The sequence below is a fragment of the Carassius auratus genome, chromosome 14, assembly GCF_003368295.1.
Source record: "Carassius auratus strain Wakin chromosome 14, ASM336829v1, whole genome shotgun sequence".
Taxonomy (NCBI): Eukaryota; Metazoa; Chordata; class Actinopteri; order Cypriniformes; family Cyprinidae; genus Carassius; species Carassius auratus.
Window position 1 is genome coordinate 15,295,280 of NC_039256.1, and position 72,089 is coordinate 15,367,368.

The window sequence follows — 72,089 nt, forward strand, 5'->3', positions numbered from 1 at the left end:
CTGTTTAGCTTTGTTAACTAGATGTTAGGGCTGTGCAAAAAAATTGAATGCGATTTGCATGCGCATCTCGTCAGTCAAAACGCTCCTGTGATTTATAAGTACATCTCCAGCACGTGTGTTCTTTTACTGTCTATGGTTCAGATCAGGATTGCCAGGTTTTCAAAACAAATCCTACCCACTTGCTTCTCAAAACTAGCCCAATCGCGTTTCCAGGAGGGCAGCGTGCGCTCAGCTGGTGTCGAATCACAACACAGGAACCGCTGGCCCAATCAGAACTCGTCACGCATTTCTGAAGGCAAGAAAGTCATCAGCCCGTTTTTATGACAGTGAAAAAAGCGGTATACAGATAAGTTAATTGTGTGAAAAATATTGTTTTTTTACACGTGAAACATGAACACATGTTATATTGCACACTGTAAACACATCAAAGCTTAAAGAAACATGAAAAACGTGACCTTTAAGGCATATTACATTTCAACATTATTTTAATGTATTGTAGCTATATAATATTCCAGGATTCACTGTTATCCACACGACCTACACAAATGTCTAATTTTGCTCTCAGTTCAATTGAAATGCTTTTGTTCAAACAAAAAATTTGAGCGGCTGGTTGGGAACATGGCCATCCATGAGTCCATCTCCGGAGAGCTCCCTGGGAGAACTGATGCTTATTTTCGGAGCTCCTATTTATACTACAGGATCCTGAATGAAGAGGAGCTGGTAAGGGGGACCAGCGTCCCGACCGGAGAGATTATCAGTGCGGGAAGATCCAGGGTTGATTTTCAAAGAGATGTCCACAAGACATCTACTGCAGAGTCTGTTCTTCTAAATATTAATAATTCAGTAATAATAATTCAATAATTTAAAGATAAGAAAATATAAGAAACAGGAATAAGAAAAAATATACTTCCTACACAATACACTTGAGAGATTTTGTAAGCTTTCTCCTTATATTTTTCCCTTACTTTGTTCTATTTTGTTTTCAGATATGGTACCACACATAGATTATTATAAATGCATAATATAAATATATATAAATTCTGTACTAGTGAATCAACCCGAGGGGGAAATATAAATAATCCATCATAACTATGTTATTAAGTATAAATATTTAGATCCTCTGTAAGTATTTACTTGACATCTCAGTGTCAACTGTCTGTCAATTCTATGAACCTTATTTTACTGTTTAAGCAAAACAACTTTCTTACTGTTCAAAACTACAAAAAAAAACTAGCATGTAGCAAAAATCTGCATGATTAGGGATTTTGGTTATGAGCAAACAAGTAAGACTTTATTAACTACATAAACACTTAAAACTACTCCAACAAACACACACACACACACACACTCATACAGTGGGCATAGGAAAAAGGATTAAAGCTTAAGCAGTAAAGAGAAGAGAAATAAAATCATAAAGCTATGGTACAATTTGATATTTAACAGATCTACAGCCTGAAGGAAACATCAGTTTCTTAGTTCAAACACACCTTTGTACCTTTGATATTTAATGTATCACTTAATAAGACTAAGTTTGATACTTGCAACTCTCGCCTGTTTGAAAAAGAGTCCTGATGCACTTTGGGGCTCCAGTTGGTCTCTGCTGAAGTGAGTTGATGAGAAAGACCAGTTTGAATCAGAGGATCTTGATGAATGGGAAGTCAAGGCCGAGGGCCTGGAGCAAGCTTAGCATGGTTTTGAAGGCTCTTAGCTCAGCATCTTCTCCTGGAATTCCTGAATCTAAAAGAACCGCCCTGATCTGGTGATCAGTGATCTATATGAGGGATGATGTCACACCCTCAGGATTTGAGTGAGCCAGTGAGGAATGGTACCTTTTGGAGGGAAATTTTACAACTCTTTGTTTCTTTGTTTCTAGTATGGTGTCTTGCATATGTAATTAGATTGGGGGGTTCAAGAGAAGAATCTTTAAGATTCTTATAAAACTAATGTGTTGCATAAGCATCAACATATAATATACACTCTCATTTAGATTATGAAAATGTGAACTCATATATACCAAACATCATATAGATGAGGTTATATTAACTATTGATTCATTATAAGCATGTATAAAACATATGCAATACACAAAACACAATATATATGAATAGTAAAAGCATACACATTCCTCTAAAGAATATGTGAATTAATTCAAAGAAAGTATTTTCTATTAATTAATTAGAAAAGAGTGCTTTTTTATGTGTATTATGTGTTTGTTGTTGAGAGACTTGAGTTAAGAGTTGTTTCGCCACATTCCTGTGGCGTCTTAAACTAGTGTTATCAGACAGTGTGCCTACGGTTGCTATGGAACCAGAGGCCTGTTCTGCCTTTTTTAAGGTGATAGTTGAATTTTGGGGGATGGTTCCATAGTGTCACGGTTTTACGCTGCCTGAAGGAATACGGAGTCGAGGATAAACGGAATAAGGTTTTTAATATATCCAACACAGGGGATATCCAACATGGAGCACAGAGGTAGACACACGTAAGTAGCAAATGAAGACCCGACAAAACAGAACTGAAAGGACAAGGCTCAAGTACAAAGGATAATGGGGAAACACAGGTGGATGGAATAACTAAATTAACAGGGACATGGAACACATGAGGAATAGAATAGACACACCTGGGAACTAATCAAACTAAACACGGAAGACAGAAACTGGGTCACTGGGGCAAAAACACTAAATGAGTCCAGGTGTGTGACAGTACTCCCCCCTCCCAGTAGGTGCGTCCTCGCACCGTAGAAACAACCGAGGGAGGCGTGGGTGGGAACTTGGGAGGAGGTTCCGGTGGAGGACGGACTCCCAGGAGGGGGCCAGCAGACAGGGACCACAGAAGGAGGAGCCAGGGAGGAGACGACGGAGGGAGGAGCCAGGGAGGAGACAGGAGCAGGAGGAGCCAGATGGTCCACCAGAGACCAGCCAGGACGGAGATCCAAGGTGGAGTCGACGGCGGGAGGAGCCATGGTGAAGGAAGGGTCGACGACACCAGGGGGCCGACAGGCGGAGACTGCACCGGTGGGTGAGGAGCCCAAGATGGAGCAGCACAGCCGCAGAGCCAGGGTGACGTCGAGGATCCGGAGGGCCTAGGTGGAGCTGAAGGCTCAGGCGACCAAGGCAGAGGCGGGGTCCTGGCAGACCGCTGTGGAGCCGGAGTGACCGAGGATGGAGGTGGAACTGGAGGGAAGGAGGAGCCTGACAGAGCCGGAGGGATGGAGTGACGAGGTGGAACCAGAGGAGAGGAGTCCCGAGGTGGCGGATGGTCGACGACTGACCAAGGTGGAGCCGGAGGGACGAGGGAGCCCGGTGGAGCAGGTGGGATGACAGGCCACGGAGGAGACGAGGGAGCTAAGAGCCAAGGCGGAGCCGCTGGGTCGAAGGACCGAGGAGGAGTCCAGGGCTCGGAGGCTGGAGGCGGAGACAGGGCCTTAACACGCCAAGGCGGAGCTGGAGACTGGCAGTCCAGCGGCGAACCATCGCGCCCCGATGACGCGGACTGAGGGTGAGCTGCGGGACTGACTGGCACCAGCAGGGATGACGAGGAACTGGCTGGTCTAGGAGGAGGAGAGAGGAGAAGGATGGGAGGAAGGACAGGAGGATCAGGGCTGGACGGAACCAGCGGAAGTGGAGCAGAGGGACCAGCAGGTTTGGGAGGAGGTGGGAGAGGGAGGCTGGGAGGGAATACAGGAGACACAGAAGATTCAGGGCTGGGTGGAACCAGCGGAGACACAGATGATTCAGGGCTGGGCAGAACCAGCGGTGAAACAGAAAAATCATGGCTGGGCGGAACCAGCGGAGACACAGAAAATTCATGGCTGGGCGGAACCAGCGGAGACACAGAAGATTCAGGGCTGGGCGGAACCAGCGGAGACACAGAAGATTCAGGGCTGGGCGGAACCAGCGGAGAAACAGAAGACTCAGGGCTGGGCGGAACCAGCGGAGAAACAGAAAACTCAGGGCTGGGCGGAACCAGCGGAGAAACAGAAAACTCAGGGCTGGGCAGAACCAGTGGAGAAACAGAAAACTCAGGGCTGGGCAGAACCAGCGGAGAAACAGAAAACTCAGGGCTGGGCGGAACCAGCGGAAATGGAGCAGAGAAAATGACTGGAGGAGGTAGGAGTGGGAGACTGAGAGGGTATACAGGGGAATCAGGGCTGGACGGAACCAGCGGAGAAACAGGAATATTAGGGATTACCTCCATAGACCAGTCCATCAGATCCAGAACTTGCTCCATATAACTTTCAGAGACTACATACAGCTCACCCTCAGTTGCAGGAGTGTGGGCAGGGCTTTCCTCCACGCCCTCGATCTCCACGAGGACTCCCACGATGCACGGTGTTGCCGGCTCACACACCTGGTCAGTCGCGCTCTCGAGTTCCGGCTCCCTGTCGGTGAATGGCTCGGGCTCTGCGGCTGCGGTGGGCTCTGGCTCCGTGTAGCGAGATGGTGGCTGGCTGGTCTCTGGGTCGGGAGTGGGACTGGCGAGATCCTCAATCGGGCAGACGGTGAAAGGTGAGCCATTTCTCGCCAGAGTCCACTCCACAAATGCGGCAAAATCCTCCCGAGGACCATCTTCGGACGACAACGCTCTGCATTTGGAGTTCAGGCTGGTGTTGTAGAAGGTGCAGAGCACGTCGTCCGGGTAGCTGGTGGCATTAGCTAAAAGAAGAAACTGTCTGGTATGGTCCTCGAGAGAACGTCCTTCCTGCTTCAGCAGGAGGATGAGGAATTCGGGACGATAGAGGGGATCCATAGAACACTACGAAACAAAAAGACTTTGAAAACACAAAAACAAAACGGAGGGAAAAAACACGCAGTTTTCTATTTTCTCTTTTGGGGTCGGGTCTTCTGTCACGGTTTTACGCTGCCTGAAGGAATACGGAGTCGAGGATAAACGGAATAAGGTTTTTAATATATCCAACACAGGGGATATCCAACATGGAGCACAGAGGTAGACACACGTAAGTAGCAAATGAAGACCCGACAAAACAGAACTGAAAGGACAAGGCTTAAGTACAAAGGATAATGGGGAAACACAGGTGGATGGAATAACTAAATTAAAAGGGACATGGAACACATGAGGAATAGAATAGACACACCTGGGAACTAATCAAACTAAACACGGAAGACAGAAACTGGGTCACTGGGGCAAAAACACTAAATGAGTCCAGGTGTGTGACACATAGACCCTTTGGTTAGTTAATATAACAAATAGTTGTGTGTCTGATTGGTCCAAATGCTACAATTCTTTGATGTGCCTTTTAGTATCAAAATTTTTTTTTTTTTTTTTGGAAATGATATTAGTTGTAGTCCAAAGTTAACTGATGCAAATACGTAAATCATGGAAATAGCATGATATATAATTATGGTAATCATTTAATACCATGGTATATAATGTATTGCTATAGGCTTACCATCTAATAAAATCATACTTGATTTATAAGGAATGAAAATATTTTTTTTTTTTTTTCTGTGTGATTCATGGTTGCAGTGGTACAATATTGTGTGCTGTTGTTAACTAACGCAGGTTCTTGTTTGCTACTGCAGGCTCATTTGAAAGCCTACTGCTTCCTCTCTGTGAATGTGTTCTGCTTCAGTCCCCTGCGGGTGAACTTCCTAATCGTTCGCTTTTTGTAATGAGAGATTTGGTCAGTGGGCTGCACGGTGCTGTAAATGAACACTTATTCCTCCCTCAGAAACTACAACGATTTTCCACAGTCCCAGAACGCAGGAAGAACCAGGTGTTGAGATCCCAGCAGGTGTGAGGACGAAGCCACCTGATGCAAAGGTGTTTATTTTGTCAGTTTGGCTTCAGCTTTAAAAATTGTTATAGATAAATATTTCAGTTTCTATTTTTTTTCTATTTCCTTTTTGTTCTTATTTGTCTTTGTTTCCTATCCCTGGCATTATTTTTAAATAATTTGCCTTGAATTTTACAGTTTTATTTAAAATATAGCCTATTCATTTCATACAAAGCATAAACAGGTTTAAAACTCCACTTGAAGAAAAGCTTCTATTTCACATTTTTCCATTAAAGATTATTTCATCAGCATCACAACTGATGAACATTAATTATTGAAACAGAAGATTTTCTTTTAGCCCCCCTTTTGCTTTAATGACGGCAGCACTCAAGCTGATGTGAACAAAGCTTAAAGAGCATGTTTTCCAGCATGATTTGAGAATGTTTTAAAGAGCATCTTGTGCTTTTTCCCGGCTTTAAATGAGATTTGCAGTTCCAGATTTTCAGTGTGAACCCTTGAACCTCACTTTATGTTCTTTAGTTATCATTATATATCTACTCAACACTTGTATTTCAGCTACTGTACTTGTGCACACCATTTTTAAAAAGCACTTTTTATTACACATTTAAAAACCCTTCCGATCATGTTTTACAATGTACAATATGACACTTTGTTTCCATTGGGACACTGATAAATGAGTGTTGATTTCCGAGCCTCTTGATAATGTAGTTACTAACATATTTCCTATTTTCATTTCCCCCCTTTTCCCACAGAGATTAAAGCATCTTTTTAGCTGCGCAGAGCGGAGCAACATTGCACTTCCTCATACATCATGTGTGTCAACACTCAAATCTACTGCATTGAAAATTGCCCCACAAATCAGCAAGCAATAAAGGAAACAGAGCGTTGAAAAAAAAACACATTTTTACAATTACGTGCAGCTGTTTGTGGATCTGCGTATTGAGCACAAAACAATTTAAGTTTGAATTTCTAATAGAGAAAAGAAAAGGCAAATCTACAGTTACTCCAATTGTTCAGATAAATCCAAGCCAACACTGGAAGCTGTTTAAAATATGTCTGTTAACTTTAGCGCAGGTTATCCCATCGCGTGTCTGGCCTGGTGACAATATGATGGATTTTCATTTGCTGTGTGATCCAGTGATTTACAGTACACAGTGTTTTTGACCTTAATACAAACATCTGGCCTCTGTGGATATTATATCAGGTGAGAGAGTTACCACACACACACACACACACACACACACAAGCACATTTAGTTAAGCCCATGCATTAACGTGTACATTTAGATGTGTGTTACAGCATTAAAGGAATATTACAAATTCTGTCATCATTATCTCATTCCAAATCCATCTTTCTTTTCCGACTTTCTTTTTTTTCATGGAACACAAACAAGAAAATAATGTACTTATCTGAATTTTCCATGCAATTACAGTGAACAGAGGCTTGCAAAAAAGAATGCAAAAGCACCATTTAAGTATCATTAATGCTGGCAGTATGACTCGTGTGCTCTATTTCAAGTCCTCTGAAGTCATACAATAGCTTTGTGCATGGATCAAAAATGTATGTTTTTTCATGAAAAAAAAAAAATTCCAATGACCTGTTAAAGGAATACGTAGTTCACACTACAAGGAAAACTGGATGAACCATCAAAGATTAATTGTGTTTCTTCATTGGAACAGATTCTGTGAAATGAGCATTACATCACTTGTTCACCAATTGATACTCTGCAGTGAATGGGTACCGTCAGAATGAAACTCCAAACAATGGATAGAAACATCACAATAATCCACAAGTAATTCACACCACTCTAGTCCATCAAATAATGCCTCGTGAAGTGAAAAGCTGTTTGGACTCTCATTCTGACGGCACCCGTTTACTGCAGCTGATCCATTTGTGAACAAGTGATGTAATGCTAAATGTATAAAATAAAATAAAAATCTACATTTCGTATGGCCTGAAGGTGAGTACATTTTCAGCAAATTGTATTTTTTTTTTAGGTAAGTTATTCTTTTAACCAGAGCAAGGCATGTTGTTATTGTTAACTGAAACAAAAACTGTAAAAATAAAAATAAAAAATGCTTGTCATTAATTGAAATAAAGCTGAAATATAAATATTAACTTAAAACTTTAACTTAAATGTAAGCAAACACATAAAATGTTGTCTTGAAATACAATAAGTTTACGATAAAGTACCGAACTGACTAAAACTAAAATAAAAGTAAAGCTATATAAAAATATCCAAAAGCAACAACGACATGATGACAGAATCATTTATCATTTATTAATAAATCATTTACATTTATTTTTAATCAAGCTAAAATTAAAAAGAAAATAAATTAGATAAACGTAATATTAAAAATACTGTTATGATAGTATATAAATATTACTAAAATAAAACTGCTGCAATCAGATCATCTGTGAACAAATTATTCAGACCAAATCTGTAAAATGTTTAACCAATAGCCATTTTTGCAAACTTGCATCCAGATCTGCCTCTGTTATGATATGGAACATCCCCTCACAGTCTGATCAAATCCCGTCCTACATTTTTTTTTCTTTTTTTTCTCTCATTTAATATATTCAGATTCGCTCAGAAAACTGCCACATTATGCAAATATAAAACGGGTCGCGAATACCATTTCAATATAAGGCGTGTATAATCCAGAACCTTCATTTAATTTAAATTAAACTGTGCAATACAATAATACCCAAAGTCTGTTACAGTCTGGTCCGACACCACATACTCAGCAGAGAATCTCCTGATATTTGTTTTGGCTCATAACACAAATCACAAATTCTTTTTGCTCTATTCTGTCTACCCCGAGCATCAGAACAGAGCAAAGTCTACAGACAGCTGACTATCGGGACACGTAGTGTAAGAAGGGGGAAATAAGATGATATAATCTCAGTGCAGTGAAGTCTCTGGATCTGGTCAGAGCTGAGCTGTTACTCTGGATTTAGACTGACTGATGTGTACAGAGCGCTCAACACAGCGAGTGATCTTGCGTATGTTGCAGAGGCTGTGTAGGTGGCAGGTATTTATTGCTTTAACATGGGCGGCAATGAGGCGTCAACAAACCCTGGCCGTTTACACACAGCAAACACTCTCGCCCCAGGCCAGAGAAACAGAGATGGGGAGGTGGAAGAACACAAGGCTGAGATGATGCTGTTGGATGAAAGGGCAAGAGATATAAGTCTGGGGTTTACGCTTGTGTAAAGTAAGGATTCTTTCTGCCTTTTTTTCGTGTTTTCATCACTCTATCTCCCTCCGCTTTTGTGTATTCGTACACAGAGTCTGAATATTGCAGCAGAAGACAGCTGGAAGCAGCCTCCTGTTGATTTGGGGTTATCGAGTTAAGTTCTGATGTTTGACAGTAGCTTCATCACTACCGCTTTAATGCGCCCGCAGAGACGTACAGGTGTCAACTGGGTCCATTTCTAGCCTTGTCCTGAGGCAGATGATCAGAGTTAATTGTTTAAACTGTAAACAGAAAAATAAAGCAACACAACTCTAGACAAGAATTCGTCCTCTTTGACTTTTTGTTTGACATGCTCTCCTCTTCTTTTTTTAAACAGAATGAAATATTTAGTCTTGCAGGCTTTGCAGTTCTGTTGTAAATCATCCAGTAATCTCCGCACGCTCCTGTTGCACAATACTGCAGCTCTATGGCTTGATTTCCAAGCAACTCTTTTTAATTAGGTGACATATTTAAGCACCCCTCCTCCCCGGTTTTACATCCATGTCTTCCATGCCGTTTTTCTCTCGTGCTGCGCTCTTTTCCTGAGGTTCCTGTGAGGAGAATCAACACCCCTAATGAGTTCCATCAGTGTAATTGATGCTGTAGGGTTGCTTTTACAACCATATAGACCACTTAGATCCCCAGGGTTCATAGTCTAAGATCTATCTGGGTCTGAAACCACTTCAAGCACGCACAGGACCATCTAATCTGGGAAATTACACACACTGGGCATGAGACACTGTATAGGAGAAAATGTAAACTTAGGCAAGTATGTATAAGTAGGCAAATACAGATGGGTCTTTATTCATTTATTTATTCTGATGAAGGTTACTTATGATTTAATGGAATTATTTAATGCTTCTTTAATATGCATATTTCTACACTATATCATCCAAAAAGTGTAATATTGTTAAGTAGTATTACAATCTCAAACAACTCCTTTCTATATAAATATATGTTAAGATATGTGTTAAGATCCTGTTATGCGAAGCTGAATTTTAGCAGCATTACTCCAGTCTTCAGTGTCACTGTCACTGTGCTACTGGGGGAGAACGGACCGAGGAGACCAGGGCCCGTATTCACAAAACATTTTATCTAACCTCTAAGAGTTCTCCTAAATAGCAGTAAAAGTTTTTAGCTAAGAGGTTTTTTCTTAAAACTTATTCACAAAGCTGCTGAGACAGACTTTTACTAAGGAAAAGAGAGTCTTAAAAGGGATAGTTCACCCAAAAATGAAAATTATGTCATTAATAACTCACCCTCATGTCGTTCCAAACCAGTAAGACCTCCATTTATCTTCGGAACACAGTTTAAGATATTTTAGATTTAGTCCGAGAGCTCTCAGTCTCTCCATTCAAACTGTGTGTCAAACTGTGTGTACGGTATACTGTCCATGTCCAGAAAGGTAAGAAAAACATCATCAAAGTAGTCCATGTGACATCAGAGGGTCAGTTAGAAATATTATATGTATATGTATGTCAGTTAGAATTTTTTTTCGATGCTTCAAAAAATTCTAACTGACATACATATACATACATACATAGATACATACATAATTATACCTTTGTATAAAAAACAAAATTTGTACAAAATTTACATTCATTGTATGAAAAATGTAAAAAAATAAAAAAAAAGAATGAGAACACATGTCTCTCTCTGTGTGTGTGACACAAACACAGACACAAAGAATGGATTCTCATTCTTTTTTTTACATTTTTCATACAATGAATGTACATTTTGCAGTAAATAATTACATTTTGCAACAATCATTTGTTGTTAAACTGAAAGTCTAAGACAAACATAAAATAAAAAAATAAAAAGAAGTAAAAAAACTCCCAAGACAGCTGTATGTATGCTGCTGTTATAATATCATATTTAAAAGAATAACTGATATTTAAAGAGTGAAATTAACTGCAAAGAAGCACATTCCTTTGATGAATTATTTCACTCTATTAACAGCCCTAATTGCAGAAGTTGTTAAGATTTTTGTGTTTTGAGTGTGTGTCTCTCTGAAGGTTACTGATATCTATCATGCTTCATTTCAGGTGGGCGGTGTTTTCGATGCCCTTCAGTGTGCGGATATGTCTCTTCCTTAATTGTTCCCTGCGTGGCCATCTCTTTCACTCCCTTTTTTTTGTAATTTTTTACAATATTTTTTTTTTTCATTTCTTCATTCTCATAGAAATTTTTTCTCTGTGTGCTCCCACATCACTTCCTCGGCGTTCTCTGTGGTGACACCACCCCCTGCCAACAGCAGCAGATGTAGCCCCAGCACTTTTCTGGGGCTTTTGCTGAGCAGAGAAAAACGATGCTGAACCCGATGGAGCAACATCACCCATCAGAAAAACCCTCAAAAGTACATACAGGACAATGTTTGCATTTTTTTTTTTTTGTTGTTGTTGTTTTTTATGGTCACTTTTTTATGGAATTGTTTTGCAGGTTTCAGATGAGCATATTGTCCTGCTGCTCAATCTTTGCCTGAGGCCAGATCACAGATTGTTGATGCAGTGTGTCCACAATCTCACCTTTGAGATTCTATGGAGAGATTCATAATACAACAGTGGCTTTCAGTGGGTTTTGCTTCAGGACCCAGATGTGGAGACCAACACAGCTCCAAAAAAAGCAGACAAATATACCCTTAAAGTCAATTGACAAGTGATGATTTTGGTTCCTAAATGTGTCTTGAATTTAAATGGTTTCATGCGTTTGGCAGCCAGTAATTCACTACAGAAAAGAGGTTGTGCTCGACACAAACCGTGTTTATCCTTGCTGCGATCTATTTTTAATATGGTCTGGGTTGTATTTTTGTACCTTGTGAAGTTTTATTCATGGTTTTCAAGGATAAGGCTGTATCACGCAACCTGTCCATGTTGGCATCTGTCTAGTTTGGCTGCTTCTAACTCTCAGATCAATCTGTGCCAAAATACTGTAGAGTTTGATTGGACGTGCAGCCGGTGACGTCAACAACAAAACATATGGGAAGCATTTTCTACTGGCTTTTAAAACTTGGTAGGCTGGCTTTTTATAAGATTAAACCTCTTAGCATGACCTTGCTAGCCCCTGCTGTTAGATACCATAACTTTACCATCTGGCAAGAGAATCTTTTCCATTGATGGTCATTCAATAGCCATGCATTCTCTTCCTAGCAAAAAATGTTTGATAGTAGTAGAGGCTTCACCAGAACATAAATTGTTCTGGAGGCTCTTTTCTCTATTTCTCACTGACTGCTGTTTTTGACAGCCTAGAAGAGTTGTTTCCCATTAAGATCTCAGTGTTCTTATGGTGCCATCAGTCAATCTATGTTGTCATGATGTCATTTTCCTCTGTCTCCAGATTGAATAATCACGTTTATGCCCTTTATGCTACAGATGATAGCTGAAAAATAAACCTGGTAAACTAAAGACCCATGAATAAAGATGCCATGTTTTTTCCAGGGCTCTTGCGCCAGCTGTGCAACTCCATTGAGATGAATGTGTTGCTCATGGACAGCTTTATCCAGGTATCTAATATGCACCTAATATGCATGATTACACCATTATACATAATTTTTGCTGAATGAAATCCAGTGCTTGTTTCAAATTAATTTTGGGCTGCTGATTCCAAAAATAGTGCCTGTTTTGCTTGAGCATGTCACCCCTTTCTCACAAAATATGATGCTTTTAAAATGACGACCATTGTAACCATTGTATTATCCCTTAATCAACAGAAAAACTGCCACAAAAACATGATTTCTATCTCCCTCTGAGCCAGATTACCACTATTTGTTTATTTCCGAGCCAATGTTTGAATGAATCTGAACACATGCCTAAATCTGATTTCACTTTTTGAATGTAAGTTAAAATAGGAAGTTATTTTTTTATTTTTTATTTTTTATTTTTTTGCATTAAAGCTGTTACATACAGTATATGTGACCTGGACAACAAAACCAGTCACACAGGTCCGTTATCTGAAACTGATATTTATACTTCATCTGAAAGCTGACTAAATAACTAAACTTGCTATTAGACTAGACTAAAAGCTGACTAATTTCCACTGATGTATGGTTTTTAGGATATTGTCCTCGGGAATATGACAATATGTGGCAGAGACTCAACTATTTGAGGGTGCAAAAATTGAGAAAATCGCATTTGAATTTGTGCAACTGAAGTTCATTACTAATTTTTAAAAAATGAACAAGTATTGATATATTTATGGTAGAACATTTACAAAATGTATTCATGGAACATGATCTTTACTTAATATCCTAATGATTTTTGGCATAAAAGAAAATTTAATAATTTTGACTCATTCAATGTATTTTTGGCCATTGCTACAAATTCATCATTATCAAATTAGGTAATATTTTTCCAAATCAGCAGATTCAAGATGCAGGGCTATGTTGTGTGGTTGCAATTTATGATTTACCTTTAGCAAAGTATTTTTCCTGTTTTAAATGACTTTTATCATAACAGACCAGCAGCCTGTTTTTTTGGGTCACAACCCACCAGTTGAGAACCTCTGCAATAAAACACGTTAAAACACAAAGTGGCTGTAGAAAGCATCTGCCAACAGCCAGAGCGCAAAACACCATGGATCTTACAAAATGAGCTGGACAAAACGATAACACGGTGACTGCCGCCATGCTATGAGAACAGAGGTTGCCATAGGATGTCTGAAACGCAAGCAGGACAGCTGTGAAGCTGTGAAACGCTGGAGTGTGGCTGTTAGAGATTGTGTGTAGTGTAGGAGAATGATTGTGGGAAGCGGATGGGCTTTTTTCAGCGCAATAATACAGGGATTTGTCAGGGGCAATAGCGATCGCAAGAAAATGTGGCATGTTTTGAGTGTGTGTTTGCATCTGTGTGCGTATGTTTGCTCATGTCAAGTGCTTTTCTGTGGATAGGATTTGATTACAGACAGTTTGAGTCACAGTTCTGAGTCATTAGTTTCATTTGCCAGTCCTTCCATAAGAGCTCGGAAAACATGCAGTAAAAGGGCCCTCTCCTCTCTTGGCCTTTCTCTTTTTCCCTGCTCTCGTTTCTCTCTCGTCCTCTATCCTCGCTCTCTCTGGCGCTCTCTCCACACTCTCACACTCGCTAACACCTCTATACGCCATTCCCCAAATGTTCCTGCATGTACCTGAGTGTTAATGCACACTGGTTAAAAGTGATGTCAACTGTGGGGTTGACACAGTACAAGCCCGAAGAAAACACAAAATAATAAATTATCAAAATAAATATGTGAATTGTATTTGAACTATTAATCTTAATTGACCATCTAAACAAATGAATGGAGTCACTAAAATCAGAGCTTCATGAGTGCTTGTTGACTGAAGAAATTCTACTCAATTCTATGTGAAAAACATCAAAACTGTGGGGTTTTTTTCATTACATCACCAATTGTTGAAAAAAGTTGCATGGTACATGACCGATGCATTATGAAAAGTGTTAAGATACTGCTCTTCTACTGACAAAATGTAGTTAAGTTAGTGGTTGTGGTGTACTGTATGTAGATAAATTGACTTCTTCAGCAAATGTAGCCTATAATGTCTAATCTTACTTCTTATAACTTATTTTAAGGGCAAATTATGTCATTTCTGTCCATCTAGTCCCACCAAATGGAAGTGCATAAATAACTATTGTTTTCACACAGGTTTCCTGAACACCCCCATGTCATTATTTTGACCTTTTCCACATTAAAATATAATTAGTTGTAATTTCAGTTCCATGATGTGCGAAATTAGGACATGATTTCATACAGTTTTTACTGGATTTTAATAATATTGCTATTATTTTTCCCTACACATGCAGCCTTAGATACCTCAACTGAACAGAACAGAACTTTTATGTTTTAATGAAGGTTTACAAAAATACTTATAATACTTTCAGAACAATGTGGGTTGCACTTTATTTTACAGTACGTGTACTAACATGTACTTACAGTGTACTTACAGTGTATTTATCTAAGAAAGTTCTGGTAATACAAGGTAACTACATGGGGTAGGGTTAGGTTTAGGGGTAGGTTCAGGGTTACATAGTTATTGTAATTGCTATAATAAGTACATAGTATGTACATGAGGAACAGGACTGTAAAATAAAGTGCTACCACAATGTGCACTGATGAACAATGCAAAAATTGCAGTTACCTATTAGATCTTCTGTTGTGCGCAGACTCTTTGCTTCATGCTAAAGAGAAAAGGTTGTGCTGCCTTATTTTAAATCAAAATTAGGACAAGCCTCCAAAGCCTCATTCTCTTCACATTATAATCACTATAGGAGAAAAAAAGCATTGTGACATGAAACTATAAAGTGTAGCGCATTTAAACATTTTTCTCTAATTAATAATAAAGATGACAACTTTGCAAACTCCAAGCTGGTTTCTTCACTCAAAAGCACATGGTGGACTAAAATTATTATTCGTTCCGTTCTTCATTATTTTACCACATATTAATAATGTGATGTTACTTGCCACCTCTAGCTCATTTTGTTTAGTAGGCCTATACGCTTTTCTCGCACGCGAACAACCTGTGAATAAGGCCGGTGAAAACCAGCCACCAGCTGCCCACAGATCATACGCTATAAAGCAGAGCGAGAGTGCTGATTGAGGATAAGGTTTTGCTTTTTATAGGCAACTAAATGCAACACGGCAGCTGATCCTGGATCAGCTCGATTCTGATGCTTTAAATAGGCTGTGATAGTGACAGACTGGAGTTATTATGCATGTGCAGTGTGTCAGCTTGTGCTGATAAGGATCGCTGGGTATGATTGCTATCAAAAACAATTGGACAAGTTAATTAGCTTTTCTATTCACGGTTACCATCGAGTGTCGGATCAGGAGGGAAACCAAGCATGTTCTTCGCAGGACAGTACGCACGAGCGCGCACGCATAGTACTACATCGAAGACTTTGTCCTGTCCTAGGTGTACAGGAGCTGCATGTAGTTTGTCCTACTTCCTGTACAGTGCACCTCGGATTGTGCGCGAGCATGTGTGTAACGTTGCGACAAACACTGACCCATTTCAATATGCTGTAATATTTACACGCCCGTATAAATTATTTCAAAGAAAGCAGGAGCTGTTAATCTTGCAATGCAAGTGGGTTTAATTATATTCCAAAAAGGGTAGAATTCAAATTTGCACCTTTTAGTTGCCAAGATCAATTAACACCCGTCCCCCAAAGTCAAAGTTTACCACGGGCAAGATCGGACATGAGAACTGCTGCGTAAAGTGAGTTCATGCGCAATGCCACCATGCACTAGCTACTCTGTAGCACATATCACTGTAGCAAGTGATCTCGCTCGCAGGCAGACTTCTCTTAGGTGCGCTCGTGAGTGTGCTGCACGTCGGACGCATGTCCCAGTTTTGGCACTGAGGCGAGTGTGTAGGAACCAAGCGCGTCCTCCTCTCTCTCCTCTAACCTCCTCACAGCGCGACGCACGATTCCACAGGATGCTTCACCATATGCTTCTCTTAACCACTGAGTTTGGGGTTTGGATGTAGGCGATCCATCGGGCGCAGAGTGAGTTCTGGATTTGGATCCTTCGCTGGCACGGCTTTGCGGGTGATGGTGAAGCGCGTCTTGCGCGCTGCCGCACGTTTCCTCGATCTTTCCTCGGGACGTTTGGCGAAGGGAAATGTGAAGAAGGTTTAAAGAATGGCATGTAAACATGGTTTCTGCCAAGAAGGAGATGGTGACTGCGATGTACCCCACTTCTATTTCCACTCTCCTCTACTTTCTGTGTGTGGCGGCTTGGTGAGTTCCAACTGGATGTGAGCGTTGCGCATGGCATCCCTTCGCCTCGAGGTTACAAGCGACAAACCCGGGCGTTTTTGAACTGTTTGTGCGGTTGATTGATACGAAAAATAGGCATTTATTTATTGTGTGTCCAATGTCAAATGCTTCAGTTTGCTTTGTGTTGTTTTTTTGTTTGTTTTTTTAGCATAAAGAGAATATCTGGACAGATCAGAAAGGATGAGAAATTATATCCGGAAAATTTCACACGCATTCTGGACCGACTTCTGGATGGATACGATAACAGACTCCGACCTGGATTTGGGGGTACGTGCCATAATCATCCCAACATTTGGTCAAAAATAAAGCGCGGGTTGCTTTTAAAGCTTCTCGCGCAAATCGTGCTCTCCAAGTGTTGTGTTTTTACGCAGGTCACATGCTGTTTACCAAGTGTTGTTTGTTTGGTGAGGGTTGGTGTCCTCTGAGGGGAGATGGAGGTGTATGCCAACTCCAAATGTCCCTTTGCTGTCACTTTCTTTCTGCCACTGTTGGATGGGTGCCTTTTGTTTGTTTAAGCGAGTTTGGTTATGTAATCGCGCCGAGAAAGCTGCTTAATGCATATTTTAAGTAGGAAGAGTACAGATGTTCGCTTTGTGCGCGTAAACCGCTCACATTCCCCACGCTCTCCTATCTTTTAACAGCGCGCATCAGCGTTTTAGCCGTTTTGGCGATGCCATATGGTTTGCTGCTGTATAATTGGTGGTCAGCATCGACTAGGTTTAATGTAGCTCTTGTTCTTAGTACAACAGCATGGAAAAATTGACGGTGGTCATAGTGCTTGAAACTTTAGAATTAACCCCTTAAAGTGTGCTTGAAAGATTTAAAAAATAAATCGCGTGTGTATTTATTAAAATCTAACTTATCGTCATTAAAATAATTTGCCTCAAAGATCATTAGTGTGCATACAGATTGTTGGAAATTGAATTAAATATGTTCAGCCAATACGCACCAGCTAGTGATGTATTAAACATTATATAATTTTGATTAATGACTTATTGATGAAAGTTACTATATAAAGAAAAACATCAAGACTTGCTGCACACGTCACAGTTTCCGCTATCCCCCTTTCCTCATTTCATTTTTTTAGTCAAGAAATAAATAATCAAATCAAAGCTTGTGGATCTCTGTGTGTAATGCCAGGATGTGATTGGAGCTCAGGGAATGAAGCTCTGGTTTTTTATGTAACTTTAGTGAAGAGGCAGAGAACACATCTCTCCAAACAGAGCAGCACACCCACCTTCACATGACAAGAGCTCTCGAGCAGAGCTGGATCAGGCTGGAGGGGCTTGATCAGCTCTCAGCAGGATGGTGTGGGTTCACAGTTCTAGTAGGATCGCATGAGTTGCCCTTGCCAAAGAATGCAGTGCTTCAGAGATGATAGATATCAGGGCTCGGGCGCGTCTCTTATCACTAGCCTTCTTGTTGTTGTCTGATTGTTGCGTCGTGAGGACTTGGGTTTGAAGAAATGCACTTTTCAAAATACGTTGTATTATGTAATTGTACACCCAAAAATGAAAATTCACTTTAATTTTGTTTCGAATTTGATTAATGGTGCATGTGACAAAAAAAAGCACCATAAAAGTAGTCCATACGAATTGTCCACTATAAGTCTTCTGGAATCAGTGGCTCAAGAGAAAGATTTGTTTTCTTGTAAATATCAAGTTAAACTTTGCATTTCTGCTTTGCATACAAGCTCTATTATGAATTCAGATGGCTTGGAACGTAGAGCATGAGTCATTTTATGATACCTAAAAGGGTTATTTTGGTACTTTCTAGAGCTTGGCTAATGACACTATGAAGGAGTAAGATTTACTTTGAAACAATTTTCTCACAAATGATTCTCACAATTTTCAGGAATCGCTAGTCATTTTTGCAAATAATTCTTTGCAAAGAACAGTTAAGTAACACTGAATCAAATGTGAAATTTTGATGTAGAAAGACTGAAACAATATTTTCTTGTAAAATGTACTCCAATAATAAAAAAAAATACACTGCATGAATTGTTATATTGAAAAAAAATCCTTCTGTGTTACGCTGAAGAAATAATTCATGCTTTGTAATTACATTTTGGAGAAAATAAAAATAGCTTGGTGGTTGCTCTTTTATAGCTTGAGAGATTAAGTTAAGTTCTCTGATTTTTATTGAAAATTTTAATCTAAATAAATAACAATAGAGACAAATGAGGTAATTGTCAAGCAGTAAGTGTATAGAGCTATAAAGTGAATGTGAACAGCAGCTTGGTGTTCAAAGAATTTCATCAGAAATGTTTGAGTTCATATTGAGACCTTTGACTTTTGATTGCATACAGTACTTTGGTCTTTTGGCAAATCTGTGCAGTTTGAGGGACTGTTATATCTTTTGAATCTCAAAAGGAGATGCATCTGAAAACAGGAGACCTGAGAAACCTCCATTTACTCTAAGTTTATTCTCATTTGAATAGAAGCAAGATTTGAGATATTAAGATCTCTTTTTTGATTGTTGTGTGCAGTGGACTGAGTTTGTGAGATTGTTCCTGTCTTTCATATTTCTGTAGGATTCGTGGTTGTCAACTGAGAGATGCTCAGGTGTCTGTTTAATGACAGATAATACATTTTTCTTGTGTTTGACTGAAGGCACTTCTCTCTCAAGTGATTTACTCAAGCATCTATCAGAGAGCCTCTAGAACATCAGGAGTTCAACCCTCACAAGTTCAACCAATGAGAGGGTTCAGTGATTATCATGTGATTTAGAGCTTTGAGTGCCTGAGTCTGTTTTCAGTGACACTTTTGGTCTTTTTTGATTTTGGTATCTTATTTGTTCATTCATTTTTTTCATTTTTCCCTCCCCAAGAAGTTTGTAAAAGTAGATAAATAAATAATAAATGGCTTCGGTCAGGGAAAAGTAAAATCTAACATGTGCCCATTTCGCTTCCTAATACACAATCATGGTAACATTGTGCATTTGACAGCGTATGTTTTTTTTTTTTTAAGAAAAAAAATCTGCATTATCTGCCTTTCCTTTTGGCTGACGTCATATCCGAGATGTAGATGAGTTTGTGTCTTCATCAGAACACATTTAGAGAAATTTTGTAATATATCACTTGTTTACTAATGGATCCTCTGCAGTGAATGGGTGCCGTCAGAACGAGAGTCCTAACAGCTAATAAAAACATCACAATAATCCACAAATTATATACATGATTAGTCTATCAAGTGAAAAACTCCATGTTTGTAGGAAACAAACCCATCATTACAATGTTTTTAACTTCAAACTGTTGCTAGAGGCTAAGCAGAGCGAAGCGGACTCTTCTATCCATAAAATAGCTTCATCCAGTGATAAAAAGTCATCTTGTCTGAATCTAAAGAGAAATATGCACAGACCAACACTGTTTACAATTCTGTAAAGAATGATTCAACAGTGATATTACAGCTGTTTGGACTCTTATTCTGACGGCACCCATTCACAGCAGAAGATCCATTGGTGAGCAAGTGATATAATCCTAAATTTCTCCAAATCTGTTCTGAAGAAAAAAATGTAATTACTTCTTGGGTGGCCTGAGGGTGAATTTTCAACCATTTTTTAAATTTTTTGGGTGAACTATTCCTTTGATTTTAACCGACAACCGTTCATGTGTTGCTTTAGACTACTTTAATACTGTAGGCAATGCAGCCTTTCTAAAAGCTTAATAGTAGTTTTCTAACACTGCATAATATTGTCATAAAGGTTACACAATATTAGCAAATAATTACAAATTGTCCACTCCACTGTGACTCAAGTTGAGCTTTGATTCCATTCTGACATGAAACACACTTTACACCATCATGACCATGTACTACCTGGTTTGAGTCACAGTCATATATCACATCAGTTCTGAGCATTTATTTCAGATCTATTTCTAGTCATAAGGGATTTAATGTGATTCTGATTCCTGTGTCTGACCAGGTCCAGTGACGGAAGTGAAGACCGATATTTACGTCACAAGTTTTGGCCCAGTTTCCGACGTAGAGATGGTGAGTGATCTTAGATGTTAATGTTTAAGTGTGAACACGCTGGATTTGTGTCTATATGTATGTGTGAACGAGCAGCTGTTATATAAGGTGTCATATCCATCCACTGAGATGGGATTAAAAATAAATCATTCAGCCAGTTTGCCATTTAGATCAATGCAAGGTACAGTTGCCTGCTTAATCAGAGTGAATCAAGTAGAAAAAAAAAATGAGATTGAGTAAAACAATTTCAGCAGGTATTTTCCCCTGAGAACAATATGAGCTTATAATATATGATGTGAGCGCTAAATGTGACCAAACTTACAGTGTTTAGCTAAGACTGGTACAGGCTGTAGTAAAAATAATCATAAAACAGCATCCTTAATGCATTCAACTTCTGGAAGGTCATTTCATGAGTTCACGCTTACATATAAATAAGCTCAAGTATGGTAATGCATATTTGGGGTGCTGTCCGGGGAAGGGCTCTAAGCTCAGGAACGGCTCAAAGAGTACCCCCATGAGAGTGTAGTATGAACTCGAAGTGAGGAAATGGGGAGGAGGAGGGATGCTGATAAACCCTCAGTGGATAGAGGTAAGTCAGCTGTATTTATACCATGGTGTTGATTCATCTGAGTGTTAATTAGGCTAAATATCTGACGCGCTCCTCCCGAACCTTGTTAATAAAACATCATATATTTCCAGAAGTGAAACTAAATATTCAGCTGGTTTTCTTCAGTGCAGTACACACACAAAAATAATTGTAGAAACACTTTTAACTAAAAACAATTGTCTCAAATAATTACAAAGAAACGGCAGGTAGCCTAAAACATTTAATTCAATGCATAGATTTGAAGTAAAATAAATTCAGTGGTATTTGCTTGTAAAATATATTCTGTCAAACTTTTTATTTTATTTACAACTTAATTTTATCGGAGAAAAATATGTGTAGAAAGTTTGATGTTTGCTGTGAGATTATGAAAATAAACGTTATTTAGCAGAATAAAATCTACTGATTAATGGTGTAGAATACTATAACAGAGATTTCTTTAAAAAGTAAATAGAAAATAAATGATTTTACAATGTACAACAGGGGAATGTTTTACAAGGCAATACAAGAATGTCTTTAAAAAGTAAGAATACTTCATTTTGATTTTATGAGTTACAGGGGAATTTTATACAAGGAAATTCTTCTTGGAGGAATATGAAAATGCTAGAGTTCATGAGATGCATACTTTGCTTTTTTCTGGTGAATCGGCACAGTTTAATAATTTTTAGGGTGCATTTATGCCGTTTTTTTAAGGGGTTACAGGTTACAGAGGTTTTTTTTTTTTTTTTTTTTTACAAGAAATGTCTTTCTTTGAAGAATTTGATGAGAAATCCTTGAGTTCATATCAAGATTAAACTGTGAATAGGGTTTGATGTCATGTTGTTTTTAAGGGTTACAGGGGAATTTGGCAGGAGCACAGTTTGTCAGCATAAGAAGTGTTTATGTAAATGCCTAGACAGAGTTATTGCAAGATTATGGTAGATTTTTTTGTTTTTGATTTAAGAAGTTGCTTTTTACAGAACCACTTTAATGAAGCGTTCTGTCGTGAGTAAGTCAGATTGATTTGCGTGCACTTTTGACTGCCCTTTGTCTGTTTTCTCCAGGAGTACACCATGGATGTGTTCTTCCGCCAGACATGGGTGGATAGGCGGTTGAAGTATGACGGCCCGGTGGAGATCCTCCGGCTAAATAACCTGATGGTGACCAAAGTCTGGACCCCCGACACGTTCTTCAGGAACGGAAAAAGATCTGTGGCTCACAACATGACGGCACCCAACAGACTCTTCCGAATCATGAAGAACGGCACCATCCTGTACACCATGAGGTACAGCATGCATCCTTGTAGTCCTGAGTCCGATTTATGCTGAAAAGACTTTGGCAGGCTATGACTGCTTGTGGGTGACCGAGTTTTGCCAAAGAGGATGTGTTCCTGGATCATCTTTTGTTGGTCCTGCAACAGAACTTGTGTTCAGTGGTTGATATGGATGATGTTGAAGCCTCAAACGCTGCTCTAAGGCTAACACTACAATTTTAGATTAGATTAGATTAGATTCAACTTTATTGTCATTATGCAGAGTACAAGTACAGAGCTAATGAAATGCAGTTAGCATCTAACCAGAAGTGCAAGAATATAGTGTTATATATATACATAAATGTGCAGAGTAAGTAAAGCTTATGATACGAACAATACGAGCTGCTTAATAGAAATGGATGTTGATCCAGGAACATGTCCTACTTGGTGTAAAGTACTTTGAAGGCATTGGTGGACATCACATCACCAATATTTTAACCATTTCATCTGTTTTTTTGTTTTTTTGTTTTTTGTTCTTGATAGGTTGACAATCATTGCAGAATGTCCAATGAAACTCGTCGATTTCCCCATGGACGGCCACTCCTGCCCTCTGAAGTTCGGCAGCTGTGAGGATTACACTTTATATATGTTGATTTTTTTCATCCTACAGAACATTAAAGCATGATTTGTGCCAGTATTTCAGAGTAAAGGAACATGGCAGTTTAAATGGCGTGTTTGGAGTGAGGAGAATCACATTACTTATGAAGCGTTTCTTGAAGAGCACGACATAATCCCTCCTTCAAAAATGGATTTTTCTCTCTCTTCCCTGTCAGATGACTGAACAATTCAAACGAGAAACAGAATTGATTATTAAAGGGTTTCTTTTGTGTGTAGAGACCCTACAAATTCAGAATTACAGTTCATCTATATGCTAGTATGCTCCCAAAAAGCTGACAAAATTCACTTCTAGCATACAAGTTTTTAATTCACTTTCTGTAGCAGAAAAAGGCCAAAACTGTTAATGACTTTTTTGAATTTCATTGCATTTATATTTGTCCAATCAAATGCAAATGTCACTTCAGCTTATAACACACAATAAACACACATTGGAAAGGTGGCTGATTCAGAATAAGATACCACCATAATACACTAACTGTTTCTGACAAATCTTTATATTGCAGAAATAGTAAGAGTAGTATGCTATTCTAAACTGAGACTGTGTTAGTCAAAACATGGCTATATTCAGAAAAGCACACTGCACATACTATATCTGCTGCATAGTATATAAGCAAATGAATCCTTTAGATGTTTTATGTGTTTAAAAGAAGTCTCTTACGCTCACCAAGGCTGCGTTTATTTGACAAAAATACAGTAATACTGCAATTATTATGAAAATTTAAAATAACTGTTTTGTTTATTGTAGAATATAATCTAATGTTGCGAAGCAAAGCTGAATTTTCAGCATCATTACTCAGTCTTCAGTGTCACGTGATCCTTCAGAAATAATTGTAACATTTTAATCATTTAAAAAAAAAAAAAAAAAATATATATATATATATATATATATATATATATCTAATTTAGAAAAATGTTCAAAAGAGATACTAATATCTTTACTGTCACTTTTGAATGTGTCTGAATAAATGTATTAGTTTCTTTACTGACCCCAATCCTTTGAACAATAGTGTATATACATTTTATGTGTGGAATAGCTAAATTGTTCACTATATTTGTCTAAATTTGTAGTGTTCAGCGGAGCATACTGCATGGGATATTGCATCCCACAATGCAATGCACTCAACTTGACACTTAAAGTAATTTTACAAGTTAAACATAATTTTTGAAACATTTGACAAATAAACAAATAGTTGTATTTATTTAAATGTAAATAGCAGGCGGTATTCAATGTACAATGTGTAGTATCCAGTAAGCAGTAGGCTAGTATTGCCTTCTTAACATAGAATCTTTGAGAATTTATGGTACAAAAAATGATTTCAACATAACACAATAATGTTGCCCTGGCTGCTAGTTTAAACACTGAATAGTAATGTAGAATTACTTTTTCATAGTCGGCTAAGCAAATGTAAACTCATGACGTTCATTATTTTCTTTGGGAGAAAAAATACAAAAAATACATATAAATATATACACAGGATATAAGCTACAAGTTTAATTTAAGAGCCAATACCTTAGAGGACTGAAAAACAGCTTTTCCCCACAAGGAGAAATTACTTTTTCCTCCAAGTGTGTAAATACAGAGTTGGTTCATTTTCTAAAAACTGTACAAAGAATCTCTATATCAGCAGGAATGTCATGACAGTCGGTCAGCAAAAATGAAAACGAAAACGTGAAAAAAAGTTGAAGAACAGAAAGGGAAATCTGAAAAGAAGTCGTAATCTCAAATGGGAATATGTGGCAGGTGGGTAGGGCTCTTTTATAGAGACTGCTGGAAGATCTGGAGATAAAATCAGTCCAGGGAGCTCCTGCTGGCGCAATGTGACATTGTGATTGAGGACGATCTCGATGTTTTGGCTTTTTAGTATCGGCTGGGCTAATGTGCTGACGGATATCTCGCTCCCTCTTCTTTGTCTTATACATATTCCTGTCCTTTCTTTGGGCCGGAGGGGAAGCATCTAGACAGAGAGCTGTTCGTCCCCTGTAGAGCCGAGAAGGTCACCACAGCTTTCCCTCCTGCCCCGGGACAGAGCAGACCTATAACAGATCTCGTTCTTACTTTACACTCTTTCCTTTGCACTCTTTACAGTTTTCTGCTGCTCTCTCATGTCTTATCATTCTCTTTCTTCTGTATTCGTGTACTGTATTAGAGATGTTTGCCTGGGTCACAATCACTTAGGGGTTAGTGATCTGAACAACACTAAATCTTATTGTGTAGCTTATTCTGCACGATTCATTGAAATAAAAGTGCTGAGTGATCAGATCACAAAGAGTGAGATTTAATTAAATAAATGTTGTCTTGCGTGTTGCAGGGTGAAGTGCGGCACTGTGTTAACACGCAGCTTATAGTCAGGTGTCTTCAGTGTTTGCAGTTTGCAGTAAATGTTGCACTACTTGAATGCTTATAATGTGCATTAATGTACATTTATGAATGCAACTATACACATCCATCTTCCTAAACTTGTAATAAGAAGCACTTATCCACCTTATTTTTAATGGAAGAGTGGTGCAGCTGTTTGTAACTTTAACGTGCAAGGCTTTCTGTGTCATCCACTTCCAGTTATTTTTAGACTTACAAAACAGCTTGTTATGCTGCTTGATATTGCAAACTGGTCTTTATCATACTAGTTTAATGTTGTCAGAATTATAAACACACTGGTTTGTAGCGTTAATAGGTTTGCCGTTTACTGTACTTCCTTACTTCCTTTCTTTTGAGTTCTTTCTTTCCACTGCAACAAAAACAAATTGGTTTAATATTTGAAAATGAAGAAGTTAAGGCAGCCATTAATATTGGTATTGTTATTTTACAGTTGTAATGAAAATTTAAATATTTATTATTATTAATCTTATTTTTGATGTTGTTACTATTATTAGTAATATTATTATTATTTAGTACTAAATCTATTTGTGTTACAATAATATATTTCAGTAGTAATAGGCCGTATTTATTTAGTTTAATGTTTTAATTTAGTAATAAAATATAAAAATAAACTGATTAATAATGACATTTTACTGTACAGTAAATTATTATTATTTATTGTCATATTGAAATGCAATTACAACATTTTTTAATAAATTGTACACTCCTGCAAACAAGCACAACAAACATGAATATTTTTTTAAATTACAATATCGTTTTGTAATAGGACAAAAACCCACAGAACCCCTGATTGCATAACATCTTTTTGAAATGGCTGGATTTTGTCTGGGCATTTTAGAAACCACCATTAACATTGATCAAATAATATTATTTTTAAGCTTAATTTTATATTTGATATGTTTTTTTTTTCTTCATTTGCATTATCTTTTTTTATACAATTTTTACTAATTTAGATGTATTGGTTTATGTTTGAGTTGCTTTTGCACTTTAAGTTAAACAAAACATGAAAGAGAATTGTTGCCTTGGCAACTAGCTGAAATAAAAGTTTTGTTTTGTTTTGTTTTGTTTTGTTTTGTTTTGTGTTTTGTGTTTTGTGTTTTGTGTTTTGTGTTTTGTGTTTTGTGTTTTGTGTTTCGTCTTGTCTTGTCTTGTCTTGTTTTGTGTTTTGTTTTGTTAAGTTTTGATTGGTTTTTGTTTGGTTTCAGTTAATGTTTATTTTATTCCAAGTAATGAAAATGGCTTTATTTTTAGTTAACCATGGAAACCACTTTGCAATGGCCTGGCAGCTAGAAACCAAACATAAGCATCGTGACAGAAAGTTTTGCTGACAAAAAAAGCTGACAAGTTTGAGTCATCAGAAAATGGTTTGTAATTATACTCATGTTTTACTGATCGTTCTCTTTGCCTGCATTGGGTTCGTTCAATTCCCCTCAAAAGATTTTGTTATGCCCAGCGTGACTTTGGATCAAAACTAGCTTAGTCTCTCTGTCCCCTCTCTCTTCTCTCTTGCGCGCTCTCTTTCTATTTTCATGGGGTTGTTGGTGGGTGTCTTGGAAGCCCTTCCTCTGCTCTATTTCCCAGTGTGTGGGGGTTCAGAAACAGAAATGGAGAAAGAGACAGTGAGGAGGAGAGAAAAAAAAAGAGTATTAAGGAAGATAGAGATGATGACGATCTCAAAGGAGGACAGGAGCACAGGGAACGTGGCGATGGACTCCTGGATGTGCAGTCAGTTTCTACTCACTGTTTGATGTATGGATTTCTCCTACATAAATGAAATCTGTCTGATTCCAAGCAGGAGAACATCTCAGCAGATTTGATTTCTGTTCCAGGATGATTGTTCTGCTTGGCTCGGATTTGAGATTGGCACGCACAGTAGAGGAAGTGGGCAGCAGTGAGGAAAGATCAGTGTCTTAGCAGCGACCGTTCGACCCTGAGCTCGCAGACTAATACACACAGTTCCATGCGTAGGCATACCCAGAGGAAGATTTATTGCTCAAAGATTGCTCTTTCATCGCTCAGGAGACATAATGAAGTTCTCAGATATGTTTAATTGAAGTATTAACAACTTTATTTCCTTTAGTGAAATAATAATAGAAAAATCAAAACATGGAAGAAGTATAATTAGTATCATTAATGTTCGACTTTGGTCTTCTGATTGCCAAATTGCACTGGTTCTTAGAAAGAAAAAACACAAATGGGAACTTTTTCATATTTTATTTGTTTGTCTTCAATTTTTTGTCTTTTTTTTAGTACAATTATCTAAATTTCTTAAATCAAGATATTAAAGGTATTAAGTCTTGTTTTCTGAAAAAAGCATCAAACTAATGATGAAATATGTCAGTCAGGTAATTTCTTACCCCAATGGAAGATAATTGTTCTTGGTTTAAGCATAAACTTAATCCTAATTGTAAATGCATTGTTATTTAAGAATGTTTAGATATTTGTTCTGAAAATTAAGACAAAATAATAAAAATGCTTGTCGTTTAAAAATGTTATGAAATTCTAATCTCACATGTAACTATAGACCAATCTCAACGATGTCTCAAACTGCGCTCAGATTTGTTTGAGAAGTTACCAAAATCTGCGATCATAAATCTCAGTGCAAACAAATATTTTCCTCTGATCTCTAGTTTCCAGCAATATGCCAGCAATTGCCTCATTTGTTTCCGTTTTACCTAAGCCTTTTTTTCTGAGCATCAGGAGACTGCAGCAGAAGTGTCCATTTACTCTCTGTTTAATCTTATTAGTCTTTTTCATTTCCACTGGGATACACATAATGCCACAGATATGGTCTGGTTGTCAGTGTTATGCACACATATATTCTATAGATATAGAACATATATGGAAGGTGTTGTTGTGATGGCTCTGTTTTTTGTGTCAGATGCCTACCCAAAGACTGAGATGGTCTATACCTGGACTAAAGGGCCGCAGCATTCTGTGGAGGTCCCACCTGAGTCGTCGAGCCTGGTACAGTACGACCTGATCGGACAGACTGTGTCGAGCGAGACTGTGAAGTCCATCACAGGTACAGACACACTCATAACATATAACAGTGACACCAACATTTTTGCTGCAAATAACTTGAAATATACAGTATACGATGTTTGGGGTCTGTAAGATTTCTGGAAAGAAGCCTCTTATCTTCTCCAAGTTTGCATTTATTTGATCAGAAATGTAGTAAAACCAGTTATATTGGGACATATTCTTACAATTTAAAATAACTGTTTTCTATTTGAATATATTTTAAACTGTGATTTATCCCTGTGATGAAAGCATCATTTCTCAAGTCATCAGTGTGACTTAATCCTTAAAAGAAAAAGAAAAACATTTTTATATGCTGATTTACTGGTTAAGAAACATTTCTTATATTCTTCTAGTTTTGATCAGTTTAATGTATCCTAACTTTTGAACCCCAAACTATTGACCAGTAGTGTAGTACTTGCAGTGTATTAATATTCCTCAAACAATGTGGTTGGGATTTGGTCTAAACCCCAACTCTACAGTATGTTAACTTTCTTGGATTAATTTAGGTCAAATGTATAAGTCATTTAATAATAATAATAATAATAATAATAATAATAATAATAATAATAATAATAATAATAATAATAATAATAATAATAATATATATACATATATTTATATATATATATATATATATATATATATATATATATATATATTATATCTATTTTCATATTAGGATTGTGATGGATCAGGGGCTGCCACAGCCACCCACCCCCCACCCATCCACACACACTCTAAAGGAAGAATTAAATTTAAACATCAAGCTACCACATATTTGATGTCTTAACAGTTTATCCTGCCCGTAACAAATACCACAGGCCAACCGGCTCTTTAGACACCAGGAGTCACCTGATCAATGCATATGGAAAATATCTGATAGTGATGTAAGTTAGATTAAAAGAAAAACCTTTTTTACTCATGCTACAAGGCCTAATGTCTGCTTAAACGCAAAGGTCAGCTTGAGTGCTTGCAGATCGGCTTGATTTTTATAGAGCACTCAGTTAAACAGAAGGTGGTGGGGGGAGAGACAATGGCATTTGTTTATTTATTACGTCTTTTTGATCAAAATTACATAAGAGATTTGGAGCATTCAGTGTGTGTTTTGATTACTGGAGCGCTGTTTCCCAATACGGCTGTGAGCCTCATTCTGTTAAAATAAGATGAATCTGCCAGAGCAGCTTAACAGCCAGAAAACTTTGCTGTTCAGCCAAAATAAGTCTGCCGTTGTGACAGACTGTCATTCTGACCTTGTTCCTTTGCGTGTCCGCTTTCGGGCTAATAAGGCACTTCCTGTTTCTTTTTCTCTGCTCTTTCAGGTGAATATGTGGTGATGACGGTCTACTTCCACTTGAAACGGAAAATGGGCTACTTCATGATTCAGACGTACATCCCCTGCATCATGACTGTAATCCTTTCTCAAGTGTCTTTCTGGATAAATAAGGAATCCGTGCCCGCCAGAACTGTCTTTGGTACGTGTTACTCTCAAATCTTCTGCACCGTTTCCCCCTCTGAGCCGCCAACACCATTTTCATGCAAATACGGAGAAAAGAGCTGCTTCCTTCTGTCATATCTTCCTCCCTCCCTCTATCTGTTTTTCTTTCTTTATGCTTCTCTTCCTTTTTTCTTTTTGTTTTATTCCGCTGCGCGTAACCCTGGGTTAATGTCTGTTTAACCCTGGGTAAAAGCCACTTTTGAAAGTGGGTTAGCATCAGTTTTTACCAAGATATGCAGTGCTAAAGTTATTCAGTGTGGTGCGTGAAATGCAATGATAAATTGTTTAGCAAATGACAGCCTGCCTTAAAGCTGGCATCGTTAAATATTGATGCACTTTGTACAGTCACAGAAACTTTAACACTTTCACAAAGTGGTTAAAAGTTTCGGATATTTAATTTCTTTTTTTGCATTTTTCTATAGTATGATCTTATGACAACTAGAGCAGATTTACATGCTCACATTCGCAAGTTAATAGGTGCACTATTGTTCAAAAGATTAGGGTTAGACTGTTTTTAACTTTCTATTCATTAGAGAATCCTGAAAAACATTATTTATCATAGTTCACAAAAATATTACACAGCACAACTGTTTTCAACATTGATAATAGCGAGAAATGTTTCTTGAGCACCAATCTGCATATTAGAATAGTTTCTGAAGGCTCATGTGACACTGAAGACTGGAGTAATGATGCTGGAAATTCAGCTTTGCATCAAAGGAATAAATTATATTTTAAATTATGTTTAAATAGAAAACAGTTATTTTCAATTTTAATAATATTTCACAATATTGTTGTTTTTATTGTATTTTTAATCAAATAAATGCAGCCTTGGTGAGCATAATAGACTCTTTTAAACACAGAATAAGTGTGAAGCAAGATAACCAACTATATATCCGAAGGAATTTTGTTTGTTTTAAAGTGTTAGTTTGTTGCGACTTTAGTCCTGATCCAATTACGATGCTGCGATGCCTCCCGAGCTACTGAATCATAACGTGTGTCACCCTGTGTGTCGTATCATGAGGTAATTGGCGATTCCCAGAACTATGAAAACAAGAGAATTATCTTGTTTGTGTGTTGAAGGATCAAATGAACACAATGTAAGCAAGCATACGACTATTATACGACTTTCTAACTGAGTTACATGTTTCATAAAAAAAATGTTTTTCTCTTATTCAGTAAAAGATTTTGAAACATATTTTCAAAAAATGGTTTTAATCACTGCAAAAATACTCATTGTACTCTTTTTTCAGTACAAATATCTAAACTTTCTTAAATGAAGAAATAAATTAAATCTTTTTTTTTTCAACAGTTTATGAAAATTAATTAGAATTTATGCTTAAAACAAGAAAAATAATCTTGTTTTCTCTTTGAATTAAGTCTAATTTTCTTACCTCGCTGACAGCTATTTTCTCATGTTTTAAACATTAACCCACTTAATTTGGGGTCTTTCTTTTCATAAAACAAGACTTAATATCTCTGTCATGTTGCTTTTCCAGTAAATGTATCTTGATTAAAGAAGGTTTAGATATATGTACTGGAAAACAACTTAAAAATATTAAGTAAGAACATTATTTTAGCAGTAATTATTTGCTTAATCTTTAGTTTAGCCATAGTATGTTGTTATTTGTGTAAATGTAAATATAATTGACATAGCTTGTCACATTCACAAAACACACAAGAATGACTTATTCTGTGAGCAGCCAAAAGCACAACCGAAAAAGAAAAGGCCATTCTTGTTTGTGGTGCATGTTTGGAGTTTTACACTACTAGTATTCGCACTGAAGTGTCCCGTTCTGCTGAACGCCCTTATGTGCTGTGACCTTATTTGTCGGCTGCAAACACGACATAATACTTTTATATCCACAAACACTCGTTCACACTCGTGCACGCACCTCCTGTTTCCTTCCACACTTCACCTGGGGCACTAGAGATGCTGAGAATAGCACGCTCTCATTCTCCACTGGAAAAGTGTAACAATGACCCACCTTCAGATGGCTACTAACAGAACGGTGCGCTTGGACCCGGGCCAGAGGAGCGGATTTTCATGTCCTAGATGGAAGTGTGCTTAGTGAAGGGGTTTCTGGGTAATGACAGAGTGGGTTTTTGATGGCCGGTGCATGTTCAGAATGGACACAGCAGGAGACCACAATGATCTGTTGTTTATCTGTTCTGGGATGGCTTCCATATTTCGCTTTCTCTACACATGGCTCTAGTGTATTTTGGAAGGATGCTGGCTTCCAAATGGCTCCGTTACTGATTTGTTTTTACTACTTTTGTCAGCACAATGTAGTTTGAAATTAGTTTGGGTGTGTTTAATAAAAGGATTTGCTTTGTTTTTTGTTTTGTTTTTTGTCTACTCAGACTGTTAAAGATGGAAAAATGGGTCAGGTTCAGAAATAGTCAAAGTTATGATGTCAGAACCATTAGGACATTAGCATATGAAGACCAATAATTGCATAATCATACCATACATTGCAAAAAAAAAAAAAAAAAAAAAAAGTTTTTCTAACTCAGTATTAATGGGCTTGTTTTGTAGTACAAATAAATAAACATTCTTAAATCAAAATCCATTTACTGGGGAAGGTAAATTACCTTCAACATTATGTTTTCTAAAAATTATTAATTAAATAATTAAGTATATGCTTAAAACAACACCAAATATCTTCAAGTGTTGTAATAAAATAAGCTTGTTTTCCCTGTGCATTATTTTTTTTTTTTTTTCTTAACCCATTGTTTCTTATTTTAAGCTTAAAAAAATATAACGAGACTTAAAGGGATAGTTCACCCAAAAACGAAAATTACCTCATGATTTACTCACCCTCAAGACAGGTGTTTATGATTTTCTTCTTTCAGACAAATACAATCAGAGTTATCTAAAAAAATATGTCCTGGTTCTTCCAAGCTTTATAACGACGGTGAATTGTGGTCAAGATTTCGAAGCCCAACGAAGTCCATCCATTCATAATTTTTCATAATTTGCTTTTAAAAAAATGTTTTTCACAAGACTAGCATATTCTCACCAGAGCTTATGCTAAACATATATCATCCATTGGTACTCCACAACGTGCATACAACAGTTTGCGGAAGTTTAAAAAGTTTTAAATATTGATATTGATTTCTTACACAAATGCATCAGCTCGCTTCAGAAGGTCTTTATTAACCCCCGGAGCCATATGGAGCATTTTTAATGATGGATGGATGCACTTTTTTGGGCTTCAAAATATGAACACCCCATTCACTGCCATTAAAAAGCTTGGAAGAGCCAGGACATTTTTGAAATATAATTCCGATTGTATTCATTTTTTTTTTTTTTTCACAAAATAAAGCATTTAATAATAGTTCACCTAGAATTGTAAATGCCATGCTGTCATTATTTCCTCATCATTTACTACCTTTAAGTTGTTCCAAACTTGTTTGACTTTCATTCTTCTGTTCAAAGCAAATTAAATGTAATGATATAATAAAAATATATATATTTTATGGTGAAAAGGTGCTGTCAGTCTAATAAAATGACAAAAACACTGTAAAAGCAATCATTAAGGGAGCTTTTTGTGCAGAATGGATCCAATTTTAAATGATAATGGGCAAAAAATCTTGCAATCTGCAGTAGCTCTCAAATGTCATTTGTGTTTTTCTATATTTACCGATCAGTTCCTAAACACGAGATCCAGTGTCGTTTGGTGTCATGAACATCAAATCTGTCATGGTGCATCTTCATATGCCAAGTTCACAGAATACCACAGAAAAAAGGTGTTATAATATAAGTGCTATAGTAAATATTGACAGAATTGTCTTTTAAGGTGAACTTTTACTTTAAATTTGTTACTCTTTCTCTTAGTTAGCAGCTGATTGAAGGCCGTGTCCTGCTTTGTAACCTCTTCTGTTTGCTCCATTATCCGTCTTTGCTCATTTCGGTGACAGAGCTCTCTCATTCTCCTCAGCCAGTCACACAAGAGCACTACAGCAAAGCTCTCACAACACAGTGGATTTCGGCAGTGCAAAACACATCCAGCACCCCTGGCTAAATGTAGCCTGTGATGTACCTATTGATCGTTCCAGATCGGTCTGCACGTGGGCGTTTGTGAGTGCGCTGTGTTCGTGTGAATTTTTCCAGAGAGTGTGGATTATTCTCCAGAGCTGTATGCTCATTTCATTGGCAGTTCTACTATAGGTTTGATTTGATTTGAACCCGAGGCCTGCCCCCGCAGGTCTGCGATCCACCGTTAGCACTAGCAGCACCTGTTTCCCGCTGTAGCTAGGTAACTCAGGTTGAGATGTTAACTTCACTGTTTTATTCATGGTTTTGTCAAAAAATTAACATACATGTAGTGACACTTGTGTTTGTCTACCACAGGTGTGAGGAAAGAGATGCAAAGAATGCTGCTTGCCCAAGGCATATTCTGCAGAGGCGAGCAGCTTTGAGACATGTATTTTTTAATATAATAGGGTGCATATATAGAGATATCATGCCAAGGTCATGTTTCACCCCAAATTCAAAATCTATCTATCTTGTTTTAATCAAAATAAATGAAATTAAATAGATTAATAATAAAATAAATTTAAATAAAATAAATGTAATAAAAAAATAAATGTTATGAAATTAATATTTTGTTTTAATAAAATAAAATAAAATTGTTTTTGAATAATTTACTATTTGAAATATTAGGAAAAATTAATCTTATTTTATGTTGTTATTATTTCTCAGTATTTTTGAAAATGGAACATAGTTCCCACAAATGTATATATTTTTTATTATATATATATATATATAGAGAGAGAGAGAGAGAGAGAGAGAGAGAGAGAGAGAGAGAGAGATTTTATTTAAATAAAATTTGAAATTCTAAGAATTAAAAAAAAGAAAATGTAACACTTTCCTACATATTGATACAAAATGTAATGTTTATGGATTAATGCTAATGTTAATGATTTTGAGGTGAAATCTGACGTTATTGACTTCATTATTAATTTCAAGTGGACAGAAGACAGCTGTCACGCCATCTAACAACCAACAAATTTATAGTGTGAAGGTGCCTTTTTATGTTCATGTTTATTTCAAACATCTTGCAAACTCCAAAATACAGAGAAAATATGTAGGAGAGCTTGTTTGTCTTGTGTGCGGGGTTGGCTTGATGTGCGAGAGGTTTGTGTGTGTTTTCTTATGTTTTGTTCGCGTGTGTGTGTGGGTGTATGTGTGAGTCGAAAGAGATTCTGTATGTGTGTGTGTGTGTGTGTGTGTGTGTGTGGGAGGAGAAGGGATACTGGCTGCCTCCGTGATTGTGTGTATCTGTGTGTTGGTGTATATGTGTGACTCACGTCTGGCATGCTCACTGCTCTGTGGCAGGGTTGAGTTTCTGTTCCAACTCAAGACATTCAGGTTAAGAATGAATTCCTGACTCCCCCTGGTGGTTCGAAGTGTTACTGCTGGAGAAATCGACTGTTTTTGCATTTGGCCTTTAGCATTTATTTATCAAAGGCGGATTTTCACAGTGCCATAGAAGAAGCATTTTTTTGGTGCCCTAAAGAGCCTTTGTATTCATAAAAGATTTTTTATTTCTTAATGTGAAGCAGAGGTGGCTGGCCTGCTACGAATAATGAATGAACTTGAAAATATTAAGTATTGTTGAGAAGGACATTTTTTAAATAAAACAATCTAAAGAACCTTGTTCTAATATACCTTTTACGTTTATGTGGAAGATCACTTCTATAGAGTGGCTTTCTTTTAATTATTGTTACACTGCAGCTTAATGTGTCTTAATAACCGAATGCTTCTGTTAGCCTAATGTTTTGGACTTTGGGGCGCTAATAGTTTTGCTCATCAAATTTCCTTGATGTTAAACTCTCAGCAAATGACGCTCTTGTGCGGTGGTCAGTTTTATAAAGCACTCCCGAGGGAATAAAGAGAATAACAGCATAATCACTAATGGACACTTATGGACGATTGGAGTGATACTCAAAGAGTTTGTTTACATTCATGATTTTCAGTCAGAGGTGAAGTATTTTAACCTGGTTAAAAGCAATAAAGATTTTGAAAAACACATTACGTACTATCATTTAGTAGAAATTACCATTAAAAAGCAGTATGCTCATCACAGACCACCAAAAGCACATCAAATAAAGTGGTTCAATACATACATTTATACATAACACACACTAGTAACTTTGTTGTTAGTCATTATTTTCATTCATATTCTTAATGTGTGTTTCTCACAGGAATCACCACTGTTCTCACGATGACGACCCTCAGCATCAGCGCACGGCACTCTTTGCCCAAGGTCTCGTACGCCACAGCCATGGATTGGTTCATCGCCGTGTGCTTCGCTTTCGTCTTCTCTGCTCTCATCGAGTTTGCGGCTGTGAACTACTTCACTAATGCTCAAGCAGAGAGAGCCAAGAGAAAACAGGCCAAAGCCGCTGCCGCCGCAGCCACTGCCAAGAGCTCCACAGCGTCAGGCAAAGCTAAAGACACAGAGGAGGTTCTACAGGTGAGATGATGTTACACACATTACAGAGACTACATATACATTATTTTACATACATATTGAATTTGATTATTTATGCACCACATTGCACAGTTTTAATGCTGCCTTCAGGTCCTCTTGAGAGGTTCCTTACTTACGAGTTCCAAAGACATTTTCAGTCGAAAAAGTGGACGCATTGGCAAATGTATTTATTTATTTTTTCTTTTCACTTACCAAGCCTTCAATGCTGCCTTCAGGTGCTGCATACCGGTACTTAGAAAGCGTGAAAGATATTTTCAGTAGAAAAAGAAGATGCTTTGACAAATTCCATTAAAAATAAATAAATAAATACATCTTTTCACTTTTCAACAAAAGCAGGAAGATTTTTTCAGGGTTGTTGCAACAAAATGTGCATTAGATTTGTAATTGATGCTTTATGTATTTTATTATTCTGCCAAATAAGACGGATGGAAGTGTAGCTCGCTCACCCAAGTCTGTCAGCTTGTTACGGCCTATATATTAAGTATTTTATGGCAAGATTAATCGCTATTTTTCATCAGCAGCACACAAAAATAATTGCATTTGTTAAAATAAGTATGAAAATCAATAAGCAATATTTTTATTTTGCATTAAGACAATGAAATTCATTTCATGAGCCATTCATATTTTTATTTGCCTTACTGACATGACAATTAAAAAATTATCATTAATGTAATGCACAATGTAATGCAACTTTTTTGTCCTTTTTTGGGGGGGATGTAATATTATTCTCAGTGGTGAGTCTCATTATTTAAAAAAAATTGTTTTATTACATAAACTATTTTTTTTTATTACATACTTTGTTTTACCATAATTACAGTGCATAATAGTATTTTGTTACAGTATTTATATATAAAATCTATTTTATTTAACTGTATTTTGTTTTTGAATCCCCATAAATTAAAAGCAGTATATCAAATATAACATGATGTAGAAATACTTCAAACTTTAAATAATGTATCATTATTTTTATCCACAGTACATTATTGACAATTTGTAAATAAAAATAATGTCACAGTTCAAAGATTATTGATATCTTTAAATAGGCTTGTTTTGGGTTTTTTTTTATGCAAAATGTGATTACATTATATATATATATATATATATATATATATAATATATATAATATATATAATATATAATATATATATAAAACCTGTTCATGAGAGGTTTTCATGAGATTCAGCCAAAAGGCCCCTGGTTTTATCTGATAATTTCAGTTAACTTTTATTTATAACTTTTATTCCATTAGCTTTATTTGTATGATGATGTGTAAAAGTAAAATCCAAAAAAGAAGGAATAACACCAAGTTAAGTCATTTGTTTTCAGATCTTTGTGTTTTTGAGTAAGAAGAACGTTCACAGCTAGAGATTCATCATGGGAGTTTTGCATCGGAAATCGTATATAAGTTTAATTACAGCTGACGGGACAGCACACTGAGAGTGTGCATGTGAGCTGTGGATTTGGTCTTTTGCTGGGACATTGTGCGTAAGCTGCGATGGCGGATTAGAAGTGGCACATGCTGACAGCTGTGAGATTAAGTGAGAGTGTGTCTGTCAGACTGTTGACGTGATGTATTATGGGCCTGTTTTTTATGTCGTTTATTTCTACAGGCTGTTAAAGATGTTAATGTCCCTTATCTAATGGTGGCTCTCTGTAATTCTTTCAAATCACCAATATTTCTCTTCCCCCTTTTCTTCCTCTCTGTCTTCCGCTCATCATAACACACATTTCTATTTGCCGAGTAGAAGGAAGAGGATCTTTACAGTGAAAGTCTCAGCAGATGCAGGTTAACGGAGCTCGAATGACTCAGGCAGTGAGCACAGCGCAGCAGGAGCTACTGTACACTTCATATACGTTACAAATAATCCAACCTGGGAATTCACAACATTTTTCAGTGCTTACTTTCTAAATGTTCAGTGCTGCTAGAGTTTCATTAAAGGGGTCATATGATGCTCTTTTAAAGATCATTATTTGGTGTATTTGGTGTAATAGAATATGTTGACATGCTTTAATGCTCAAAAACACATTATTTTACAAATACTGTACATTGTTGTAGGTCCTCTACGCCCCACCTCTGTCAGTCGCACCGTTTTTTATGAAGTCCTTCATTCCAACAAGCACAGTCTGCTCTAATTGGCCAACTGACCCAGTGCATTGTGATTGGACAAACACTGCAAGCACTCGTTGGAAATGTAACACCTCTCTCTCTCTCTCTCTCTCTCTCTCTCACACACACACACACACACACACAATAACAAAACGTAGTTTCATAACAAGGTTCGGGAGGAGCACGTCAGATACTTAGCCTAATTAGCACAGGTGGAACCACTTAATATAATCAACCTTAGGGTATAAATACAGCTGAATTAGCCTACCTGTCTCCATTGACGGTTTATCAGCATCCCCCTCCACCCCATCTCCTCCACTACAGTTCATTTTACACTTTTATATAAGGGGGGGGGGGTACTCTAGGTTCGGGTACCCTTCCCCGGAAAGCACGCCAAATATGCATTATAATATTTCAGTAAATTAATATGTAAGTGTGAACTTGTGAAATACTTCCAGTAGCTGATTCAAAAGTTCCAGATTGTCATAGCAAAGTCAAAATTACCTCCTCTCTTAGGTTCATGAAACGGTTGTCCATAAAATGCGTTGCTGTTCTGTAATAAGTAATCTTAAAAATTACTAAATGCATCAGTTTCGGGAGGCCAAATATAGTGCTTTTGCTTTCGCCTAGATACACACAGCATCTCCCTGACATGGCTGCTTCATGACTAACTGCGGTTACTGAAACCTTCTTCCTGTCTGTGAACAATTCGGCGGCATTACGCAAATATTTCCACATAGTGACTGTCACGCGGCTGGACTCATCAGATTGTGTTTATCCTCCATGTGTTCCGTGTCCATTGGTTATTGTGTCATTATGTTCAGGTGTGTCTTGTAATTACCCTCATTAACATTCTCCTTCTAAGTTGCATTCTATTCAGTGTTTGGTTGTCTAGTCTCATCGATGTGTATGTGTGGTTCTGCTGCCTATCCTTGGATTACCCCTATGTGGATTATTAAAGACTTTGTATCATCATCATTATCATCATCTGCCTCGTTCACGTGCTTCTCTCCCACACCACACCGTTACAGAAGTCCGGACCGTGAAAAGTAAAGCAGCGTGTTTCCCCACGTTTTGTTTTTCCTTTTTATCAGTTTTTGCTTAACCTCACATTGGATCATACAGTCTCCCTCCTCCTGCTGGAGCAGAGGAGCCTTTACCTTGAGCATCACACACAACTATTTGTGGAAATTGCCAACAAAACCCACTACCCGGACTACTGCCTCTACACTTTCTATAAGACCAGCCTGAATGACGAGTGCAGAGCGCAGTTGTCTAGAGATGGCCCTCGGGGAAATTTTGCCGCCTTTGTGGAGTGGGTGCTGGTGTCTTGTGCACCGCCTCTGACTGTGAGTCCAGCCCACCATCTCCCAGATGCGTGGAGCTCATGCTTGAGCCCACCGCTGACAGAGAGCCATCGCCTGCCGTGACCGACGAGCCATCGGTTCATTGAGCGACAGAGCTGAAGATCACCGCAGAGCCAGCAACTATATATATATAATATATATATATATATATTATATAAGGCTATTATAAATAAATTCTATTATTATTATTTGTGAGTTGTACACTATTCATACATTGGATTATTTTATTTATTGCAGTTTTTCTTTCACTTTTGTAAAGTGAAAAGTTAATACAAATTGTATTTGATTGTTTTGATTTAGAGCATTGAATAACTGCTATTAAAATATAATAGGGTATCACTGTTTATTACTGATTTTAAAGGTTTTCTGAACTCTTGAAATGATTTGGATATACCGTTCAAACAACACAAGATTGGCCCCTCTGTATTATTTGTGGCCCCTCTTGTGCCCCCCAGTTGAAAAAATCCTAGAATTGCCCCTGCCCGGGACTCCACTCCTCTGGCTCCGGCTTATCCCTCTATCCCTCAGGCTATGTCAGGCTCCTCCTTCCCTCCGGCTCCACCGCGGCTTTCCAGATCCCCAAAGATTTATATCTGAAACAAATTCTGTTCTTTTGAACTTTCTATTCATGAAAGAATACTGACTTACATTTCTCATAAAAAATATGGAGCAGAATTGTTTTGATCATTTTTATTGGAAATAAGAGCCATTATAAGTAATTGAGCACTAGTGATAATTAATATCAACTGAACTCCAAATTACCATATTCAAATGATTTCTGAAGGATCATGTGAGACTGAAGTAATGATGCTGAAAATTCAGCTTCGCCAACAGAGGAATAAATTAGATTTTAAAATATATCTGAATAGAAAGCTGTTATTATAAATTATAATGATGTTTTACAGTGTTATTGTTTTTACTTTATTTTTGATCAGAAATACAGCCTTTGGGAGAATAATAATAATAATAATAATAATAATAATAATAATAATAATAATAAAGTGTTTTGTGTAAGTTTTAATGGATTTTTTTTTTAAGGATTTGTATCTGTTGCATCTTATCGTGGATTTGTATTATTTTAAGACAGTGCTTGCAATATGGCACTATCAGCAAGCGCAATCCATTCTTATCAAATTCCCTCTTGGGTTTTTATATGCTTGATCTGAACCCATTAAGGAACATTAAGAGAAAATCCCAAAATGGAGCAATTTAAGTCTGTGTGCGTACATGCTGACCATAGCACGGCCACGGATTAATGAGCCACCTTTAATAGGTTTTTTCTGTTCTGGAAAAAAGAACATAAGAGAAAATATTATTTTCCTAGACAAACAGAGTTGAGAGAGAGAAAAATGAAGTATAGTATACAAATTATCAGGGAAATAACTTGACCGCAGCATTATTGGTTTGATCCCAGCATCCATTTTCAATCCCTGTGTACGAGTACTACATACAGTATGCTGAGATTTGAACTTTGCAACACTTTGCTATCCCATGAGGCCATCAAAACTGAGTATCTAGTTGTAAAATATGAAGTATTGTGAACCAGGGGGTTCTTTATAAATGTACAGTAAGTGGCTGTAGATACCGGGGAAGTTGTTTCTTGAAGTTAGAAAGGACGTTCTTTGTTTAACAGCACCACAGATTTTGCTCTGAGAAAAGTGGAATTGTTTTTTGTGGGTCTGGAGTGTGTATTTATGTTGCATTCATTCATACCTACAGAATGTATATCAACAAACAAGAAAGTCTTCATGAAATGTATATTGAATGAAGGTGCAGGAATTCGGACGCAGTTTATGTCCCTCAGAGCTGTCTCTTTCTGTTTCTCCTCACAGCTTGTGCTAACATATTGTCCACACACCGCGAGACACCAATTACACTTTGCCAACTGTACATTTCTCAGAGGAAATGGTGAAAAAAATATCAGGGTGAAACTGGGCTATCAGGTCCAGTGAGAAAAAGAAAGATCTCTCTTCATTATAATCTCAGTATACATGTTTATCTCATGTACAGAACTCAGTATAAAAAATAAAAAACACACATTCACTTCTGCATTTTCTATTCACATTTTATATGCTGTCTTTGAGTGAGAATCTGTAGAAATGTACAGTATTTAATTTAGGACTGAATGAAATAAATTAAATGTAAATATTTGGATGAAAGTGAATAACAGATAACACATTTATTATATATATATATATATATATATATATATATATATATATAATATATTATATATATATATATATATATATATATATATATATATATATATACTGTATATATATATATATAATAAATGTGTTATCTGTTATTCACTTTCATCCATGAATTCCCATCAGTCCCTGCTGTAAAATCTCCTCCCTTGATATCACTGGGATCTGTAACACTTGTGCATGCGCGCGCACACACGCACACACACGCACGCACACACTGAGTGGACTCATCTCTCTTGTCCTTGTTTATATTAAAAAAGCTGTTTATAGAATAGCTCCACCCTCCTCCTCCTCCATACACCCACAAACAGCAAACCATCTGATCATAAAAGCTCCTTATAGCCCTGAACGTTACTGCAAGCGTGACGTCTGTTCATTTGCACATTACAGGCACATGCTCACTGCACGGTTCACTTCATTCGGTTACAAATATCTTATTTAAAATGGTTTCAATCATGTCATGTACATAAATATTATTTATGTAAATAAATATAGTGTTTTTATTCAGACTGCAGTAAAATTGCTTCTTCAAATGGGTTATGGATTTGCTTTGACCGGTTTGATTCAGAAGCTGTTGCGAGACTCTTACGTGTCTTCTCATTAAAAACACAAGTTTGGCAGCTCAGATTTTGCTCTGCAATAGTGTCATCAACACATTTAGAAAAGATTATTAAACCAAAACTGGGTTTCATATTGCTTCATATTACAAAAGACAAAGTTTTTTGTGTGTGTGTTTTTAATTTTTTTTTTTTTTTGTAGGACTACTTGCTTTAATGTTTTAAAATGACTGTCAGTGTTTATTTTAAAGGAATAGTTTACAACTAAACTCACCCTCAGGCCATCCAATATGTATATGAGTTTGTTTCTTCATCAGAACAGAGCTGAGGAAATGTAGCATTACATCAATTGCTCATCAGTGGATCATTTTCAGTGAATGGGTGCCGTCAGAATGTGAGTCTAAAAAGCTGATAAAAACATCCCAGAATCCACACTCCAGTCCCTCTAACATCTTATAAAGTGAAAAGCTGCTTGTTTGTAAGAAACAAATCTATAATCACAGATTTTCTCAGTCGCTTTGGTGCATTTTTCAATTCAGAAATGAAATTCTCAAAACTCTTGTTCAACTTCCACTTCATCTAATCACTTGTGCACATCATAAAAGCAGTTTCTCATTCTTTTGAACAAGTTGTGATTGCTTTTGTACATTCATGCAAATGATTATGTACATTTGTCAGCAACTTCCTACATTATCAGTTGCTAATGTCATGTTGTTCAAAATGTATTATATAGTTTTCTGTGCAATAGTCTCTCAAAAAATCTAGTCATTTGTTCATTGTATGAGTCATTAAATGCAAAATGGTTGATCTAGTTGTTATAAACTGTCAAACTAATTTTCTACACATTTCTATTAGACGTTTTACTAATTTGCGATGAATTGTGCAGGTGAATCATGACTTTCATTAATGAAGAGTATGTAGATCAACCAATGAAAAACTTGTTATCTGAAATAGCTCACCAAAATATCTCATGGACCTTCATTTGGAAAACATATGTAGACAGAGGACAACACAAGAGTTACAAATTCTGACAATGGACATTCTATTATTTGTTTATTTTTCCTTTATGACAGTAACATGACAATGTGTGTTTTTTTTTTACTAGTAAAAAGGGTAACTGTGTATCCTATCCAGTCTCTTTCGATCAATACACAACTTACATACAGTTGTGTGTAAATTTGTACTTTTGAAATGGATATATGACATAAATTAGTGCAGCCTTCTGCATTTCTTTAGAGTAACTGTCATCCAAATGGTTGCCATAGATTACATCAGGCAATACTAACAGAGTACAATTGACAACATGACTAACATATCTTGTTTGTGAACAATGACACAAGGACTTTTTTTTATTCTGATGTCACAGATCTGTTCACTGACATCAATACTTACTTTTGAGAGATGAAGTTACAGGCTTTTGCAGGTTATCCATTGCGTGGCGCTGTTTGTATAAATTATTTTGACGAATGCACCAAAGCAACTGAGAAAAACTGTGAGATGTTTTTAACTTCAAACTTTCCATTATATTGCTTTCTCCAGTGAAAAAAGAATTGCGTCTGAATCAAGAGAGAAATATGCAAAGATAACTCACCATTTACAAGCCAAAACGGTTCTAAACACATATGTTGGTGGATTTTGATGTGAATGGACAACAGGGAATGGACTTACAGTTTTTCTCAGTCACTTTGGTGCATTTTTCAAAACAGAAATGCAATTTTCAAAACTACTTGTACAACCTCCACATCATCTAGTCATTAATACACATCATAAAACCAGTTTCTCATTCTTTTGAACAAGTTGCGATTGCTATTGTACATTCATGCAATTGATTACGCACATTTATCTGCGGTTTCCTACATTATCAGTTGCTAATGTCATGTTGCTCAAAATGTATTATACAGTTTTCTGTGCAATAGTCTTACCCCCCAAAACATCTAGTCTTTAGTTCATAGTATAAGTCATTAAATGCAAAATGGTTAATCTAGTTGTCATAAACTGCCAAGCACACTTTTTATTTGTATTTTTACACACTATTATTAGATGTTTTGTCAATTTGGCATGAATTGTGCAAGTGAATCTTTACTAATGAAGAGAATGTAGATGATAAACCAATGATAAACCATTTCTCTGAAATAGCTCAAAGGTTCATCTCATGAATCTTCAGTAGGAAAGCTTATACTGTATAGACAAAGGACAACACAAGAGTTACAAATTCTGAAAATGGAATTATTTTCATCTTTGTTCCCATATTTCCTTTTCTATATCACAATGGCATTGTAAAAGTATTTTTTATTTTTATATTTTTTTGGTCAGACCACTAGTAAAAGTGTAACTGGGAATTCTATCCAGTCTCTTTCAATCAACATCCCACAAACAGTAATGTGTAAATGTGTAGTTTTGAAATGGATATATGGCATACATAAGCATATGGCATACTGTTCAATACAGTAGTTTACATCAGAACATCCCTCCACTGTTAAATTGACAACATGACTAAGCAATTTGACTGTCTTATCTGTAAACTATGACACAAGGACTTGTCATTCTGATGGCACTGACATGTTCATTGACACAGATATTTATTTTTGAGAGATGAACTAAGGATTTTGAGCAAGAGACTGGCTTTTGCAGGTCATCCATTGTGTTTTGATATTTGTACGAGTTGTTTTGAGAAATGCACTTACTGTTTTGCAAATCTCAAGAATGATTAGAGAAATGTACCAAAGCGACTGAGAAAAACTGTAACTACTGGCGAACGCATTATCATGGTTTTATGGACTTGGCCAGAAGCTTCAGTTTAAAATTAAAACACTTTAATAATTAATAGTTGTTTATGACAAACATGCAGCTCTTCACTTCACTTCAAGGCAATAATTGATGGACTGGAGTGGTGTGGATTACTTGTGGATTATTGTTTTTATCAGCTGTTCCGACTCTCATTCTGATGGCACCCATTTACTGCAGAGAATCCATTGGTAAGTAAGTGATGTAATGCTAAATTTCTCCAAATCTGTTCAATGAAGAAACAAATTTGTACAAATTGGATGGACTGAGAATATTTTCAGCTAATTTATTTTTCATTTTTTTGGTATTTTTATCAAATTTGTAATTGCTACTAAAACAGCATTAGCTGAGAACATCTGTTGTGCATTATACTTATGTTTTTCTCCCTTTTACCCAACAGCAAAACTCAGACACCAATGGAAACTTAAGAAAACGCGTCAACTCCAATGTCCAGTCTCAACCAGACTCCAAGAAAACCCAAAGAACCGAAACATCTAGCAAGACCGGTGCATCAGCTGCATCCAAACCAACCTTAACCAGCCAATCATCTTCCACCTCAGAGGGTACCAGCAGTTTCTCCAGCCAATCACGTCTCAGCCCGAGTTCCGCCAGCCAATCAAACGCAGCCAATTTGTCCTCGGCCTCAAAGACAACGCCACCAGCCCCGCCCTCTACACCAACAGTTCCCGAGAAACCGTCGCCTAGTGCACCCACAGGCTCCGCCCCTCTTCACCATCTCCTCGGGCCTAAATTAGAGAATATTAAAAAGAAGGAAGCCAAGGCTGCACCTCAACCTGCCGCTCCTCCAACCGGAGGAGCCAGCAAGATCGATGAATACGCACGTATTTTATTCCCAGTGTCCTTTGGGGCATTCAACATGGTGTACTGGGTGGTTTACTTATCCAAAGACACCATGGAGGCAAAGGGAGGCTAACAAGAACAGGATTGGTTGTTTGCACCCTTTTTTTTCCAACTCAGATGAAATAAAGAGCCCTCTTAAGGATTACATCAACAAGCAATTCCAAGAAACTAAATTATACTACAGCAGACAAAACTGCACAAGCGCACAGAAGAGATTATCTGGGTTGAATAATAATAAAACTTCTTTTGTTGGTAATCAAAAGGGCCGTTCACAAGATTAAGCATGTGGATATATTATAATAAGTCAAAATAATTCAATTAAAAAAACAATCCAAGCAATCTCACAGGAATGAATCATAGATTTATCTGTTGTCTGTTTGAATAGCCATATTTCCAGTTTGTCCTTTTTATCACCGGACACACTGAAGAACGAACAATGCCACTGAGTAGAAAAAACAATATTAGTGTCGTTTAGTCTATTTTTATATAGAGACACTTCCGGAAAATATCCTTCATTCGGAGAAGCGTAATTTTCAGAAATCTGACAGATCTTAACTGACCTTGCCGATGTCTGCCAAGAAGACGTATTTCTGACATATTTCTTTCAGTTGTGATGAAATCTATTTTAAACCACATCATGGTGTATGTAAACTATCAGGCATGAATGGTATCTATCCCGTGTTCTCTCACCGAGAGAAAATGATGGAACGGAGCACGTCCTGATCGGGGGAAAACACATATGCATGTCTTTTATTTTTTAAACAGACTATAAGAATTTACGTCGTTACAAATTAAGTCGTTAAAGCATAAATTATGATTTTCTCTTTGTTTCTGAAGTTGAATAGCTTGTTTTTAGTTCAGTTCGATTTGGGTTTCGTTTTCATTATTGCAGTATTTTTGGTCTTATAGCTGATATGTTCTCAGCACGCAGCATGTGCCGACGGGCCCCCTGGAGCCTGGTGCCGTGGCAACCCCACAGGGGCCAGATGGTTCTGGAGTCATTTGGAACAGTAAGAGGGTTAAACTGACTGATGTTGTCATACAAGCGCCAGAGGATGATGAAAACCTCCACCGATCCACATAGGGCTGTTTTTGTACTGTATGTGTAAATTGGATACAAACAGTGATTGGTCGAGGTCTTTCATTATCCACCAGTCGTTAGTTTCCACAAAAATAAAAACTAAAATCTGTGTTAAAGATAATGATGACTCAAAAATGGTTCCATGGAACAAGAAAATAACACATTTAGTCGAATGTTTGTCCAAAAATGACAACAACAAAAAAGCACCATTAAAAAAGTCATATGATAGCTTTGTGTGAGTTGTCATTTTTTGCATTGCCTTTTTTTTTTAAGATGTGAATGGGTATAAGATCTTCATCAACAAATAAATTAAATGTTGGCTTGTTTATCACACAAAGCTATTGTATGCTTTTAGGAAACTGAGTATACAGTATATAGTACCGGATATGAAAAAATCATACTTTTTTTTTTTTTTTTTGCTTTCTGAGCTTAATAACAGCTCTTAAGGTGCCAAAAAGGGGCTTTCTCAGCAATGTCACAGAAGAACCATATTTGCTTCCCCAATGAACCAGTGAACGTTTATAAAAAGAAAAAAAATCTTAGTGTGACAAAGTTTTTAATATTGTACATTTTTGCACTATAAATTCCCTTTGGTGCATTGGAAAGGTTCCTTGGATGTTAAATGTTCTTCATAGAACCATAGATCCCAACAAAGAACCTTTATTATTTAGGATGGCCACATGTTTTTTTTATACTGAAAAGGTGACAAAAAAGAAAATCTCCTGTGAAGAAAGTCATACGGGTTTGTAACAGCATGAAGCCAGTTCATTTTTGGGTGAACTGTCCCTCTAAAGTTCGATTTATTTGACTCATGGTGTTTTGCTGTTTAGTATTAATGTGCTGGAAACTGCTGAACTGATTCCATGATATTCGGCTTTTCAACGAATCCATTCCACCATTCTGTTGAAATACGACATAAAACATAGCGTATATGGCTACATTTTGTTTGATTCAATTTAATCTATAAAATTAATTAAATTATCATTTGATTACTTAGAACAAAGGTACATGTGTATTATTATACCCGTGCACGACTCTGGGTGGTGTTTCTGTGTGTGAGTTCATATGGAGATACAGACAGTCTCACTGATTAGACTCAAATTTGAATGATCACTCCACATGTTAAGAAAGCATCAGAGTTCATCGAATGAATCATTAACTTTACTCTCATAAAATTTATTACTAGTTGCTCATTATATACTGTATATTGTCTATTTTATTTGAAATACATACACTACTATAGAAAGGTTTGGAATAATTGCAAGTTTTATGTTTTTGAAAGAATTTTACACAAGATATTAAGAAGCTAAAATTTTTATTTGAGTAGCAAATCAGCATATTGAAATGATTTTAAAGGATCATGTGGCACTGAAGACTGGAGTGATGATGCTGAAAATTCAGCTTTGAATCACTGGAATAAAGTACATTTTAAAATATATTAAAATAGAAAACAGTTATTTTAAGTTGTAATATTATTTCACAATATTGCAGTTTTACTGTATTTTTGATCAAATAAATGCAACCTTGGTAAACGTCTTTCAAAAACATTAAGAAAATGTAATCAATTAACGTTTTTGGCTGGTAGTGTATATGGATGTCTTGTCTTTTCTTATCTTGTCTCGTTTTGCTTCAAGCAACTACATTTTTTGTCATACATCATGAGAGACTGGGAATGTCTGTGTGCTTAATAATTAATATTTGAAAGATGCTGATCTAATGCTTTGAGAAATAGTGAGTAGATCTCAAGAAAGCAAGACAGAAAATAAATAATGCATGTTCTCACTATTTTGCATGAATACATACTGTACTGTAATCTCAGAATTTGGCCTAAATATGGTTATTTTGCTTTTCCAGTCCATTTTTGTGCAAGTATTATTACCAAGTGGAATTGCAGAAATAATGACACCGTTGGTAGATCCATTGTGGCTGAATCAGGCTGGTTGTATCTGTGGCTGACTTTGCTACAAGTTCTTTTGGCACACTAGTAGTTTCATAGTGTGTTTCATTATGGGATGGAACTGCACATTTTTAAATGTAGTAGACCAACTGACGTTTCACCAGGAGTTTGATTGACAGGTCAGTTATACCAGTCATAATGGTTAATCTGTCATTGTGTCTGACAAATAAATAATAGAAGAGTAGATTAACATCAGTGGACTTTATCGTGAAAAATGGTGTGTATTGACGTATTTCCGCTGTTGAAACAAGATACCTTCTGATGTTCATTCATGTTTATTTCATGCTATACTAGTTAATATGAAGACATGATCGTTTTGCTTGCAGCTTGAACTACAGAAGTGCTACAGTGATCTGTCATGACACATTAAAGGTGATGTATGTCAGTTTTGGACTCTACTAAAGCATAAAAGCACCACAATATGTTTCCAGATATTTAAGAAACATGCTAAGGTAACATACTTGTTTATTTGAAAAACAGTGTCAGTTGGACTGGTGAAAAAAAAAACACTCCAATATTTGAATTTAGACTGCAATACCTAGTTCAACCACTCGGTGTCAATCCACAAAACGGTATTGCTGGAATGTCTTACAAAATGACAAAATTTGAAAGCTGAGACTTTGTTTCATACCAACAAAAACCTGCTCTTGTCTTCTCTTTCGGCACGTTGTCAGTTTTCTCTTTGCTCCGCGATGTATTTTTCACTGCGTCATAACATGGTATGTGGTGTGAGAGTGCCATGGTTTGTCAGACATAGCAATAGTAATGAAAGGGGGCGGGTCTTTACAAAGGGTCAGTTGAAAATTTGCATACTGTGCACAGTATACTGCATACTGTTGCATATTAATTTCTCACTTTTGGTCTATGTTTTAATGTGACACACTGTGTGTGTAAGAGAGAGGGAATGAGAGGGAGAGGGAGAGAGAGAGAGAAAGGGAGTGACAGGCTATCAGCAGTGAGATGGAGTGATCAAAATGTCTGGCTTCCCTGGAAACTCAGCCTAGTGTGAAACTGACTTTGTACCTTCATCCTCCATCACACACACACACACACACACACACCTCATTAACCTGCCACTTTAATGGTCCTATATATTGTTCTCTCTCTGACAACATTACCAATTCAGAATGATTAATATGTGTTTATATACATTCATACATACATGTGTATCTCAGTCCAATTACCAGCAGTAGCTGAAATAAGAGCTAACTGGAGCTGCAGTTTTACATTTAAAATATATTTAGGCTTAAATTTAAGGTGTATTTCAATTTTCCATCCGGTTTTAACATAAACTAATACACTGAGAGTGATGCATATTTGTCAAGTCATACCATAAATGATACAGGTAAGATTTATTTAATAGTACTAATAAACAGAATGTGTTTTAATAACCAGATTTATATATTTATCATCAGTGAATCCAATTTGTTTAAATCACATACATTTTAACTATTTGGATATCGCTTTTTCCCCAGTTAGCCATATCTTAATGATAGTAATTCTTTTTAACGGAACAAATGTGATTGTTTTCACAATGAAGAGATTTATGTTGATTCTAAATGTTTTGAAATTTGAAAAATATGATTATTTAAATAAAATCAAATAAATTCTAAAATATTTCCTGATTTTATGAGTTCAGAAATCTTGGCTGTTTCTAACCCATTTAATTTATGTTTGGCTGACAAATATGTTTCACATCATGCTTATTGGTTTGTTTATGCTAATGCTGTGTGATCCTGATGGGTGGGAAATTAATATGCAAATCAAATACATTAAATATCGAAATTAGGCTTAAATATTACATATAAATTAAGTGTGGGTCTATATTTAGGTTTGTGGTTTAGGTTTGAGTGTGTGTAGAAATGCGTGACTGTTAACTTTCCACTTTGTGTCCCCACGGGCCATTTGCCTGAACACATCTCCTCCGGCACAACGCAGCTTATCGTTCAAACACAGAAAACTCTTTCGCTCCAGTGAGGCATTGCTTTATTAGACATGTTACGTGAGACACCCAGAGACCAGAAATGTCCCGGCCCGTACTGAGCACACTAATACCCTTAAGAAAAACCTAAGAGTTTCAAAGATAAAGTTCATCTGAGGTACAACAAAGAACATTTGTCTGAAAAAAAAAAAAAAAAAAAAAAAAACAGCCCTTTTCGCTGTATAATTGTTTATGAGTTGCTACATAGTTACAGTTGCAAGTCAGGAAAAAAACTTTCAGGTCACATTCACCTCAATATCACAGGGCAAAAATTAAGAATTACATTTTGCATTAAGAAAATAAAACCTGTTTTTAAGACCTTTGCAGTTAGACATTATTCTCACTGCTGTAATTGTGATAAATTGCTTTTTTTCATCTTTTGTAAGACACTTAGGATAAAAGAATGTGTAAATGTAAGTCATATATCCTGATCATTCATTCATTCATTCATTCATTTTTTTATAATTTATTTTGAGGTAATTCCTAATATGTTGATTCTCATTATGTTGTTATTTTGTTCTTTTTAAGTCAGCATGAATTTAAAAAGGCAGTACAAATAAATATAATGTATGTATAGTTAAATATTAGATGTATTATTATTATTATTATTATTATTATTATTATTATTATTATTAGGGGCCAAGCACCGAAGGTGCGTAGGACCCTCTTGTTTTTGTTGGCGTTCTTATTATTATTATTATTATTATTATTCTTCCGACTGGGCGTCTATGGCAGCCCATAGAACCGAATGCGGGAAAGTTGTAATGGTTTGACATTCTGATAGAGGACAGTGCCAACATTAAGTACACCAATTTTGGTGTGTCTAAGTCAATCCCTCTAGCGCCACCAACTGTCCAAAATTTCACTTTAATTTTGTTAATAACTTTTTAACCCTAAGGCCAATCAACGAAATTCTTTTTTCCTCTGATTTCTGAGCTCATGCCGATTCGATTGCACCCTACGAAGTCATTTCCGTCATAGAAATATGACCGCCATTTTGAATTTCTTTAAAAACCTACTTTTTCGAACTCGTCCTAGACGGTTTGTCCGATTCACACGAAAATTAAACCATATCATCCTCAGGCAGTGCTGACCAAAAGTTATGCAAATCAAATTGATTCGTCAAACCGTTTTCGATAAACGCTCTAACAAATTTTATGTAGTGCTTACAAAAACAGTCGTAAGGCTGTATCTCGGCAACGACTTATCCTATTCAGACCAAACTTGGTACATGTCATAACAAGTATGACCTGAGGCAACATGCTGTGATTGGGCGCAGCGCCACCTACTGATCCGGAGATATGAAAAACTGCTATTTTTGCTTATAACTTCTGAACAGTTTGTCCAAAAATCATAACATTGGTCTTGTTAGATTCAGGGCAACATGCCGAGTCGACTGATATCCAATTTGACCATTTCGGCCATTTTGACTGTCGGCCATTTTGAATTTTGTGCTAAAATGCTGTATTTTCTGAACACATCAACGGATTGTTACGAAACATGGTATGGGTCATCAGCCCAATGTCCTGAAGGAGTATGAGAAGTTTCGAAACAGCACCACCTAGTGGTGATCTTCTATTTTTAAATGCTTATAACTTTGGGTGTGGTCGACGTATTTTCACCAGACTCATCAAATTGGACTCCTGAAACCTTACAGAGTCCTACAATACCAAACATGCTAGGTTTTGCCTTACGGTTTGTGTAGCGTTGTGATTTAGCGCTTAAAAAACATTTGGCTATATCTTCGAAACCGCTTGTCTGATCGAGACGAAACCACCGTCAGAAGTTCGGAAACATAGGTCGATAGCTATACGCCAATGCCCAAATGCAAAAATATTGATAGTAAGGGGTAGTAATATTCAATCAAAGTCAAGAGTCAGTCAATTTTTACGTGTTTTTTCATGTAAATGTCTATAACTCTGAAGTGAATTGAGATATTTTCACCAAAATTGACACGCATATGTATGGGCTCACTCTGATGACACATAAAAGAAATGGTGGGACTGAGCCTCTTGGTGGCGCTATAATAGAACAAAACATGAAATTCTCATTGACTTCAATACAGTTTTGTGAAATAAAAGGCTATACTAAACAAATGCATTGGTGTTATATTCCACAACTCAGAATGTGCCAACAACATCATCCCCTGAAGGTACTCAAAATATTTTGAAACAGAGCCACCTAGTGGTCAAAAGTTATAACTCAATTTACATAAAGGCTAATAACTTTTGAAAAGATCTGGCTATTGACATGACGCTGATCTTAATAGATTCCTTGGGTCAAGCCGAGAACATAGATATCAAGTTTTCCTTATTTGGCTGAACTTCCTGTCCGCCATTTTGATTAATATTGAAAACCTACTTTTTCGAACTCCTCCTAGACCGTTAATCAGATTTTCACCAAATTGGACGTGGATCATCTTCAGACCATGCTGGCAAAATGTTATGGATTTCATGTCGATATACGAAACGGTTCTCATTTAGCGCATCAACGAATTTGCTGGAATGATGCCAACATTCATTTGAGGCTGTATCTCTGCAAAGCTTTGACATATTTGCACCAAACTTTGTATGTGTCATCGTCACCTCACACTGACCATTCCAAACTAATTTGGTAACAGCGCCACCTATTGGTTACATGTGATAAGCCAATAAATCCTATTACTAGTTGTTGTGTTCATTGTTTTTAAGCCATTTTGCCTAAAATAATCTTAAAACTGTCTTAATTACTCATTCCTGCCATTCGTCTGAAGCTTGCTTCTGTAGTGCTTGGCCCCGTTATTGCTGCTTGCAGCTATATTTATTATTATTATTCTTCTTCTTCCACCCCAAGTCTATGGTAGCCCATAGAACCGATTGCGGGAAAGTTGTATAATTTGGCACACTAATAGAGGACTGTCTGAACATTAACCGTAGCAAATTTGAAGTCTCTAACTCAAACTCTCTAGCGCCACCAATTGTCTAAACTTTCAAAAACTTGATGCTAATAACTCTTGAACCGTAAGCCACAAAATGAAAATTCTTTTTTCCTGTGATTCCTTGGCTCATGCCGAGTCGAATGGACACCGAAATTCAAAAATCGCAAGGCTTAGTTTTTTCGCTATCGTCAATTGTTCGTAAAACCTACTTTTTCGAACTCGTCCTAGGCCGTTGCACCGATTGTCACGAAAATTGAATCAGTTAATCTTGAGACCATGCTGGCAAAAAGTTATGGAATTCAAGTTGATTTCTCAAACCGTTTCCGAATAGCTCATGAACGAATTCTTCGAAAAGCACGCAAACGTGAACGTGAGGCTATATCTCCGCAACGGTTTGGCCTATTGAGACCAATCTTGGTGGGTCTTATAACAACCATTCCCTGGGACTACCTGCAGTGTTTCGGCGCTGTGCCCCCTAGTGGTCAGGAGATATGAAAAATGCATGTTTTTGCTCATAACTTCTGAACGGTTTTGCCAAAAATCACAAAAGTGGTGTCTTTAGATTCAGTGCATCATTCCGAGTCGAATGATACCGAATTTTCCCAATTCGGCCATTTTGGGCGTCGGCCATTTTGGATTTAGTTGTAAATTGCTGTATCTTAAGAATGAAGTTCCGTATCGTTTCGCAAATAATTACAAAAATGTCCGGCTCCATGCCCTGAATGTACACAAAAAAATTGGGGGCAGCGCCACCTTGTGGTCAATAGTTATAACGATTTTTTCGAAAAATGCTAATAACTTTTGCATACATTAGCCTATTGTAACAAAGCTGATGTTGATAGATTCCTTGGGTCATGCCGAGAACACCGATACCCCATTTGTCAATTTTGGCAAAATTTCCTGTCCGCCATTTTGATTCATGTTGAAAACCTACTTTTTCGAACTCCTCCTAGACCGTTGCTCAGATTTTCACCAAATTTGATTTGGATCATCTTCAGACCATGCTGGCAAAAAGTTATGGAATTTGTGTCGATACACGTAACCGTTTTCAATTAGCGTACCAACGAATTTGCTGGAAAGATGCCAAACTGCATCTGAGGCTGTATCTCTGCAAAGGTTGGAGATATTTACACAAAACTTAATATGTGACATTGTCACATCACATTGACCACGCCACATCATTTTGGTCACAGCGCCACCTATTGGTCAAGAGTAATAAACCAATCAATAACCGCTAATTATTACATTTCCAATAATGCTAATAACTTTTGATTGCATTAGCCTATTATCATGAAACATGTCTCAAAATGTTCCTTGGGACATGCCGACAACATACATACCAATTATGTCATATTAAGCAAAACTTCCTGTCCGCCATTTTGATTCATGTTGAAAACCTTTTTTTTTAAACTCATCCTCAACCGTTTGTCTGATTTTCACCAAAATTGAATCAGATCATCTTCAGACCGTGCTGACAAAAAGTTATGGATTTCGTGTCAATAGACGAAACCGTTTTTGTACAGCGCTGCTTCAGATGTCAGGCATCTTCACAAAATGAGTCTGAGGCTATATCTCTGCAAAGCCCATTAGTGGTCTTCCAGTGACATCTAGTGGTCGTAAATGCAATTTATCATACAACACTGTCTCTTTAACCTTTATAACTGTTATATGTTGTCTTAATTTCATTCCAAAGAAGCATACGCAATTTATGTATAATTTCACAGTCTAGATAATAGTACTGCACTGATTTTAAATAACCTAGATATGGCTGACAGTAAAAGAATAGAACAGAATTACAGACACACACAAACATGAAATGTTTAAACTACTATATTAATACTCAATAAGCATGCTTAAACCCACACTCAGATGCACACATTTTGTTATATATATAGATAATTAAAATAAATGATGGGTGATAAAACCTATTGCAAGTCTTCTGTTTTTATGGGCTTCTATGTCATTTTTCAGGTTTCATTGCAATCATAATCTGGCATAATTATAAACATTAGATATATCTGTATGAATAAATTAGTAAACTTTGACTCAATGTGATCTGAAATGCTTGAACAGTAATATTAAATAATAGTAATATACATTTTTTCTAGATGAATCCCTCAACAAGCCCATAAACTGTAATGTTTTAGTCTTTAGTGAGCTCATTAGTGGTCTTCCGGTGACATCTAGTGGTTATAATTGCAATTTTTTTATTCAACACTGGGTTTTGAAGCTTTATAAATATTACAGTGTTCTTTTTTACCTAATCTCTGTTAAATTTTGCACGATTGTTTAGAAAAAATACAGATCTAATGCATGTGTGATTATATTACCCCTTTTTTTTTTTGCAGTTTAATGCCATTCACAACAGAAATCTTTTGTTTTTTTAGGCCTGTTTAAATGTTATCTAACCAAAGGACAAAATACAACATATTTTTTCAAAGTTATTGATCTAGAGAGTCCTGAGAATATTACTGAAGTGGTTTGATCAAGACTGAACAAAAAACCAGGTGACCCAAAACATTCAAATTCGTGGACCAATTTTATGAAAAAGGCTATAACTCGGGAACAAAATGAGATATCTTCACCAAACTCAGAACTCATATGCATGAACAAAAACTTTAGTCAAATTATTTTTTTTTCTCCATATCTGCCACTTGGTGGCGCTACAGGATGAAAAAAAAAACTAAAATGGCTATAACTAAGCAACCGCTGATCCAATCAACTTGAAAATTGGTATGGCCCAATGTGGCACAAGTGCTCTATGAGGAATTTCACTTATCTTAAAAAACATGGCCGCCATTGGCCAAACAACTTTAAGCACCTATTTGACAAGGTTAATGGAAGTCGATCGGAACGAAACTCGGTGGGCATGTTCGACTCATTGCCCTAAAGGTCTGTAAGTATTTTGAAAGAAATTGCCCACAACATTTTCACCTCCCACAGAACACAACAAAGCCATTTGATTACAGCGCCAACTATTTTCCAAAAATGATAATGCATCATTTTACTGGAGTTTTACTGGCTGTTTCAATTACACTCTTCCAATAATTGCTTTTCTTACTCGTTGCTTTTGGTCTGATGCTACATATGCTTAGCTCCTGATGTTGCCGCTGGAATGCTTGGCCCCGTGATTGCTGCTTGCAGCTATATTTATTATTATTATTATTATTATTATTATTATTATTAATTAATTAACTACAATTCTTTTTTGGGGGGGGGGGGTCACACAAAAATCATAATGACAGCATTTTTTTTTTTTTTTTTTTTTTTTTTTTTTATGAAATATGAAAGACATGTTCATGGCTTTGTGCGATTCACCCAGACAGTTAAAAGTTATTTGAGGAATTTAGGAGTTTCTTCTTAGAAACGTTCTTCTATGGCATCAGACTGCAAAACCCTTATTTGTTCTAAGTGGACGCTTTATTTTAAGAGTGAATCCAGTGAACACAGATCTGAGTGTGCCACGTGCATCTAGAAAGGAAACTTCAACAGGCTTACTTTTTTTTATTATTATTATTATTCAGTTTCGTTGTCTTTGTTTAATCTGCAAAACCATTGTGATCAGTCATTTTCTTATTATTGCTTATTATCACAAAGAAAAATTGGTTTTATAAGACTTTTTGAACACAGAAAAAGAAATCATTTGTATTGCCGCTCAAAAGCCTCCACGGAGTGGATGAGTGTCTCGGGGCCAGTAGCTGTCTAAACTGATAAACTAGAGTACATCATGTATTGCTGGAGACAGAGAGGCAGAGTGATTGTGTTTATCATGCCCTACAGAGTTTATCATGTTGGCGGTGATAAGAACAAATATCCATAATCTTCCTCTGGATGGAGCCCAAGAAGAAGAGAGATGTAACACAAAGACAGGGAAGAAAACATGGACTAACAGCTATTGAGTCGGAAATGGATTCATTTGTCAAGCTCCAACCAGGAGGAAAAAAAATCACACTGCTTCCTCTGTATATAATTCATATAAGTAAATGAATGTCTGTTTATAAAAATGGAGAAAATATACAATCAGTGTTTTGTAGTGTATATATTATTATTATAATATTCTAATAACTTACTGCCCTATGCAAGAAAACTACTTCAGAACTGATGAACAGGTGCCTGTGATCTCGCGATGATGAGGTCATCGCTCACGGTCCAGTGAGGAAGGAGAAAAAAATAAACATACACCTGTCTTGTATAATCAAAACGTCCTTGTGTCTTTAAATGATCCTTATTTCTATATTTTTCATTTCAACGCGAGCTTGTGTGCTGAGATTTATTCTCTAGAGACTGTTTTGGAAAAAAAAAAATAGCTGTTGAAATTTAATTCCACAATGACCATTTTTCTCAATCGCTATGGCTCAATTCTTGAATGAGAGTTTTTCCCTCAAAACAATAAGTTCAGATGTCTAAACTTGAGATGTTATAATGTTTGTGGATCACACTGAGCATTTTAGATACATATTTCAAGAGTAAATGTACTGAGAAAAGTCAATGCTGAGTGTAAAGAAATTTTATTCATACAGTACATTTATTTTGTAGGAATGTGTTATATCAACTGAAATCTCACCATTGCTTGTTCATTTTTACACACTACTGCTTTTCCACAACACGACATGAATTCTCAGTTTACATGTAACACATTTCTACAGATAAATGTGATGTACAAATATAAATGTATTTATACAGCACTGCTGTAGCTGCAGCTGTTTAGGGTTGTGATGTTCCTCCTTGTTCAAAAATAGTAATGATTGTGCTGGGCACACTCTATATACCTTTGTTCTTTTAAACTTGGTTAATTCGCAAAAGTCAGATTTCCCAAAAACCTTCCCAAAATTCCTAGAATTTTTTTTTTTTTTTTAATCTGGAAATTTTCAGGAAATGTTCTGCCCCCTTGTGATCCCAATGGCAAGCCATCTGCCAACTTAGCAGATATTACAACCATTCCAAATCACATATTTATGGAGCATACACACATATCTGAAAGATTTGAATAACTGAATTGGGTCATTTTGCATGTGATGGCTCAAACAATGAAAGAAGGTTTAGAATTTATGAAGAGTTTGCCAATTTCACTGAGAATTAATCCAGGAATTAACTGGAATTAACCCTGTTTTGATCAACAAGCCATGCACCTTTAGTTATTGTGCAAACTGTAAGCAGTTGTACATAATAATTTGCACGAATGCCAAAACACATGGAATTTGCCTAAATCAATAAGAATTTCAAATCTGATATGAACAAGAGATTGACATTCTTGTAAAGCATAAAAAGAGGTTCTTTAAAAAATAATAATATAAATAAAAATTAATATAACAAATATTAAAGGGATACTCCACCCCAAAATGAACATTTTGTCATTAATCACTTACCCCCATCTCGTTTCAAATCTGTAAAAGCTTTTTTCATATTCAGAACACAATTTAAGATATTCTGAATGAAAACCGTGAGGCTTGTGACTATCACATAGACTGCCAATTAAATAACACTGTTAGAAAAGGATGAAAGACATAATTTCCTCTGTGTCTCTCCACATTACCATAGCACCATTTTGGAGAATATGAGCTGAATGCATGCAGAGTACGCTCCTCTGTGTCAGCTGCACTACACAGATGCACTGTTTTCATTCAAACCAAAGTGTTTATACACATAGAAAACATATCGAAGGCTAACACAGAAGAGCATCAGTTCTCCAAAATTACGAATTGTTGAATAAAGTCATAATTCTTGTTTTCTTTGCATACAAAAAGTATTCTCATCGCCTCATAATGTTACTGTTGAATCACTGATGGCAGATGGGCTATTCTGATGATGTCTTTCATACTTTTCTGGACCTTGACACTGTTATTTACTATTAGTCACAAGCCTACAGGTTTTTATCCAAAATATCTTAAATTGTGTTCCGAAGACGAACTAAGCTTTTACAGATTTTAAATAACATGTGGGTTAGTGATTAATGACATAATGTTCATTTTGGGGTGGAGTTACCCTTTAAATATAATTAAATATAACTAAATTAAATTTACATATAACTTGAAATGAATATTTATATTTCATTTAACAAATATTTCTATGGTGAAAAACCATCTTAACATACTTGAGCAGTGTGGTTCACACAATGAAAATAATAATAATAATTTATTTTAATAATAATAATAATATATTTATTTTGTATAGTGCCTTTAAAAGTAGCTTTCTCAAAGCACTTTACATACAAGCATAACTCCAAATGAATAAACACAATGTAAGTACAAGAAAATAAACGCATAAAATCAAGTTCATGTAAAAGCAATCCTAAAATAAAATGTTTTAAGAAGAGATTTAAAAGTCACTAATGAATTTGCTTCCCTGATGTCGGCTGGGAGAGAATTCCAGAGCTTAGGAGCATAGACAGAGAATGCTCGTCACCCCACGTATGAAGCCGTGTCTTCGGAAAAAACCAATAGACCACTCTGAGAGGAGCGCAGATTGCGAAGTGGTGTGTAGGGGATTAATAAGTCAGTCAAATACTCAGGTGCCAGATTGTGCAGAGATTTATTGGCCAGCATAAGGATTTTAAAATCAATACGGTACCTAACAGGTAGCCAGTGCAGGGACTCCAAGACTCGAGTTATATGGTCCCTGGTCTTGACCCCAGATAGTACTCTAGCAGCTGAATTTTGAAGATATTGCAATTTATCCAGTGATGATTTAGATACCCCAGCTAGAAGACCATTGCAGTAGTCAATGTCAATTTTGGTAGCATTGGCCAAGTCACTGACACATAGTGTGAATTAAATGTTTTAGATGAGTTACTACATTTTGCAAACATGCAACAGAGTTCTGACGCTTCAGTGAACAGTTGAGACACTTGCAATTACAGCTTAGATAATGTTAAAGCTTCGAAAAGTGTGCCAAAGCAACTGAGAAACAATGTAATTACAAAGAAACAGCAAGTAACACATTATATTAAACATGAATTTGAGAAATAAGAAGACACTTGAATACATTTTTGTTGTTGTTGTTGTAAAATTTTGTGCAATAATCTTTGTTTATTTACCGTTTAAAAATCTTTTTATTTTTTAAAGTTTGCAAAATCAAGTAATATCTATTTTTTAAGCTTACATGGAGACGATAATGGTACAGTACACTTTGAATCCTGTTTTAAAAAGTTTGCATTTTTAAGGTCCCCAAAATACTGTTGTCATGTAACTTAATGGGCAATGCCCATAAAAAAAGAAAAGGTTTCTGTATATTTATTTCAACAACATTTCAAACTTTCATTATTCAGAGATTTGATCTCAAGCATCTTTCTTCAAATTCATCCAAAATTATCTGAGCTGGTATCCACACGTAGCCTACTCTTAATGTACGTCAACAATTGCCTCATTTGAGTCTATTTTTATTCCTCCAAAGAAATTTTAGAAGTAACATCTTGTAACTTCACAGAAACTTAATTGAGAACTCCATTAAGCCTCAGGAGAAATGAAAGAACGACCTCTGAGCAACAAAATGTGCCTCTGGGGAGTTACGACAAGAAAAGAAGACAAGGATTTGACAAATTAGAGTTCATGTAGAGAAGCGAACCATTTTATCTGATGAAATCAGACAGACGAGCATGTTCACGGCATCAAGCTTTCAACAGAAGCGCGCTTCACCTCCGTAAAGAGACATTAATCAAACAATCAGCATCTATCATAATTCCTGGAGAAGAATTATCACATTAAAAATATTCTCAGGCAAATCTGGCCTCTTTATTACAGTCAGCCTCTCCAAAAATAACCGCTGCTGCCATGGCAACAGCTGCTTCAAAGTAATAACAGTAAATAGCTTTTATTGTGACTGTTTTGAATGGACAGTTTGCAGGAGGCAATTTTAAGCCATGCAATTATACTCTGATAATATGATTTGGGCTCAGATTCGGACAGCGGAGGACTGGACACATACACATACTGTACGGACTGCAGGCGCTTCCTTGTGTTTATCTCTCTCTCTCTCTCTCTCTCTCTCTCTCTATGGCTCAGTGTAAGTGTAATTACTCTAATAATGAATTGAATGTGACAGTATCTCAGCATCAGCGCTAGTGAGTGATATACAGTACACCTCAGTGCGGTTTAATGAGTTCTTGTGACTATACTGAACAATCACCATGATTTCTTCCGCTGAATGAGTTTATTGTCTTGGAGAATATGAGTTTGATGTTCAACCTGACCGATCAGGGCCTGTGTTCATGAAAATTCTTAGTCTAAAGGATTTCCCCTATAGTAAAAGATTTTGACGAGATGTCTAATTCTGGGCATTTCCCCTTAGAAATAAAGAGAAGATCCTAGTTAAGATATCTATCCACACAGTGCTTAACGAATTGATTAGAACACAACCCAATGCAGGGTTTGTGCCACAGCTGCCCTAAACTAACTATTGATGATTACCAAAATACTTTTTTTCTATATCTGTAATCCATCAGTATGTGTAAGTTCTTCAGTCACAGTAGTTTCTAATGCTAATATATATATATATATATATATATATATATATATATATATATATATATATATATTAGCATTAGAAACTATATATATATATAGAATATATACATATTCTATATATATATATATATATATATACAATATATATATATATATATATATATACAAATAAATGTGTTAATTATTATGAGTGTTTTATTTTCATATCCTCCGTTTCAGTAACCATTTAGAATAGGTAACACTTGTTAACTATTAACTATGACATTTTTCTCAATAAATTCTTAATTTGCTGCGTATTAATAGTTAGTAAGGTAAGTGATGCAGAATAAGGTCAAGTAGTATAAGGCATTAATATGTTCTTAATTAGCACTAATACATGGCTAATAATCTAGTAATATGCATGTTAATAAGCAACTAATAGGTGTATATATATATGCACACACACATATACACACACACACACACACACACACACACACACACACACACACACACACACACACACACACACATATATATATATATATATATATATATATATATATATATATATATATACAGGGTACAAGATTGTCCTATTTAAATCAATGAGAAAAATAAATAAGGTCAACAGTAATATGAATAAGGTATATATAACTGTGTAAAATACACAAAAACAATGGCAGCAACAATTCAAGCTCTTGTGATGTGTGATTAGGGTGAAATAGAAATAAATAGGCTGTATTTAAAAGTGTTTTTTTCTTCTTCTTGGACAAACAATCACAGTCTTCAAAAGAATGTGTCATATCCTAGCAACAGGGTCAACCCCATCCTCCTCAGTAAGATGAAAGTCTTTTCCTCACTCAGAACTGCTCTCAGATTTTGTTAAAACTTTTGTGTATCTATATAGATGTTGCTATCTTTAATAAGATTGGTCACAAACATGAACCCTGCACGAACTAATCTAGTGTCTTACTAAATCACTGCCATCCATTAACTGAAGAGGAAACGTCCACCCCTCTAAGAATTTTCATGTATATGGTCCAAGATCACACTGCATTACAGTTTACAAAGCAGTGAGAGCTCTACTGGTGAAAGTTGGTACTGCAACAACCTTAATTCTGCCAAGAAAGGCCTTTTGTCCTCCCTTGTTTTGGTTTTTTCTTTTTTTTTCTTTTTTTCTTTTTTTACTATATAATCTAAACTGACACAAAATACAGTACCGGTATGTCCATAAATTAGGCAAATTAAGTAATAAGATGAGGATGTGGATGTGCTATAGTGGATAATAAACACATTAAAGAGCTTTATCTTCACATTGCTACAGCTTTGAGTGCTGTATTGCTTTTGTAATGTTTTCTGTGTAATAAAAATACTTAAGAAAAAAAATGAATAAAAAAAAACTAAATAAATAAGTAGGCCTAAATGAACATGTGCGATAATAACCTTTTATTTTAAGGTGCCTGTAAAAAAAAATAATTTGTAAACACCGGTGATTAAAATGGAACATTGGAACAGTGGGCCAAGTGTTGTTCAAACTAATATACAAACACAGAAGTAGTAAGATAGCATGCTAGCACTATGTTCCAATGACTGTTTTACTGAACATCCTTTTTTATTTCTTCCGTTCTGTGAGTGTTTTATTTTAGAGGCTATGAGTTAGATGTTTCACACTGCAGTTCAGTTTACACAAATGTAAACAACTAAGCATTGCAACAACATTAGTTCAGCAAAAAAATTGAAATCATAGTTCAGTCTTTAAGACAATGGAAGATAATAATAATTATAATTTACCTTTGTGTATTTTTGGCCACATAAGAAAATCATAATTAAATCATAAGTCTTAATTAAAATTACAATTACTTCTCATCATTTTGACTTTTTCTCAATTTTAGTTTTATCTCAAAAATCTGACTTTTTATTTCATAATTATGCTTTAGTATCTCATAATTTTGACGTTTTATCTCATAAATCTGACTTTTTACATTTATGAAACATTTGCTTATGAAAAAAGTCAGAATTATTACATAATTATTACTTAATGTCTCATAATTTTGCCCAAGATTATGCCCCTTATATCTTAATTTAGATGTATGTCGTAGTTACCATTTAAACCTTATCTCATTAAGACATTTTTTAATCTCATAAGGTTTTTTTTTTTTTTTTTGTAATCTAATTTCTGACTTAGTACATCATATTTTTGATTGATTTATTTTTTTCTCATACATATAACTTATATAACAACCAGTTATAGTATAGTATATCCTAATTGCATGCCCGACATGTGAAACAGTTGACCTCTAGAATATACATTAAGATCTGTAAATATATTAAGACCAAAAAACGCTAGTTAACCGTACAGGCTAAAGTTTCCCTGAAAGCATGTTTTCTCACACAGGCCATGACAGAAATTTGGCTGTACATTTAGATGTTAAAGGGCTCTTGGGATACAGCTGTGAAAGTTATTTTTGTGCTATAAATGCTCTTGGTTCAGGCATCTGAGGGAGAGGAGAGTGGTGGGCGTTTGCCTCTGTTAGATCATATGCTGAGCTGTCAAGAGTAGGCGCAGGTTGGCTGCACTTCAGATTGTGTCTGAATCTCAACTCACTTACGGTAATTATGCTCTATGCGGGAAATGTTTGATGTGGCTTCTTGCACAAGTGCATGAATAACGCACGCACACACACACACACACACACACACACACACATTCAAGCACATGTTCTCACATTCTCCCCCTTCATACATACATATTCTTGTGGATTTTAGGATAACCCTACTCACACACACATATGCAGTCAACTACCCACACACACAAGACAGCTCATGTATCTCCTTTCTACTCATTCCATTGAATTGCATCTCCATGGCAACACTTGTGCATAAAACCATATTAATGTATAATGCGTATTTCAGTAAGATCTATAATACAGCAGAAGATGTGTCAGAAATTGTGATATTCTAATGTTTTACAGTACTGTATATGTGAGCATGTTTGTTTCTGACGGTCTGTTGCTATCATGTGATGCAACGTGCAGCAAAGCTCCATAAACTCTGACAGTCGCAGTGAGTCCATAGTAACTGTTTCCCTGGAAACCACTCTGAAGTGAATTTAATTAATTAAAAATGCTGAGAAAGCACCATCAGTGAATAGGGCCTGTGTATTGTTTGTGTGGATGGACGTGGCTTTTATTAGCTAACAATAAGGAATTGTTCTGTGATTCTGACCAATCAGTCACCATTGCTGGAGATGCAGGGATGATTTCATGTTTTTCATGTTTTTCTTTGCTTTACCTGGTTTTTCTGTATGTCATATGATACATAATTTGGTGTATATATGTACTTTGTAAGGATCCAAGTTTTAATCAGAAATATTTAAGCATTAATTACAAAGAAACATAGTTCAACACATTGAACTACAGTGAAAGTCTCACTTTTCTTAAATGGTAAAGATTGTGGGAATATGTTTTACAAGAAAATTATGATTTCAAAAACGTAGATTAAATAATTTTTTTTTTTTTTTTTTTGTACTTCATTTCGATTTCTCAAAATTGTTTCTTTGTAATTGTTCTTCTTTGTAATTGCTTTGTATCCAATTTCTGAGCCAAAATGAAACACCAAATTTTCAGTGTATAGAAAAAGCTTAATTGTATTTTTCTTTGTAAATTGTACTTCAATAATCTGTAAATGTACAGTAATTCAATAATTACAATTTATATTGTTATTTTGTTAGTTGGTTAGTTAAATTTAAACTAAAAGTGATTTTTTTTTCCCCCAAGTTGTAAATAAACAATACAGGAGTATGTTTTACAAAAATAAAAAAGTACTATTTCAGTTAGTTAGTTATTAGTTAGTAAGGATTTGGGCAAAAATCACAATTCTGCTTGCTTCAAAAAAAAAAAAAAGGTTTTGCTGTGATTTGATGAGTTACATTTAAACTTGTGATCACTGAAGCCTGTCAGGGCACTTTTAAGATGCTTGTTGTATTAAGCAAATAAAGTTATTTCAGTTTAATTGACTGAAATATTATTGCCATTTGTTCCTCTTGAGTTTGAACTCTGTGCTGAATTACCTCTTCTTTAAAAAGTGTCCAGTAACACTATTTTAAGATGTCCTTGTTACACGTCGCATGTACTTACTATTATGATAACAATTATTTATGCATAATTACATGCAGGTAACCCTAAAGCAAAGCCTAATCCTAACCCTAACCATATAGTAAGTACATGTAGTTAATTAATATTACTCAGTGTATAACTACACTGTAACAAGAACACCTTGAAATAAAATTTAACTAAGTGTCCTTCCGCATATGAGAGTATGCTAAGTGTTATTTTGTGTGGAGAATGATTATTTATAAAGCAATGCACCATGAATAATAATAATAATAATAATAATAATAATAATAATTATAATAATAATAAATAACAACCGGCATATGTCACAGAAGGTCATCTATATAATTTTGAACTAGAAACCAACATACAAAACCACTGCTAGAGAAAGCATTTATTGCATTTTTGATTCCAGTCCGTGACAACTATTCCCAGTCCCCTGCCCTTCCTTGTTCTCTTCAGTGACTAACCAAAATTCCCTGCTCCATTTTATCACTACCTTTTATTCCTACTTTATGTAATGCATTAAAATGACAAAGTACGCATGTGTCTTGAATGAACACAGACCATTATTTCTAATGATGATTTATAGCTTTTGTTAAGTACTAGGTTTTGAGCAGAAGGGCCGTTATGGTTATTTGATAATGGTATAGTTTATCTAACAGTAGTTAAATGGGAGATAATGCATGAGTGATTCTTTATTTCTCCCCCCTCCTCCTTCACTCTCGGAGTGATGCTGTTACCTGGGCAACAGAGCTGGAAACTGCAGCATCAGTAGCAGAGATCAGCTGATTGCCATGCTGTTCACATGAGCATGTGATGAGAGACAGACACACTGTATCCTTCACATTTGTCCTGATGTGATTCTTTTGTAATGCAAAGCATTCTGTCTGAATTACACCTGAGTTTATTCATGAGTGTTTAATATATTGAAGCAGCTGAAGTCCATTTTGTAGTCCACCAGTATCCAAGTAACCGAGTGAATGCAGTGTAGAGGGGCTCTCCGTGAATATATGTGTGGCAGTCTGTCAGAACACCACTGAATCAAACCAACTGGCTGAAGAAACATACTGTTCATGCAAAGACCAACACAGTGTCACTGTGGGGGTTGCTAAGGTGATATAGCAGGTTGCTAGGGTGTTCTTGGTGATTGTTAGATTGTTCTGACTGGTTGCTATGTGTTTTGTGTTCTTAGATTGTTGTTAAAGTGTTCAGGGTGGTTGCTGGGGTACTCTGGCTGTTAACCAGGGTAAGAGTGTTTTGGTTGTAAATTGTTGCTATGTGTTCAAGGGTGGTTGTTAGGGGGTTTTAAGCGTATTTTGATTGGTTGTTTGATTGTTGCAAGGGTGATTATGGTTGGTTGCAATGATGGTTGTCAGGGTGTTTTGGGTGGTTGTTAGGGTGTTCCCGCTGGTTGCTCGATGGATGTTGCTGTGTTTTGGGTGGCTGTTAGGGTGTTTAGGGTGGTTGTTAGGGTGTTCCTGCTGGTTGCTCTATGGATGTTGCTGTGTTTTGGGTGGCTGTTAGGGTGTTTAGGGTGGATGTTAGGGTGTTCCTGCTGGTTGCTCTATGGATGTTGCTGTGTTTTGGGTGGTTGTTAGGGTGTTTAGGGTGGTTGTTAAGGTGTTCCTGCTGGTTGCTCTATGGATGTTGCTGTGTTTTGGGTGGTTGTTAAGGTGTTCCCGCTGGTTGCTCTGTGGATGTCGCTGTGTTTTGGGTGGTTGTTAGGGTGTTTAGGGTGGTTGTTAGGGTGTTCCTGCTGGTTGCTCTATGGATGTTGCTGTGTTTTGGGTGGTTGTTAGGGTGTTTAGGGTGGTTGTTAGCGTGTTCCTGCTAGTTGCTCTATGGATGTTGCTGTGTTTTGGGTGGTTGTTAGGGTGTTCCCGCTGGTTGCTCTGTGGATGTCGCTGTGTTTTGGGTGGTTGTTAGGGTGTTTAGGGTGGTTGTTAGGGTGTTCCCGCTGGTTGCTCTGTGGATGTCGCTGTGTTTTGGGTGGTTGTTAGGGTGTTTTGGGTGGTTGTTAGGGTGTTCCCGCTGGTTACTCTGTGGATGTCACTGTGTTTTGGGTGGTTGTTAGGGTGTTCCCGCTGGTTGCTCTATGGATGTTGCTGTGTTTTGGGTGGTTGTTAGGGTGTTTAGGGTGGTTATTAGGGTGTTCCCGCTGGTTGCTCGATGGATGTTGCTGTGTTTTGGGTGGTTGTTAGGGTGTTCCCGCTGGTTGCTCGATGGATGTTGCTGTGTTTTGGGTGGTTGTTAGGGTGTTCCTGCTGGTTGCTCTGTGGATGTCGCTCTGTTTTGAGTGGTTGTTAGGGTGTTTAGGGTGGTTGTTAGTGTGTTCCTGCTGGTTGCTCGATGGATGTTGCTGTGTTTTGGGTGGTTGTTAGGGTGTTCCTGCTGGTTGCTCTATGGATGTTGCTGTGTTTTGGGTGGTTGTTAGGGTGTTTTGGGTGGTTGTTAGGGTGTTCCCGCTGGTTACTCTGTGGATGTCACTGTGTTTTGGGTGGCTTTTAGGGTGTTTTGGGTGGTTGTTAGGGTGTTCCTGCTGGTTGCTCTATGGATGTTGCTGTGTTTTGGGTGGTTGTTAGGGTGTTTAGGGTGGTTGTTAGGGTGTTCCCGCTGGTTACTCTGTGGATGTCACTGTGTTTTGGGTGGTTGTTAGGGTGTTTTGGGTGGTTGTTAGGGTGTTCCCGCTGGTTGTTCTGTGGATGTCACTGTGTTTTGGGTGGTTGTTAGGGTGTTTTTGGTGGTTGTTAGGGTTTTCCCGCTGGTTACTCTGTGGTGTCACTGTGTTTTGGGTGGTTGTTAAGGTGTTCCCACCAGTTGCTCTGTGGATGTCGCTGTGTTTTGGGTGGTTGCTAGGATGTTTTTATTGGCTGCTAAGTTAGTGTTTGGATATTTTTTGGTTATTAAGGTGTCTTGGGTTATTGTTAAATATTTGCTAAGGTGAACTGTTCGTTGCTTGATGGTTGTTAGGGTGTTTTATATTTTTTTTTATTTTGTTGCTAGGATGTCCCAGGTGGTTTTTAGGACGTTCTGTTAGTTGCTAGGTGGATATTAGGGTGTTTATTGGATTGTTTCTCCAGGCTGGTTGCTATGTGGTAACTTGTTAAAGTGTTTTGGTTGGTTGTTAGGTGGATGCTACAGTAGGTTGTTTTGGATGGTTGTTACATTGTGGCTAGGGTGTTTAGGGTGAATGCTTGAGTGTTTTGGAATCTGATTTGTTGCTAGGTGGTTGTTTAATGTCTTTATAATGTTAGGTATTACTCAGGTTTTTTTACCTATTTCACTGTCCATCAGGAGAATGTAAATGATAAATCTAAGTTTAAGCCTGTCTGTATTTAATATGCACTTTTTAATGAAACCACTAGAGGTCACTGTTTCCTAATAACTGGTAGCTGCATCAGCGGAGGAGCTTGGTGTGTGATTTACAGTCATTTGCATGAAGCAGTTCAGTGTATGAAACTCAAATGAGAAATGTGGGCCATTATTTCAGACGTGACCCTTGCCGCTATACAAAGCATTTTATAGTTTCCACATTATCATTCCAAACAGGTGTGTTAAGTGGTGCAGCTGGTGATGTAATGTGGTGCAATGTGGAGAGCTGAACGCTTATGATCACAAACAAAGTGTTTGTATTCAGGTACCGTATGCGCTCAGCAGGGGCCTTGGCTCTCAGGTAGGGGCTTGGACCCTGAAAACACCCCTGTTACCGTTTACAGCAACAGAAAGCCTGAGTGATGTCAAGCAGCCTGTCTCACTGTGAATTAGGGTAATTGGATGATTAGAACATTTCATACATAACTGATAATTTCACATTCAGTGTTTGCTTATGCAGTCTATTGATATGTGTGCAACAGAGTGGGAATATGACTCATCTGAGCCAGTATTAAAATAAAAGAGAAACATTAAAATCAAGCAAATATGTCAGGTGTGGCTGTTCTTCAGGAGATCTGCATTTATTGGAAAGTAAGAATGCCATGTGTAAATGTCACAAAAATGTTGTGTGTATGTGTTAGTTTATGTATTAAAATGTTTCATGTTTAATATTAAAAAATTAAAATAGAAAAATCTGAAGAAATGTTGCATAAAGAAACTGAAGCCTTGAATTTTATTATTATTATTATTATTATTATTATTATTATTATTATTATTATTATTATTATTATTATTATTATTATTAGGGTGTTCTAGCTGGTTGAGAGGGTGTTCTTGCTGGTTGCTAGGTGTGTATGTATGTATGAATTTAATAGAGTATGTTTAATAAACGATAAGAAGTTATAATTTGATTCAAGAAAAAAGGAACTTTATATTTTACACCTATTTACTATTATTGTTGTTGTTATTGTTGGGTGCACTATTTATTATTAAGCATTAATAATGTTATTCTTTTTCTACCTCTAGTAATATTTTGCATGAAACTATTGATTAACTTATTGCTCCTAAAATATTAATTCATTAATTCATTCATTCTATTATTTTTGTATCTATGTATTTATATTTATATTTATATTTATATTTATATTTATATTTATATTTATATTTATATTTATATTTATTTAATTTTTTTTTGCTTGCAATTGTAACCTGGACTCTTCTTGACAGGTTTCTAGAGATTCACTTGATATGAATGCAAGAATAACATCCCCATCCGCTGTGGGTGCATGTTTTATTTACTTGATTCTTCTGCTGCTCATGTCACACAGGGCATCTGCTCATATGAAAGAGGGTGTAATTGTGAGATTTAGTGGTCAAGCTAAACTCAGAACTGATGTAGTGGAGCATGAGAACTGATTGAATCATGACTGACAGCATTTGGAATGAAGGTTCGGGGTCGGTGCATCACATCCTGAGGGCACAGACAGCCTTCAGGTAAAGCACAGACAACACAACACAACAAACACACACACACACACACATGCATTACAGGACCAGGACCGGATAATCAGTGCAGTGGCTCCAAAAGTGTTTTGAATGTCTTTAACTCAAGTGATTCAAGAGATTCAAGATTTTTATTTGTCACATACATGGTTATATGGAGAGCATATAACCAGCAGTGAAACTGCAATGCTTT

General features: G+C 36.5%; 1 protein-coding gene across 2 annotated transcripts; it reads left to right on the top strand.

Annotated features, from left to right (window-relative positions):
• The first annotated feature begins 16,160 nt into the window (after window positions 1–16,160).
• Window positions 16,161–48,768, top strand: LOC113113781 (gamma-aminobutyric acid receptor subunit alpha-4-like). 2 transcript variants are annotated; one of them, XM_026280262.1, is made up of 9 exons: window positions 16,161–16,724; window positions 16,912–17,030; window positions 20,685–20,752; window positions 22,379–22,599; window positions 23,110–23,192; window positions 28,503–28,646; window positions 29,965–30,117; window positions 36,351–36,622; window positions 38,386–38,575. In XM_026280262.1, exons 1-9 carry the CDS (start codon window positions 16,639–16,641, stop codon window positions 38,443–38,445), a joined length of 1,206 nt encoding a protein of 401 aa, XP_026136047.1. In that variant the 5' UTR covers window positions 16,161–16,638; the 3' UTR covers window positions 38,446–38,575. The 2 variants fall into 2 exon arrangements, with proteins under 2 accessions (XP_026136047.1, XP_026136046.1); XM_026280261.1 differs by lacking the exon at window positions 38,386–38,575 and adding an exon at window positions 46,069–48,768 and having other exon boundaries at window positions 16,167–16,724.
• Window positions 48,769–72,089: the final 23,321 nt, after the last annotated feature.

What these genes read in the sequence shown, in the direction of transcription:
- LOC113113781 (XM_026280261.1), top strand. Translation starts at nt 16,639, where the DNA reads ATGGTTTCTGCCAAGAAGGAGATGGTGACTGCGATGTACCCCACTTCT. An exon ending in ACTCCGACCTGGATTTGGGG is followed by an intron (nt 17,031 to 20,684) that starts GTACGTGCCATA and finishes GTGTCTGACCAG; the next exon opens with GTCCAGTGACGGAAGTGAAG. An exon ending in ACACAGAGGAGGTTCTACAG is followed by an intron (nt 36,623 to 46,068) that starts GTGAGATGATGT and finishes TTTACCCAACAG; the next exon opens with CAAAACTCAGACACCAATGG.